The sequence below is a fragment of the Monodon monoceros genome, unplaced genomic scaffold (genome assembly GCF_005190385.1).
Source record: "Monodon monoceros isolate NGI ecotype Baffin Bay Population unplaced genomic scaffold, NGI_Narwhal_1 Super_Scaffold_18, whole genome shotgun sequence".
In the NCBI taxonomy this organism is placed as follows: domain Eukaryota; kingdom Metazoa; phylum Chordata; class Mammalia; order Artiodactyla; family Monodontidae; genus Monodon; species Monodon monoceros.
Genome location: NW_021703774.1, coordinates 94,029,597 through 94,101,685, shown reverse-complemented (window position 1 = coordinate 94,101,685; position 72,089 = coordinate 94,029,597).

Genomic DNA, 72,089 nt, shown 5'->3' with positions numbered 1-72,089 from the left:
TGAGGTGGATGGACCTAGAGTCTGTCATACAGAGTGAAGTAAGTCAGAAACAGAAAAACAAATACCGTATGCGAACTCATATATATGGAATCTAAAAAAAAAAAAAATGCTTCTGAAGAACCTAGGGGCATGACAGGAATAAAGATGTAGAGTATGGGCTTGAGGAGACGGAGAAGGGGAAGGATAAGCTGGGACGAAGTGAGAGAGTGGCATGAACATATATACACTACCAAATGTAAAATAGATAGCTAGTGGGAAGCATCCGCAAAGCACAGGGAGATCAGCTCGGTTGCTTTGCGACCACCTAGAGGGGTGGGATAGGGAGGGTGGGAGGGAGACGCAAGAGGGAGGAGATATGGGGACATATGTATATGTATAGCTGATTCACTTTGTTATAAAGCCGAAACTAACACACCATTGTAAAGCAATTATACTCCAATAAAGATGTTAAAAAATAAATTAATAATAATAATACCAAAATTCCAGGTAGTTGTAAGGATTGAATTAAGTAGTCATAATTCTAAGGGCTTTGCACATACTAAGTGCTCAGAATTGTATTGTCTTTATTATAAAGGTTATTATTACTATTATTATTAGGAAAAAAAAAAGAGCAGAGGGGAGGGTAGAAGTCATTCTAAGAATGCAGGCTCCTGAGGGATCGTTTTGCCTAAATTTCTCTAGTCAGATTTCCTTGTTCCTTACTCATTCCTGAGCAAAAGCTGTATGTCCAGTGGTGTGCCTGTAAGTGTTTAACAGTTGGCACTCTGAAAAGAAAAATGTGTGTGTGTCTAGACACACACACATAGATACACACGCATATATAATGTATATTTTCCTGATATAAAAGATATGTAGTGCACAATTTACAGATAATAATAAATATTTTTTCTTTGTAAATTAAGAAAATAATAATAACATGTTATTGAAAGAAGGCAGATTAGTGGATGCCAGAGGCTGGGAGGAAGAAGAAACAAGGGGTAACTGCTTAATCCCTATGGGGATTTCTTTTGGGGTGATGAAATGATTTTGAACTTGATAGAGGTGATGTTTGCACAACATTGTGAATATACTAAATGCCACTGAATTTTACCCTTTAAAATGGTTAGTCTTGTGTTATGTTAATTTTACTTTTCAAAAAAAAGACTTGCTATCAGGAAATAATGTGAAAAAGTGAGATGGAAGAAACAATCTTGGCATGCTTAAATTTTCATTATCTGGAGATTAATGTAAGAAACCTGGAAATGTGTGCCACCCATTGAATAAAATTCCCCCCTTGCTCTCCAAGGGACAAAAATGACTTACAGAGTGGGAAAACAGAAGATTAGAACTGAGGCAAACAGAATTAGTCTTCATCAATCATAATTATTAGCTAGGAAGATTTTCATGGTAAGAATGTATTGCTAAATATGTCTGTGAGAAAAATTTACAAGATTAACTTGCTAAACATATCATATAAGTATGTAAAATCAACCAGTATTTAAAAGAGTTTCAGTTTATAGAGAATACTCCTGGCTTAAATGCAAAAACTGTATCTAAAACGTAAAGTCCTCAAAAATGAGGTAATACCTCTAATATAGTATGGTCTTTAAGCCTTTATTCGACTTTACCAGGTCACTTTACAACTGACTAGGACAACATATCATATTGAAACCATCGTGATATGACTAAATGCCCTATCTTAGTGAAGGGCATCGTCACCCTCTGATTGCACAAACCAGGGGCCTAGCAGTCCTCTTTGATGTTCCCATCTTCTCAAGCTTTCGTGTAATGTACCACCAAGTCTGGATTATTTAAAATGATCTATCCATCTATCTATCGAATACATCTGTAATCTTGAACTTATGTACTTCTCTACATCCCCACCACCAGCATTCCACTCCATTCTATCCTCTGGCCTCCTAGTGAATATAAAATATCCATATAAGACAGGGCCATAGGTTCTAGCAATATAAGAACCTCCAACACCCACCCAAACTGCCCTATTCTCACTCACCTAAACCTATTGTATACATAAGAGCCAGAAGGACCTTAAAGACATGAGAATCTGATCATGAAATTCCCTGTTTAAAATTCTTCATTGATTTTCCAGTGCTCTTAACATGGCTTATAAGCCCCTGTTAGGCTGACCTTTACCTGACTCTCCTCCTCTAGTGAGGCATCTCTGCCCTCCAATTATGATGGCTTTCTCTCAATCCTCAAGTGCACCAAGCTTCCACCAGTTCAGGGGCTGCACACACATTTCTCTGCATGCAATGACCTTCTCTCCACCCCAAACCCATCTTCTCTTCCTGCTCTTTATTCAGATTCTCTTCCTTCAACTGACACTTGAGAACAGAAATTTTACCTGATGACACAGATTAGATTAGGGCCCTCAAAGGTCTTCATGGTACTCAGGAGTGTTCATTGATAACAATCATTACAGTTTTAAGTCATCTCTGTAAAAGGCACTATGTGGTGACCAAAGTAATCTTTTTAAAATACTATTATCCTGCTTAAAATTCTATGATGTCTTCCCATCAGATGTACAAAACACCTAAACTCTTTACTGTAAACCAGAATTCTCACTTGATTTGGTTCTTGCCCATGTTTCTAACCTAAATTGGGTTCCTGGACCCTCAGTGTGTGTGTGGGGGTGGGGGCGTGTTTCCCACAGAACACCAGTAGGGTGTCCAAGAATTTAACTGAATTCTGACACTAGCTGGAGATGCATCAATTCCACAGGTTAAGGGTTCAGTCCTACAAGACTGCCCCCAACTTCAGATGCCAGTTGCAAGTCCGGATTGTTACTTGTACTTCTGACCAAATGGCTATAAATCAGAGGTTCCCAAGACCCCTACCTTGGGTTCAGTTAATTTGCTAGAGTGGCTCTTACACAACTCAGAGAAACATTTTACTTATTAGATCACCAGTTTATTAAAAAAAGATACAACTCAGCAACAGTCAGATGGAAGAGATGCATAGGGCAAGGTATGGGGAAAGGCCATGGAGCTTCAATGTCCTCTCCAGGAGGACCATTTTCCCAGCACCTCCATGTTTTTACCAACCCAGAAGCTCCCCGAACCCAGTCCTTTGGGTTTTTATGGAGACTTCATTACATAGGCATGATTGATTAAATCATTGGCCATTGGCAATTGATTCAGCCTCCAGCCCCTCCCCACCGCAGGAAATCAGGGGTTGGAACTGAAAGCTCCACACCTCTATTCTAGGTTGGTTCCCCTGGCAACCAGCCCCGCTCCTTAGGTGCTTTCCAAAATTCACCTCATTAACTTAAACCCAGTTGTGGTGAACAGGGGCTTGTTATGAGTAACAAGACACCCATTTTACATTTATGGCTCTGAGACAGATTTCAGGAACTGAGGACAAGACCAAATATTCTAACAAAAGATGCTCACGTTGCTCTTATCACTCAGGAAATTCCAAGGGTTTGGGGAGGTATGAACCAGGAACCATGGATAGAGAACAAATACATATGAGAAATATATTTTGGTCATTCTTATAAAACACAATATCACATAACTTCATCTAAAAACTTGTTCCCCTTCATCCTCCTTGCTCCATCCACATTAATGTTTTTAGTAATTCAAACTTCTCACGCTTTAGACTTTTTACATCAATTTGCCTAGAAGGCATTCCTCCTAATTTTCACATGACTGAATCTAGCTTTGTCATTTGATTCTCAGCCTAAGTGTCACCTACACTGAGAGGTCCTACATGGACCATCCAATCTAAGGATGAAAATACTCAGTCTCTATTTATTAATAAAGTTGAGGTTCAGCAAGAGGACAGATTGATGGGGGTTGGGGTGCTTTTTTCAGTTAGGGGGTTTAAGGAAGACTTCTCTGAAGATGTCATATTGAAGAAAGACCTGTTGACCTTAAACAAATAGATTGCCATTTATTTTTCCAGCAACACTGGGTTTATTTGGGATCAGGAAAGAACTGCAATTTGGGGTCTGCAGCCATGGTGAACCATGAGCAAATCCTACATGACAAGGAGAGGAGAACTATGTTCCAGAGGGGAAAAGGAAGTTGGGAGAGGTACAGTAAATGAGGAGTCCATTGTAAGAATTGAGAGTTCAAAGTACAGTGACTTTTCATTGGCTGAGTTGTGACACTCTCTCATTGGGTGAGCTCTTGCCAGGCAAAAGAGGAAGTCTTCCTTCTCGCTCTTGGGCTCTGCTATCGTTGTAAGGTATGAGAGCTCCCCCTTCTGGCCTCTCGACTCTATTGCAATTGAGGTTTCTCCATTTTTATTTGAGAATTTTTTTGTTTATTTTTATAGACCAACACTAAGAAAACAAGGCATTTAGATACCTGGAGGATGAACTGCCAAGGTAAAGTGAGCAGCCCTGCAAAAGCCCTCAGATAAGAGTTCGTGTGTCTGAGGAGTAGCAGAGAGGCCATGGTGGCTGGAACTGAGAGAACAAGGGGAATGGTAGGTGATGATGCCAGACAGGGAGGGTCAGAGCAGATCAGGTAGTGATCTTGTAGGCCGTGGTAAGAATTTTGGACTTCACACTAAGAAAGATAGTAAACTCTAAATGGGTTGTGAAGAGAAGCATTACACAATCAAGAATATATATATATATATATATATATATATATATATATATATATTTTAAAAGCTGAATGAAGGATAAATGAACAAAAAATTGAAAAAGAAGTTAGTCTTGAAACACAGGTCTCTGTGTCTCTCGTTTTGTCAGCATCCTATAACAAAATAGAGAGGAACTCTGAGACTCAGTGTCAAACTGATTTTTGAAGTGCAACACACCGCCATATTTAGAGAGACCCCTCCTAATACTGCCCATACTCCTTTCCTGCTTTACTTTTTGTCCCATAATACTCATTATCTAATATTCCATATATTTTGTGACTGTCAATTTATTTGTGTTTGTATTCTTCCACTAGAATGACAGCTTCTTGATGACAATTTTATCTTGCTCTGTGCTTTGTCGTGAATGCCTAGAACAGCACCTAGAATGGTGCAGGTGCTCAATACACAGGTGCTGAAAGAATGAATGAGTAAATGCGGGCAGAGTGTAACTGTGGGGCGGTCCCGTTGTCCATGTGGCCTCAAAGCATTGACTGCGTGTGTGTGATGCCGTTTCCTGCCCTGGACTCACCCGGGGACCCCACACTGTGACTGGGGACTTGTAACACTAGCTCCCTCCCGCACTCCATAAAGGCCCTATGCCTCCTTTCCAGGAATTACTCAATCTAAGGTATCTCTTTGGAACAAAAAGATAATCTTCCCTCTTTCATAGTCTAAGAAAACACACTGAGAAAACTCTCCAGTAGTTGAAAAGAGATATTGTTGTAAGAAGTAAAATTATTGTGCACTTCAAGATCCAGAAGAACAACATATATGCATCTTATGTTTACCTTCTACTAAACCCACAAAATAATGACAGCCTGGACAATTTTGTAAGCACTTTATTTTCACAATATATTTTCTGCTTATGGCATTTTTTTCAGGCTACCAACATATGGCCGAGATTTATCTTATTGAATAGATCATCCGCTTTTAAAAGAAATACATGATACCAATAAGCAATTTCCTGCTGTGACAAGAGTAGAAAGATTAGAAAATGCTTATCCTTCAAAAAGCACACCCATAATTATTGTCCAAGTTTACTTTGACTGAAGGGATAAAACGAGATGATAAAAATGTCTCCTCTGGGAGAGAGAGAGAAAAAGAAAAAATATATATATAAAATAGACAAATTTAGAGACACATTCTCAGAATTTGGGACATATGATTCAAATTTGTACTACTTTCAAGGTCATTTATAAACTGTGAAAATAGTTGACAATAGAAATTACAGATATAATAGAGAGTAACATAAACATACTGAAACAAACTGTTCCAATATTTTCATGTTTGCACAATGCTTTGCGTTATAAAATTTTTTAAAAATAGTGCCCTTGGCAATAGAAAAACATAGTCCAGAGTTAGCAATGAAATATAGCTTGCAATGATTAAAAGCAAAATATAGTTTCTTCTAGAAAGAAGAAAAATATACTGCTTCCCGTGATACAGTCATTTGTATTTTGGGTGATTACAGCAGATGCTTGATAAAGCTTGGTATGATAGAAAAAGAAAAAGAGGGGAACTTTTCTCTGCCAATTCTCCTTTCCTGTGATAAGTATTAATTTCTACATTTGGCAAAGGGGTAGAGAAGAAAAGATGTAGACAGATAGATGACCAAGTTAAGTATCCCCTGTGACTTTATGTGCTGTGGAACAAAAATTTCAAATCACAGATTGAGCTGGGATTATCCCAGAAAATAATCTTACATTAAATTAATTTTAGGTTAAATTAATATTTACTTCTTAAATATTAATGTTCTTAAGAATGTATGAAAATTTTGCTAAAATTCAAATTCTGATTCAGTAGATCTGAGGTGTTGCTTGGGATTCTGCCTGTCCCACAAGTCTCCAGGAAATGATGATACAGCTGGTCAGAGGACCATACTTTGTGAGTTCCAAGGTCTAATTCGTTTCCCAGAAAATGTTATACATTTTAATTTGAACCTATGTAAAAGGTGATTATCACCAAAAAAAAAACCCTACTTCCCAGAATATCATATAATTTATTCCAAACCAAGGTAAATGCCCCTGTATCATCTACTATTTATATTATTCACAGTAAAGCTATTTCTGATTGTGAACTCAGAGAATAATAAAGAGGTGACTGTATTTTAACACAGAAGCTTTTCTATATCACATTCCAAATTTTCATTCTAAGTCTGAAATCATGTAATCAATGAGATATTGTTAAAATATTGCCCTTGTAATATATTCATAAACAAAATTAAGGAATGACTAACATGTCTCAGGAAACTTTCCTAAAAATTCCTACTAATATAAACTTCTTACTTTGAATGTCCACCTTTTTAAACTCTTAGTTCATTTTGATGTTTATTTAAATATAAACTAATACAGAAGCTGGAATTGGGGAGAGTAGTCAGAAGACTATCATAACAGTTCAGGAGAGAGGTGGTGATGGCTTCACTTACATACTGGCAGTAAATAAGGGAGAAGAAGAAGAATTGGAAAGAAACCCAGGAAGGCAAATCAATAGGCTTTGGGTATATGCTATTATAGACTCTGTTTTCTATTAGGCTAACTATCTCAGTGCTATTTACTGAATAATCTATTTGTCATTGATTTGAAATGCTATTTTTATCATATACTTTATGATAAAATTATGCCATATAGACTTTATCTATTGCTTCTGGTCCTTTCTATTGCTTTGCCCATTTGGGGACAGTATTACACGGCCTTATTACCACATAGTATATTACTGTAATGTTTCAAAATTTCCCCATGATTGTTCTTCCAGATGAACTTTAGAATTGTTTAATAAAGTTCCAAACATCTTGGTGGGATTGCATTGAATGTTTACATTAATTTAGTGGAGTCAACATCTTTCAGATGTTGTAGCCCAACATCTTAATTCTTTCAGATTTAAGTAGCCCAAATGAAGAATAGAAGATATCTGTGTTTATTCAAATCTTCTTTTATATCTTTTAATAAAACTTGTAGATTATCTGTGTTTATGCATATTATACTTCTTAATACAACTAATCATATCAATAGATTCCTGATGTTGAACTATTCCTTCATTCTAAGGATAATTCCACTTTTTTTTTCTTATCAGGAGCAAAAATTTTAAATATGTTATTATATTGTATTAGCAATTTGGAGAGTTCGTCATATTTCTGCACTAATATTCATAGGCAAATTTGTTTTTTTTAAACTCTATGTTATCTTTGTCAGATTCCAATGTATGTGTAATTTTCAATGCACAGAATAGTTGGAAAGGTTTCCTTCTTTTTCTGAGATCAGGCACAGTTTAAATAACAGAATGTCTCTATTTCTATTGGTGTTTTAAAAGATTTCATGCTGAAATTACCTGCACTTGAAATATTGTTCAAAGGTATCTCTTGACAACTTTCTCAATTTATTTTACAGTTATTAGACTCTAGATATATTCTCTTCTTGGGTCAAATTACACAATTTAAATTTTATCAACAATACCATTTCATCCTGGACTTCAGATATTGTTACTTAGTTGGGAGAAGTACGATTTCCTAATTCTCTTTAACTTTCCTGATATGTTTCATGACTTAATTTTCTTGTTATGAATTGGGAGTATGTGTGGGTTTTGCTTTTCCTTTACTTGGATTATCAAATGCATTCTCACTCTTGCAGTTGCTGCTACTGCCATTTCCATAAACCACATCTGGGGAATTTGTGATTGATTCTACTTTCTTTCCCTGTTCTTCCAAAATTCCTTAATATTTTTATCAAATCATTCCGTTTCCCTCACATATGTTTTGGTAATCTTTCCTAGTTACTTGGGTTAGATGTTTAACTGATTTTAATTCTTTCATATTTTGTAGTGAACCTATCTAAGATAATGTATGCTACTCTGTGTACATCTTTGATTTCATCCCCCTCTATCTTTTTGTCTGTATTTGAGTCATACAGAATTACTCATCCTTTAACTAGATTTAGGTGTGACTCATTCACACAGCATGGATTGTAGCTGCCTTCTTCTTTTTTTTTTAAGTTGAACTGGTTTTTAAAAAATATTTAATTCTGGCTTGATGTTACTTTTTAATCAATATTTTTACACAATTATGTTTGCTTTATTTCCCTCATGTATTCTATTCGTTTTGCTTATTTTTTGGCTTTTGCGCTTGCTTCCTTACTGCTCCTTTCATATTCTATCATTTGCCATATTGTCTATATGCTTTTCCTTAATAATTTGGAAGGAATTCTTTTTTTCATTATATTAATGAATACCTAAAAGAGTCCTTAATGCTAATCAAATTAGCATATAATAAGAAGGTTACAGTTGACATTACTAGTGTTCACCAATAAAGAGTTTTTTCTTGTTTTCCCTACAAAAGAAAAGCTGGACTTCCCCAAAACCTTGCAGTTAGGTGGGGTCCTAGGACTAGTCCTGGCCAATGAGATATGAGCAGAAATGATCTGTGTCATTCCAGGTTAAGGCACTGAGAAGTCTGTGCCGTGCTCTAGTCCCTCTCTCCATCTTATGTGGCACGTGAGATTACACATGGTAGAGCCTCCGTCACCCTGGGACCTTTAGTGACCCGTGGAGCATAGCTCATGCCACCAACCCAACAGTGCATGCAGGTGATTGAGAAATAAATCTCGGTTATATAAAGTCATGGATATTTCAGAGTTAAAATTGTTACCACAGCAAATCCTAGGCTCTCTTGACTGATCTAAGTAGAGAAGAGACTATAAGCAGATTCAATGTAACCTAAAATTGACACTAAAAGTGTTGGCAGTGGCAGAAAATAAGCATTTTGTTTACAGGAAAGACAGTTTAGTGGCAAAAGCACAGGCTTTGAAATCAATCTTGGGGTTGATTCACAAATTGCGTGACGTGGCTAGTTACTTAACTTCAGCATGTTTACTCTTCTCATTTGTAAAATAAGGTTAATACCTACCTTGGGGAATTTCTGTAAAGACTAAAGAAAAATAATGTTAAACTTCTGAAGTCTAGTTGGTTCCAATAAAAGTGGATATAACAATTATTATTGAATTTCTATTGTTTATTCATATTTTAAAACAGCATTGTTAAAACTTTTTCCTGATAAAATCTTACTAATATCAATGGAATTTATCAGATAAAGTCAATAAAACTGGTCCAGTTCTCATAATATAATGATTAATTCCACATACACAAAAAGAATGAAAAACCTTGAGGTTTTTCAAAGAAAAAATATTCTCACATATACAATTTTTAAAATTTTCTGTGTTTTCATAATAGAATTTGACATTTGAGTTCTTTATATTTCAAAGTTTATGCTGAGGTATTTTCTTGCTAAATGAGTATATATGTAAAAAATATACAATGCAGGACTTATTTTAAAATATAAACTAGACATTTCTATTTTCCCTCCACATTTCTCCAAAGAAGATATACAGATTGCCAACAAACACATGAAAGGATGCTCAAAATCACTAATAATTAGAGAAATGCAAATCAAAACTACAATGAGGTATCACCTCACACCAGTCAGAATGGCCATCATCAAAAAATCTACAAACAATAAATGCTGGAGAGGGTGTGGAGAAAAGTGAACCCTCTTGCACTGTTGGTGGGAATGTAAATTGATACAGCCACTATGGAGAACAAGATGGAGCTTCCTTAAAAAACTAAAAATAGAACTACCATATGACCCAGCAATCCCACTACTGGCCATATACCCTGAGAAAACCATAATTCAAAAAGAGTCATGTATCACAATGTTCATTGCAGCTCTATTTACAATAGCCAGGTCATGGAAGCTACCTAAGTGTCCATTGGCAGATGAATGGATAAAGAAGATGTGGCACATATATACAATGGAATATTACTCAGCCATAAAAAGAAACGAAATTGAGTCATTTGTAGTGAGGTGGATGGACCTAGAGACTGTCATACAGAGTGAAGTAAGTCAGAAAGAGAAAAACAAACACTGTATGCTAACATATATGTATGGAATATTAAAAAAAAAAAGGTTCTGAAGAACCTAGGGGCAGGACAGGAATAAAGATGCAGACGTAGAGAATGGACTTGAAGACACGGGGAGGGGGACAGGTAAGCTGGGACAAAGTGAGAGAGTGGCATGGACATATATACACTACCAAATGTAAAACAGATAGCTAGTAGGAAGCAGCCGCATAGCAGAGGGAGATCAGCTCGGTGCTTTGTGACCACCTAGAGGGGTGGGATAGGGAGGGTGGGAGGGAGAGAGATGCAACAGGAAGGAGATATGGGGATATATGTATATGTATAGCTGATTCACTTTGTTATAAAGCAGAAACTAACACAACGCTGTAAAGCAATTATTCTCCAATAAAGATTTTAAAATAAAAAATAATAATAACCTGGTGAATATATTAAAAGACAGAAAAATTCTTTGAACATCCCTAGCTTAGATGGTCAAATATCCTTATTTTCTTTCTTATTATTTTTAATCACTGAGAATTTTTTTTGTTGGTCAATTTCAGAGGCAATTGAGTTGATTTTCATTTTTTTCGAAATTAGGAGTGTGTATAAGTGTGCTTGTGTGTGTGTGTGTGTGTCTGTAATTATACACCAAGATTTTATTTTTCTTACATCATTGACAGGGAAGTCTCTAAAATATCACTTTTTTTCACTACGCCTCATTTCTTCCCTCAAACTACATTCTGTTTAGTTTGAAAAATAACAACACTTAGACAAATTCTAAGGGATACATATTAACTCATATATTCAACTACAGTAGATTTTGGGAAATTTAACTGTTCCTTATCTGGTGAAAATAAGAAATTGAACTCAATGCTTTCAAAGTTCCTTGAAACAAAAACTACAACCACCGAATACAGGCTTCACAAATATTTTTACTAAATCTTATCACAGAATATATTTGATTAAGTAAAATATTTAAACCTAATACTCTCTATATTTTTTATTTCTAATTCAGAAGCAGCTGAATTTGTCTTAGCAATTGGAATAGATATCTTGCTTCAGGGATGAAAATTTGATTTTATAAATGTGATTCAAAATATATTGACCTAATATTTAAAATCAAAACATACCCTAAAGGGCTTCTCTTACTAATAATGAAAAAGAAAAAGAAGGGGAAAATATCAAGCTCATAAGTATAAACTATTTATTCTGGAAAACCAGATGCTACTATTACATCAACTTGAGTTTTCTTTCCATTTATAAAATACGTACCAGAAATAGGTCAACATTTTAAAAAGCACACGTGATAGAAAGAAAAAAAATGCAATTATGACTATGGTAATAGGGCAGAAATATTTTGCCAAAGAAATATTTTTTTACTCATATAATGCCAGTTTACAGAATTATATGAGTTCACTCTGGACAGCAATCCACGGTTTATGTTGGTGATCTTATTTTTACTACCCCAAAAGGTTCTTTTAATTTGCAGTTCTGAAACTTTCATATTCTGTGAATGAAAGTGATTAGGATTAGAAGTTGCCACCACTTTCTACCTGGTTGACTATCTCTTATGGTGTCCCAGGCCTTTTGCAAGGTGTCTGCCATCCTGAGTCAGTTATCTGTCCTGGTAATGACTGACAGCAATGTATTTCTTATCTAAGAGAAAGTAGTTCCCCATCCAGGCATTGAAAGTGATAGTTAAATTTAAGCTTCTGTGTTATATTTCCTAATGGTAGCCCAGGTAAGGGATGTTCATAAGAGATAGAGGTAGTGAATACACAAAAACGACCTGAAAAGAGACATCTCCTGGAGATGGGATGTGAGTAGTTGATTTGTATATTTTAATGTAGTACACAAAAGACAAGTTCCTGTGACTGATTTTAGCAGATGTATTCACATTTGAGGCAGTTTCCAGAGGCTGCACAGCATAAGGAAAAAAGGTCTTGGGTTCTGGAACAAAACAGGAAAAAGGATTGACTCATCTCCAACACTTGTTAGCTCTGTGGCTATGGGAAAGTTACTTGGCCTGTTTCAGTCTTAGTATCCTTATCTAAAAGTAGAGATAATAATAATTAACTTGCAATGTTGTTGTGAAGATCAAAGCTAATACACTTAAAGCTCTCAGCACCTAGTAGATACTCAATAGTGAGAGCTATAGTAATACTCACTTCTGTAATTTCAAAGCTTCCCATGGACTATACTAATCTAGGAAAAGGTGCTTAGCCTTTTGATGTAGTTATGTAAACACTGAGTTTCTTTTCCCTTTTCCTTTCTTTCCTTTCTTCTTTCCCTCTTTCTTCATCTCTTCCTACCATCTCACCCTTCAATTTAATTATTCCTCCTTAATATATTTTTGGGTGTATTTCATCCCATTGCTTGTTGTAAATAACATTGAATGCTGAGATTTCCAATGCATCTTAACTAGGTTATCTTCCTGAGTATTTCTCTAGTTTTATCTCTTTTGACATAAGCAGGAAGAAAAACTATAGCTGTGAGGTTTTGCACAGAACATACCATTTGTTTTACTCAGAGATTTATCTCTGGAACAAATTGAGCTTCCAAACAATAAAACTGCCATGCACAAGGCTTCTTTAAAAGAAATTCTACTTGAAAATGTATTAGGGACTCGATTATTAGAAGAAAGTGACAGGCTTCTGATAACAAAAACTATTCCCTTCAAAAGAGAGAAATACAATACAAAAATATGCTTCTATGGTGTTTTTCTATGAGTATAATTGGGCACTTAGCCATGGAATCATATTGTAAACTAGAGTACTGGGAAAGTACGTAGGAGGCTCCTGGAGTTTGCTCAGCAACACTGCTGGCTCGGAAGATAACCCTGAGCATGTCACTTAGCCTCCCTGAATTTCCATTTTTACATTATTTAGTAGTTGGGTTTAGGATTTTCCTTCCTCTTAGGAACCGGGTTGTGTCTTGACTATACTATGACTCTGCCCCTCCTACCCATCCCATTGTGATTCCTTCTTTGTACCTCTAGCTCTGGAAAGTCTTTTCTGCTAGTATTCAGGTTGCTCTTATCAATAGTTGCTCTGTAAAGAGCTGTAATTTTGGTGTGCCCATTGGCGGAGGGGAGCACAGAGGCTCCCTACTCTGCCATCTTGTTCACTCCTGCCTCATTATCCCTTGTACTAGTCCCTGTGACACTCCCATTTTACCCATGAGAAAACCTCAGGGCAAATGGTGAAGGTTTGTCTGGGACTTCTGAACAATAAACAACACTATTATCCCTCGACACCATTACTTCTAACCTTCATACACTACTAACATCCATGCCCTCTGGAAGCAAATTCTTTATTATAATTGATTCATTCAGTGTATTCTTTAGTATTCCAAAGGACGAAGCTAGCCAATACCTTTTAACTTTCACTTGGAGAGAAAAACAATTCACCTGGACAGTAATGTCTCAGGATTTTATTGAGAGTCCTTCTTATTTCTCATAAATCCTGAAGACTGATCTGGATGATATAAAATCACCCTAGGAGTTCTACTTTGTTGCAATATGTTGATTATTTGCTTCTTTGATCTCCTTCTCAAGCCTCCTCACAGGAAGACAGCATCCACTTGCTAAAGCTTTTAGTCGTAAAAGGACATAGTCAACAAAGAAAAATTGCATTTTGCCCAACCCAGATTTGATATTTAGAGCACCTGATATCAGAACAAGTGCTACATCTTGATCCAGATAGTCTTTATGGTGTCCTAAGTTTTCCAAACGCCAAAAGTAAGTGCCAACTGTGAGGTTTTCTCAGGCTGGTTGATTATCACCAAAATTGGATTCCAAATGGCCAAACTTCTGTATGTTTTACTACAAAACACCAACTCTGACCCAATTTTTTGGGAAGAATCAGACTACATAAACTTCAAGGCTTTAAAGGAGAGTTTGATGAACCTATCTTCCCTTGGGCATCCCAATGATCAGATTCCCTTTTTCCTTTTTGTATATGAAAAGGAAGGGAACACCCATGGGATACTCACCCAAAATATGGGGACCATCATTGACCCATAGCATATTATAGCCAGACATGGACCATGTGTTATGGAGACACCCCCTTGCCTTAGAGCCATCACAGCCATTGACCTTTTGGTTAAGGCCACCAAGAAAATCATTGTGGATTCCCTTTAACCACTTTTGTACTTTGTGCAGTAGAAGCTCTTCTGAGCAAGTCCTTTTGTTAACTGCTCCTCTCGTAACTCTTTTATGTTGTAATAACCTTAACCCAGCTACTGTTCTCCCCTCTGTCTCTGACAAAGTCTGTCACAACACTTTAACACAGATGGACCACCTCCTAACTCCTCATGATGATCTGAGGGAAATTCCTTTGAATACTGCTGACTTCTTATGTTTAACGGATGTTTAACGGATGGTGACAATGGCAAACATTGTGCTGAGTATGCTATTGCAAATCTTCTTGATATTGTTGAGGCATCACATTTACCTATGGCTACTTTGGCCCAAAAGGATGAATATATGCTCTTACATGGGCTTATAATTTAGCCAAGGGCAAGACTGTTAATATTTATATTGGTAGTAGATATGCTTTTGGAGTAGTTCATGATTTTGGAATGCTGTTTAAGCAATGTGGCTTCCCTACTGCCAGTAGAAATAAAATTTAAAATGGCCCTCATGTTCAGGAATTATTGGATACAATACTTTTACCTGCCACTTTAGCCATTATTAAGATTCTAGATTCCCTCTTGTGAGAGCACTAAAATCATAACTAACTGCTGAACAATTAGTCATCAACAGGAAGACACTGGAAATCACCAAAAAAGATACCCCACATTCAGAGACAAAGGAGAAGCTTCAATGAGACAGTAGGAGGGGCGAATCACAATAAAATCAAATCCCATAACTTCTGGATGGGTGACTCACAAACTGGAGGACAACTATACCACAGAAGTCCACCCACTGGAGTGACAGTTCTGAGCCCCACGTCAGGCTTCCCAAACTGGGGGTCCAGCAATGGGAGGAGGAATTCCCAGAGAATCAGACCTTGAAACCTAGTGGGATTTGATTGCAGAACTTCGACAGGACTGGGGGAAACAGAAACTACACTCTTGGAGGGCACACACAAAGTAGTGCGCACATCAGGACACAGGGGAATGAGCAGTGACCCCATAGAAGACTGAACCAGACCTACCTGCTAGTGTTGGGAGTCTCCTGCAGAGGCAGGGGGTGGCTGTGGCTCACTGCAGGGACAAGGACACTGGCAGCTGAAGTTCTGGGACGTACTCCTTGGCATGAGCCTTCCTGGAGTCTGCCATTAACCCCACCAAACAGCCTGTAGCCTCCAGTGCTGGGTTGCCTCAGGCCAAACAACCAACAGGGAGGAAACTCAGCCCCACCCATCAGCAAACAAGCATATTAAAGTTTTACTGAGCTCTGCCCACCAGGGAAACACCCAGCTCTACCCACCACGAGTCCCTCCCATCAGGAAGCTTGCACAAGCCTCTTAGATAGCCTCATTCACCAGTGGGCAGACAGCAGAAGCAAGAAGGACTACAATCCTGCAGCATGTGGAACAAAAACCACATTCACAGAAAGATAGACAAAATGAAAAGGCAGAGGACTATGTACCAGATGAAGGAACAAGACAAGATCCCAGAAAAACAACTAAATGAAGTGGAGATAGGCAACCTTCCAGAAAAAGAATTCAGAATAATGACAGTGAAGATGATCCAGGACATCGGAAAAAGAATGGAGGCAAAGATCGAAAAGATGCAAGAAATGATTAACAAAGGTCTAGAAGAATTACAAAACAAACACCTAGAAGAATTAAATAACAAACAAACAGAGATGAACAATACAATAAATGAAATGAAAAATACACTAGAAGGAATCAATAGCAGAATAACTGAGGCAGAAGAATGGATAAGTGACCTGGAAGACAGAATGGTGGAATTCACTGCCATGGAACAGAATAAAGAAAAAAGAATGAAAAGAAATGAAGACAGACTAACAGACCTCTGGGACAACATTAAACACACCAACATTTGCATTATAGGGGTCCCAGAAGGAGAAGAGAGAGAGAAAGGACCTGAGAAAATATTTGAAGAGATTATTTTCAAAAACTTCCCTAACATGGGAAAGGAAATAGCCACCCAAGTCCAGGAAATGCAGAGAGTCTCAGGCAGGATAAACCTAAGGAGAAACACACTTGGACACATAGTAACTGAATTGATAAAAATTAAAAACAAAGAAAAATTATTAAAAGCAACAAGGGCAAAACGACAAATAACATACAAGGGAACTCCCATAAGGTTAACAGCTGATTTCTCAGCAGAAACTCTACAAGCCAGAAGGGAGTGACATGATATATCTAAAGTGATGAAAGGGAAGAACCTACAACCAAGATTACTCAGCAAAGATCTCATTCAGAATTGATGGAAAAATCAAAAGCTTTACAGACAAGCAAAAGCTAAGAGAATTCAGCATCACCAAAGCAGATCTACAACAAATGCTAAAGGAACTTGTCTAGGCAGGAAACACAAGAGAAGGAAAAGACCTACAATAACAAACCCAAAACAATTAAGAAAATGCTAATAGGAACATACATATCAATAATTACCTTAAATGTAAATGGATTAATGCTCCAACCAAATGACACAGACTGGCTGAATGGATACAAAAACAAGACCCGTATATATGCTATCTACAAGAGACCCACTTCAGACCTAGGGACACATACAGACTGAAAGTGAGGGGATGGAAAAAGATATTCCATGCAAATGGAAATCAAAAGGAAGCTGGAGTAGCAATACTCATATCAGACAAAATAGACTTTAAAATTAAGAATGTGACAAGAGACAAGGAAGGACACTACATAATGATCAAGGGATCATCTAAGAAGAAGATATACCAATTATAAATATTTATGCACCCAACATAGGAGCACCTCAATACATAAGGCAAATGCTAACAGGTATAAAAAAGGAAATCGACAGTAACACAGTAATAGTGGGGGACTTTAACACCCCACTTACACCAATGGACAGATCATCCAGAGAGAAAATTAATAAGGAAACACACACTTTAAATGACACAGTAGACCAGCTAGATTTAATTGATATTTATAGGACATTCCATCCAAAAACAGCAGATTACCCTTTCTTCTCAAGTGCACGCAGAATGTTCTCCAGGATAGATCACATCTTGGGTCACAAATCAAGCCTCAGTAAATTTTTAAAAATTGAAATCATATCAAACATCTTTTCTGACCACTATGCTATGAGATCAGAAATCAGTTACAGGGAAAAAAACATAAAAAACACAAACACATGGAGGCTAAACAATACATTACTAAATAACCAAGAGATTACTGAAGAAATCAGAGAAGAAATCAAAAAATACCTAGAGACAAATGACAATGAAAACATGATGATCCAAAACCTATGGGAGGCGCTGGGAAGATGGCGGAAGAGTCAGACGCGGAGATCACCTTCCTCCCCACAGATACACCAGAAATATATCTACACGTGGAACAACTCCTACAGAACATCTACTGAATGCTGGCAGAAGGCCTCAGACCCCCCAAAAGGCAAGAAACTCCCCACGTACCTGGGTAGGGCAAAAGAAAAAAAGAAAAAACAGAGACAAAAGAATAGGGACGGCACCTGCACCAGAGGGAGCTGTGAAGGAGGAAAAGTTTCCACACACTAGGAAGCCCCTTCGCGGGCGAAGACTGCGGGAGGCGGAAGGGAGAGCTTCGGTGCAGCGAAGGAGAGCACAGTAACAGGGGTGCGGAGGGCAAAGCGGGGAGATTCCCTCACAGAGGATCGGTGCCGACCGGCACTCACCAGCCCGAGAGGCTTGTCTGCTCACCCGCCGGGGCGGGCGGGGCTGTGAGCTAAGTCTCGGGTTTCGGTCAGAGCGCAGGGAGAGGACTGGGGTTGGTGGCTTGAACATAGCCTGAAGGGGTTAGCGCACCACGGCTGGCCGGGAGGGAGTCCGGGGAAAAGTCTGCACCTGCCGAAGAGGCAAGAGACCTTTTCTTACCTCTTCGTTTCCTGGTGCGCGAGGAGAAGGGTTTAAGAGCGCTGCTTAAAGGAACTCCAGAGACGAGCGCGAACCCCAGAGACGGGCGGGAGATGCTAAGGCGGCTGCTGCCATCACCAAGGGGCCTGTGTGCGAGCACAGGTCACTATCCACACCCCTCTTCCGCGGAGCCTGTGCAGCCCGCCACTGCCAGATTCCCGGGATCCAGGGACACAACTTCCCCGGGAGAACGCACAGCGGATCTCACGCTGGTGCATCGTCACGCAGGCCTCTGCCGCCGCAGGCCCGCCCCGCACGCCGTGCCCCTCCGTCCCCCCGGCGCCAGAGCCCCCGAATCAGCGGCTCCTTTAATCCCGTCCTGTCTGAGCGAAGAACAGACGCCCTCCAGCAACCTACACGCAAAGGCAGGGCCAAATCCAAAGCTGAGCCCCTGTGAGCTGTGAGAACAAAGAAGAGAAAGGGAAATCTCTCCCAGCAGCCTCAGAAACAGCGGATTAAAGCTCCACAATCAACTTGATATACCCTGCATCTGTGAATACATGAATAGACAACGAATCATCCCAAATTGAGGAGGTGGACTTCGAGAGCAAGATCTATGATTTTTTCCCCTTTTCCTCTTTTTGTTAATGTGTATGTGTATGCTTCTGTGTGAGATCTTGTCTGTATAGCTTTGCTTCCACCATTTGTCCTAGGGTTCTATCCATCCATTGTTTTTTTTTTAAATTTTTTTCTTAATAATTAATTTTAATAACTTTATTATACTTTACCTACTTTCTTTCTTTCTTTCTTTCTTTCTTTCTTTCTTTCTTTCTTTCTTTCTTTCTTTCTTCCTTTCTTTCTTTCCTTCTTTCCCTCCTTTAGACAACGAATCATCCCAAATTGAGGAGGTGGACTTTGAGAGCAAGATTTATGATTTTTTCCCCTTTACCCCTTTTTGTGAGGGTGTATGTGTATGCTTCTGTGTAAGATTTTGTCTGTATATCTTTGCTTCCAACATTTCTCCTAAGGTTCTATCCATCCCTCTTTTTTTTTTTCTAAATAATTATTTTTTAATTCAATAACTTTATTATACTTTATTTTACTGTATCTTCTTTCTTTCTTTTTTCCTTCCTTCCTTCCTTCCTTCCTTCCCCCCTCCCTCCCTCCCTAACTCCTTTCTTTCCTTCTTGCCTTCTTTCCTTCTTTTCTTCTTTCCTTCCTTCCTTCCTTCCTTCCTTCTTTCCCTCCTTTCTTTCTTTCTTTATTTTTTCTTTCTTTCTTTCTTCCTTTCTTTCTTTCCTTCTTTCTTTCTTTCTTTTTTTCTTCATACTTCTACTAATTCTCTCTACTTTTTCTCCCTTTTATTCTGAGCTGTGTGGATGAAAGGCTCTTGGTGCTCCAGCCAGGAGTCAGGGCTCTGCCTCTGAGGTTGGAGCGCCAACCTCAGGACACTGGTCCACAAGAGACCTCTCAGCTCCACATAATATCAAACGGTGAAAATCTCCCAAAGACCTCCATCTTAACACCAGCACCCAGCTTCACTCAACGACCAGCACGCTACAGTGCTGGACAACCTATGCCAAACAACTAGCAAAACAGGAACACAACCCCATCCATTAACAGAGGGGCTGACTAAAATCATAATAAGTCCACAGACACCCGAAAACACACCACCAGATGTGGACCTTCCCACTAGAGAGACAAGATCCAGCCTCATCCACAACAACACAGGCACTAGTCCCCTCCACCAGGAAGCCTACACAACCCACTGAACAAACCTTAGCCACTGGAGACAGACATCAAAAACAATGGTCACTACGAACCTGCAGCCTGCAAAAAGGAGACACCAAACACAGTAAGATAAGCAAAATGAGAAGACAGAAAAACACACAGTAGATGAAGGAGCAAGATAAAAATGCACCAGACCTAACAAATGAAGAGGAAATAGGCAGTCTACCTGAAAAAGAATTCAGAATAATAATAGTAAGGATGATCCAAAATCTTGGAAATAGAATGGACAAAATGCAAGAAACATTTAACAAGGAACTAGAAGAAATAAAGATGAAACAAGCAACGATGAACAACACAATAAATGAAATTAAAAGTACTCTAGATGGGATCAATAGCAGAATAACTGAGGCAGAAGAACGGATAAGTGACCTGGAAGATAAAATAGTGGAAATAACTACTGCAGAGCAGAATAAAGAAAAAAGAATGAAAAGAAATGAGGACAGTCTCAGAGACCTCTGGGACAACATTAAACGCACCAACATTCGAATTATAGGGGTTCCAGAAGAAGAAGAGAAAAAGAAAGGGACTGAGAAAATATTTGAAGAGATTATAGTTGAAAACATCCCTAATATGGGAAAGGAAATAGTTAATCAAGTCTAGGAAGCACAGAGAGTCCCATACAGGAAAAATCCAAGGAGAAATATGCCAAGACACATATTAATCAAAATATCAAAAATTAAATACAAAGAAAGTATATTAAAAGCAGCAAGGGAAAAACAACAAATAACACACAAGGGAATCCCCAAAAGGTTAACAGCTGATCTCTCAGCAGAAACCCTGCAAGCCAGAAGGGAGTGGCAGGACAAACTGAAAGTGATGAAGGAGAAAAACCTGCAACCAACATTACTCTACCCAGCAAGGATCTCATTCAGATTTGATGGAGAAATTAAAACCTTTACAGACAAGCAAAAGCTGAGAGAGTTCAGCACCACCAAACCAGTTTTACAACAAGTGCTAAAGGAACTTCTCTAGACAAGAAACACAAGAGAAGGAAAAGACCTATAATAACGAACCCAAAACAATTTAGAAAATGGGAATAGGAACATACATATCGATAACTACCGTAAATGTAAATGGATTACATGCTCCCACCGAAAAACACAGATTGGCTGAATGGATACAAAAACATGACCCTTATATATGCTGTCTACAAGAGACCCACTTCAGACCTAGAGACACATACAGACTGAAAGTAAGGGGATGGAAAAAGATATTCCATGCAAATGGACACCAAAAGAAAGCTGGAGTAGCAATTCTCATATCAGACAAAATAGACTTTAAAATAAAGACTATTAGAAGAGACAAAGAAGGACACTACATAATGATCAAGGGATCAATCCAAGAAGAAGATATAACAGTTGTAAATATTGATGCACCCAACATAGGAGCACCTCAATACATAAGGCAAATACTAACAGCCATAAAAGGGGAAATCAACAGTAACACATTCATAGTAGGGGACTTTAACACCTCACTTTCACCAATGGACAGATCATCCAAAATGAAAATAAATAAGGAAACACAAGCTTTAAATGATACATTAAACAAGATGGACTTAGTTGATATTTATAGGACACTCCATCCAAAAACAACAGAATACACATTTTTCTCAAGTGCTCATGGAACATTCTCCAGGATAGATCATACCGTGGGTCACAAATCAAGCCTTGGTGAATATAAGAAAATTGAAATTGTATCAAGTATCTTTTCCGACCACAACGCCATGAGACTAGATATCAATTACAGGAAAAGATTTGTAAAAAATACAAACACATGGAGGCTAAACAATACACTACTTAATAACGAAGTGATCACTGAAGAAATCAAGGAGGAAATAAAAAAATACCTAGAAACAAATGACAATGGAGAAACAACGACCCAAAACCTATGGGATGCAGCAAAAGCAGTTCTAAGAGGGAAGTTTATAGCAATACAAGCCCACTTTAAGAAGCAGGAAACATCTCAAATAAACAACCTAACCTTGCACCTCAAGCAATTAGAGAAAGAAGAACAAAAAAAAACCAAAGCTAGCAGAAGGAAAGAAATCATAAAAATCAGTTTAGAAATAAATGAAAAAGAAATGAAGGAAACAATAGCAAAGATCAATAAAACTAAAAGCTGGTTCTTTGAGAAGATAAACAAAATAGATAACCCATTAGCCAGACTCATCAAGAAAAAAAGGGAGAAGACTCAAATCAATAGAATTAGAAATGAAAAAGGAGAAGTAACAACTGACACTGCAAAAATAAAAAAGAACATGAGAGATTACTACAAGCAACTCTATGCCAATAAAATGGACAATCTGGAAGAAATGGACAAATTCTTAGAAATGCAAAACCTGCCAAGACTGAATCAGAAAGAAATAGAAAATATGAACAGACCAATCACAAGCACTGAAATTGAAACTGTGATTAAAAATCTTCCAACAAACAAAAGCCCAGGACCAGATGGCTTCACAGGCGAATTCTATCAAACATTTAGAGAAGAGCTCACACCTAACCATCTCAAACTCCTCCAAAATATAGCAGAGGGAGGAACACTCCCAAATTCCTTCTACGAGGCCACCATCACCTTGACACCAAAACCAGACAAGGATGTCACAAAGAAAGAAAACTACAGGCCAATACCATTGATGAACATAGATGCAAAAATCCTCAACAAAATACTAGCAAACAGAATCCAACAGCACATTAAAAGGATCATACATCATGATCAAGTGGGGTTTATTCCAAGAATGCAAGGATTCTTCAATATATGCAAATCTACCAATGTGATAAACCATAATAATAAATTAAAGGAGAAAAACCATATGATCATCTCAATAGATGCAGAGAAAGCTTTTGACAAAATTCAACACCCATTTATGATAAAAACCCTGCAGAAAGTAGGCATAGAGGGAACTTTCCTCAACATAATAAAGGCCATATATGACAAGCCCACAGCCAACATCATCCTCAATGGTGAAAAACTGAAAGCATTTCCACTAAGATCAGGAACAAGACAAGGTTGCCCACTCTCACCACTGTTATTCAACATAGTTTTGGAAGTTTTAGCCACAGCAATCAGAGAAGAAAAGGAAATAAAAGAAATCCAAATCAGAAAAGAAGAAGTAAAGCGGTCACTGTTTGCAGATGACATGATACTATACATAGAGAACCCTAAAGATGCTACCAGAAAACTACTAGAGCTAATCAATGAATGTGGTAAAGTAGCAGGATACAAAATTAATGCACAGAAATCTCTGGCATTCCTATACACTAATGATGAAAAGTCTGAATGTGAAATCAAGAAATCTCTCCCATTTACCATTGCAACAAAAAGAATAAAATATCTAGGAATAAACCTACCTAAGGACACAAAACACCTGTATGCAGAAAATTATAAGACACTGATGAAAAAAATTAAAGATGATACAAATAGATGGAGTGATATACCATGTTCTTGGATTGGAAGAATCAACATTGTGAAAATGACTCTACTACCCAAAGCAATCTATAGATTCAATGCAATCCCTATCAAACTACCACTGGCATTTTTCACAGAACTAGAACAAAAAATTTCACAATTTGTATGGAAACACAAAAGACCCCGAATAGCCAAAGCAATCTTGAGAACGAAAAATGGAGCTGGAGGAATCAGGCTCCCTGAATTTAGACTATACTACAAAGCTACAGTAATCAAGACAATATGGTACTGGCACAAAAACAGAAAGATAGATCAATGGAACAGGATAGAAAGCCCAGAGATAAACCCACACACATATGGACACCTTATCTTTGATAAAGGTGGCAGGAATGTACAGTGGAGAAAGGACAGCTTCTTTAATAAGTGGTGCTGGGAAAACTGGACAGGTACATGTAAAAGAATGAAATTAGAGCACTCCCTAACACCATACACAAAAATAAACTCAAAATGGATTAAAGACCTAAATGTAAGACAAGACACTATAAAACTCTTAGAGGAAAACATAGGAAAAACATTCTTTGACATAAATCACAGCAAGATCTTTTTTGATCTACCTCCTAGAGTAATGGAAATAAAAACAAAAATAAACAAATGAGACCTAATGAAATTTAAAAGCATTTACACAGCAAAGGAAACCATAAACAAGATGAAAAGACAACCCTCAGAATGGGAGAAAATATTTGCAAAAGAATCAAGTGACAAAGGATTAATCTCCAAAATATATAAACAGCTCATGCAGCTCAATAGTAAAAAACAAACAACCCAATCAAAAAATGGGCAGAAGACCTAAATAGATATTTCACCAAAGAAGACATACAGATGGCCAAGAGGCACATGAGAAGCTGCTCAACATCACTAATCATTAGAGAAATACAAATCAAAACTACAATGAGGTGTCACCTCACACTAGTCAGAATGGGCATCATCAGAAAATCTACAAAAAACAAATGCTGGAGAGGGTGTGGAGAAAAGGGAACCCTCTTGCACTGTTGGTAGGAATGTAAATTGATACAGCCCCTATGGAGAACAGTATGGAAGTTCCTTAAAAAGCTAGAAATAGAATTATCATATGACCCAGCAATCCCACTACTGGGCATATACCCAGAGAAAACCATAATTCAAAAAGACACATGCACCCCAATGTTCACTGCAGCAGTATTTATAATAGCTCAGTCATGGAAGCAACCTAAATGCCCATCAACAGATGAATGGTTAAAGAAGAAGTGGTACATATATACAATGGAATACTACGCAGCCATAAAAAGGAATGAAACTGGGTCGTTTGTAGAGACGTGGATGGATTTAGAGACTGTCATACAGAGTGAAGTGAGTCAGAAAAAGAAAAACAAGTATCATGTATTAACGCATAAGTGTGGAATCTAAAAAATGCTACAGATGAACCGACTTGCAAGGCAGAATTAGAGATACAGATGTAGAGAACAAACGTATGGACACCAAGGCGGTATGGTGGGGGGGATGGTGAGTTGGGAGATTGCGATTGACATATGTGCACTAACATGTATAAAATAGGTAACTAATAAGTACCTGCTGTATAAAAATAAATAAATAAATAAAATTTTTAAAAAAGTGATTCCAGGACATTCTAAACGTGACTCTCTGGAAGCTAATGTAATCACCTTGCTAACATTTCTGCAAGGAATGCTGCCCTTAAAGAAAACTACAGCAGTCACATCTCTATCATGGTCCAAAGGGATATTTCCCCAAATGATAACTTAGAAAAACTGGCTAGTAAAGCCCAACAATTGGCCCCAGAAGTGGAAAAACAAGATTGAAAATTCAACAACTGTTGGTTTGATAAAAAGATAAAGCTCTGGTTTGGACAAAATAACACCCCAGTCCTGCCAGAGACCCTAAAATTCCCACTAATAACCATTGTACCTTCGTTAAACCATTGGTTTACTTATAAAATACAAAATCATTATTGGTGGGGAAACATGTGGTGATGGTAGTAAACAAAGTCACTGAAGGGAACTTGTATCTATTCAAAGGGATATAAATTAAAAGGCAGCATGTATACAGTGATGTCTTAGTCCATTTGGGCTGCTATGACAAAAATGCCAATAATTAGGTGGCTTGTAAAAAATAAGCATTTATTTCTCACATTCTGGAGGCTGGGAAGTCTGAGATCATGGTGCTGGCAGATTAGGCGTTTGCTGAGATCCCTGTCCTCATTGACAGCTGTCTTCTGACTTTACCTCACATGGTGAAGGGGTAAAGGAGTTTTCTTCAGCATTTTTATAAGGGGGTTAATTCCATTTATGAGGGTTCTGCCCTTATGACCTAATCACCTCCCCAAAAGCCCACCTTCTAGTACCATCATATTAGGGATTATGTTTCTACACAAGAATTTGGGGGGGAATGCAAACATTCAGTCTATGGCAAGTGGTTTTTAGTTGTAGAACTCTTTTGACAAATAAGACATTTGAGAGAACTCCAAACTACAAAATATATAAAAGAAAAGGTTCTCTGGAACATGCTGAGAACCCAAGTCATCCCAGCTCAAACACCTTTCATATTCTTTCCTCCCAAGCTTGGAAGTACCTGAGGCACCAAGAAAGCCACTGGGAAGTTGCTGGTGCAATACTGTGACTTATAATAAATATACATTTGATCATTCAGATGACCAAACTGAGAAATATATAGTTGGTCTTCCTCCATAGTTCCTGGCTTATAGCTCCCCATACCCTTGGAATTTCCTGAGCAATAAGAGCCATGGGAGCAACTTTTGTTATAATATTTTGTATCCTATTCCCAGTTCTTGAAAATATTCTAGAGCCATAAAAGTGAACTGGGTGTCTTGCTATTCATAACAAGCCTTTTCCACCGCAACTGGTTTTATGTTAATGAGGTGAATTTTGGAAAGCTCCTAAGGATGGGAGCTGGTTGCCAGGGGCGCCAACCTTGAATAGAGGGGTAGAACTTTCAGTCCCAACCCCTGATTTCCAGGGAGGGCAAAGGGGATAGAAGTTGAATCAATTACCAATGGCCAGTGAATTTATCAATCATGCCTATAAAATGAAACCTCCATAAAAACCAAAAGGAGGAGTTTGGAGAGTTTCCAGGCTGAGGAATCAGAACACTTCCATTAGCCACCATGCCAGGCCCCAAACTTCCTGTGGACAGAAGCTCCTTTGTTTGAAACCTCACCCTATGTATCTCTCTTCATCTGGCTGTTGATTTGTATCCTTCAGTATCCTTTATAATAAATTGGAAGTCTAATGAGTAAACAGGTTTCCTGAGTTTTGTGAACCACTGCTGAAAATTAAGCAAACCCAAGGAGGGCATTGTGGGAACCTCTGATTTATAGTTATTTGGGTCAGAAGCACAGGTAACAACTTGGACTTGCCACTGATGTCTACAGTGAAAGGCGGTCTCGTGGGACTGAGCCTTTTACCTGTGGAATCTGATTCTATGTTTGGATAGGTAGTGTCAGAATTGAGTTGAATTCTTGGACACCCTGCTAGTGTGAGAATTTCTTGGTAGTGCAGGGAGAAATCCACCCCCTCAACATTGAAATTGGGTACAGAACCCCAAAGAGCTGGGAAACCGCAGTTAAGTCAGACAGATTTGTGTTCCAGTCTTAGCTCTGCATCTACTTGTTCTAGGACCTTGACCAACTTAGTTACTCTGATTGATGATGTTTCCTTATTATGAAGGTTATAAGAGATAATGGCCATAAAACATTAGCATATTATCTGAGTAAGAGTGTAGATGCTCAATGAACATATTCGTTGGAAGGAAACTCAATAGAAGTTAAGGTTGAGCTCTTCCTAATAAGTTAAATTAATGAGGTTTGGAGATTACTTAAATAGTAAGGTCATATCTAAAAGATCCATTGGCCATGTATATTTTTATTTGGAAAAGATTGTAAGTTCTTCATACCATCTCTATTTTCAGAGTGGAGATGGTAAAAACCCAAGAAATCACAGAAAACTATCACTAATCATTATGTTTCAGAATCATGAGTTAGAAAGTGCAGCTGTCTCCCTGCTTTGAGAGCAGATAACAGCATCATTTTGTAAATGAAAGATATAAAGTTACTGTGATAAACATTTCTACAATAACAAACTAGAGACATTAGAGACAAAAAAATACTTGTTGCCAGGGGAGTATTTTCTCCAATAAAGGCATGCATTAGCTCTCACAGTAGAGTCATCTAATAAGTTATTCATCCAGATACTAATATTTAATCAGTTCATACCTTTAATTGCTCTAAAAACCTTTTAAACACTGTAACATATTTAAACATATTCAGAGTTATTTGTTGTTCAAGGTTAATTCCTTAGTCAAACTTGTTTTAAAATGAATAAATGACACAAAAGGATAGCACATTATCATCTCATACTAAATGCTAATGTTGTAATTATTTTCTTTAGATAAGTAGATTTTTACCTGTAGTGTTTACCTTAGAAAATTTTTGACAATTTAAAATGTTAAATTGTGAAGTCATAGAAAGTTCGCTCTACTGTGACTTTAAGTAAATAGATTTCAATTTTTCCCTGGAATTGCTTTTTAATTTTTTACAGCACTGCAATGTTTTACCTACTTAATTTTATAATGTGAGTCATCAATAATGAAATATATTTGCTACATTCAGTGAAATGAAATGTGATGCTAAATTTAAAAATATTAATGGATTTTCTTTCCATTTAGTATTTCTTCCCAGGTACATGACAATTCTCAGATAAATAAAAATGCTACCCTGAATCATTATACTTTTCCACAAGAGTGCTCTTGAAAGGCAAAAACACTGCCCATGATTAGTAATCTGCCTACATCTCTTGGTAAAAACTAGAGAAACAAGATTTTTAAATATTTCCCTGAGAATTAACTAAATTTAAAAAATCACTTTGAAGTAAATGAAAATTTCCATTAACCAGAATTATCTAATAGTAATAAAAGCTAAAACGTATCAAATGCTTCCTATGTGCCAGACAATATGTAAAGTGCTGAACATGTAGTTATTATTAATTGCACTTTACACAGTTACGATAAGCATGGAACTCTGGTGCCAGATGCCAGGATTTGAATCTCACCTTTGCCATTTTTATTATTTCTGTGACTTTGAGCAAGATATTTGTTACTTAACTTTTTCCTCTGTTCCTTTTCTATAAAATGAGGTTGTTTATAAGCATTAAGGGAGTTAAGACACATAAAGCATTTAGAAGAATGCCTGGCACATAGTAAGTGCTTTGCAAGTTCTTGCTGCTACTATTACTATAGAGGACAAAACTGAGGCATGCAGAGATTAAATAAATCACACAGCTAGTGTCTCAGCCAGTGTGCTAGAGCATGTATGAACCAATATGCCTCTACTGTAAGAGACAATTGATCCTGGCGTCCCACTGCCAGCACCACGTATGCTCCTGACTTACCCTGTTCCTCTCACTGTTACCTCCCACTGCAGTTACCATTTACAGCATTGTTAGCCCTCTTCATCATCACTGGTTTATGTATTGACCTCCGTCATAAGATAACTTGGGTTCCAGGACAGTATCTTATTTATTTTTGCTTTCCTAGCATATAGCAGGTACTTGCCTTGGTTAGCAAGGATTAACAAGGGTAATTTAAAAATAAGGGTATGTTAATCTCTGTAACTGTGCTTCAAAACAGTTTTTGTTAGTCCCATTTTACAGATGAGTAAACTGAAATTCTTAGAGGCTACATCATCAATATCTCATAGCTTGGAAATAGCCAAGCTATTTGAAACCAAACCTGACTCCAAAGTCTGTGTTCTTTTTGCTATGGAACACACATATGCTTATGGTTGTTTGTATGTTTACTGACTGAAAGGAGCCTGTGAAAATCCCACGGCAAAACATACCAGAGTGTCTTGAAGATAGATACATATAGATGGATAGATGGATAGATAGATAGATGGTTTATTTATTTTTTCATCCTTCAATAAACTAACTATTCAAATGAATATTGTTCTTTTCAAATAAATTTAGTCAAAATGTGCTCTTTTTTTCAACAGGATAAAAATTCTCTGACGATAACTCTTCTTGTAGAATTATTTTTGTGGAACATTTAAAAATGTGATCATGGGATGAATCTTGAGGGCATTATGCTAAGTGAGACAAGTCAGAGAGAAAAAGACAAATACTGCTTGACATCACTAAGATGTGGACTCTAAAAAAGCCAAATCTGTAAAAACAGAGAGTAGAATTGTGGTTACCAGGGGCCGGGTGGGGGGGTGGTGGTGTGGGGATTGGAGAGATTTTTTTTTCTGTGTCCATTATTTTAATATCACAAATATTGCCATTTAAAGCTGTAATCAGTTCTGAAAAGTTCTTGACAAGATAGTTTACAATCTTTCTGTCTTAAGAGATGTTTGAAATCCAGTGTGATGTGGTTACCATACTAGACAGCCCAGATATGGACACTTTCACAAGCTCAGTGAAAAGTCTTATGGTGGATCATGCATATTTTAAATGCTGATTAAATACTAATCAGCATTTAAAATATCAGAACCAGGACCATGAATATTTCTGTTTGTATCTTCTTTACCTAATGCTAGGGATGACACACAGTAGGTCCATAGTACCTTGATGTATTTTTTTTTACATCTTTATTGAAGTATAATTACTTTACAATGTTATGTTAGTTTCTGCTGTATAACAGAGTGAATTAGCTATATGTATACATATATCCCCATAACCCCTCACTCTTGAGCCTCCCTCCCACCCTCCCTATCCCACCTCTCTAGGTGGTCACAAAGCACCAAGCTGATCTCCCTGTGCTATGCAGCTGCTTCCCACTAGCTATCTATTTTACATTTGGTAGTGTATATATGTCAATGCTACTCCCTCACTCACCCTGAAAAAACTATAATTCAAAAAGACACATGTACTGCAATGTTGACTGCAGCACTATTTACAATAGCCAGGACATGGAAGCAACCTAAATGTCCATCAACAGATTAATGGATAAAGAAGATGTGGCACATATATACAGTGGAATATTACTCAGCCATAAAAAGGAACGAAATTGGGTCATTTGTAGAGATGTGGATGGAACTAGAGACTGTCATACAGGGTGAAGTAAGTCAGAAAGAGAAAAACAAATACCTTATGCTAACACCTATATATGGAATCTAAAAAAAAATGGTTCTGATGAACCCTGTGGCAGGACAGAAATAAAGATGCAGACGTAGAGAATGGATTTGAGAACACGAGGTGGAGGGGGTGTGGAAGGGGGAGCTGGGACGAAGTGGAGAGCTGTTTTTTAAAGGTACAAACAGGCAACCAGTAGATAAATAAGTCCTGGAGATCTAATGCACAACATAGTCATTATAACAAAAATGTGTTATAAATTTCAAAGTGGCTAAGAGACTAGATCTTAATTGTTCCCACCACAAGAAAAGAAATGACACATGTGATAGAGGTGCTAGCTAACGACAAGGTGGTAATCATATTGCAATATAGAAATGTATCAAACTAATACAGTTTATACCTTAAACTTACACAGTGCTATATGTCAATTATATCTCAATAAAAACAAATACAAAAAATGTAATCATGAGCAAATATTCAATTTAATTATAATTAACAATTAAGCCTGATTTTTTTCAGCACTAGAAATAACCACAGTGAACCAAAGCAGGTGTGGTTACAGCTTTCAAAGCCCTTCCATACATATTGGGGGAGGCAGACATGAATTATATAGTTGCACAGATAATATAAAATCACAACTGTGAAAAGGACTAAGAATATTAGACAATGGGAGTGTCTCATAAAGAGAATAAACGGCCTGTAGTTTTCTTTCTTTGTGACAACTTTGTCTGGTTTTGGTATCAGGGTGATGGTGGCCTCGTAGAATGAGTTTGGGAGTCTTCCTCCCTCTGCTATATTTTGGAGGAGTTTGAGAAAGATAGGTGTTAGCTCTTCTCTAAATGTTTGATAGAATTCGCCTGTGAAGCCATCTGGTCCTGGGCTTTTGTTTGTTGGAAGATTTTTAATCACAGTTTCAATTTCAGTGCTTGTGATTGGTCTGTTCATATTTTCTATTTCTTCCTGCCTCAGTCTCAGAAGGTTGTGCTTTACTAAGAATATGTCCATTTCTTCCAGGTTGTCCAATTTATTGGCATATAGTTGCTTGTAGTAATCTCTCATGATCCTTTGTATTTCTGCAGTGTCAGTTGTCACTTCTCCTTTTTCATTTCTAATTCTGTTGATTTGAGTCTTCTTCCTTTTTTTCCTTGATGAGTCTGGCTAATGGTTTATCAATTTTGTTTATCTTCTCAAAGAACCAGCTTTTAGTTTTATTGATCTTTGCTATCGTTTCCTTCATTTCTTTCTCATTTATTTCTGATCTGATCTTTATGATTTCTGTCCTTCTGCTAACTATGGGGTTATTTTGTTCTTCTTTCTCTACTTGCTTTAGGTGCAAGGTTAGGTTGTTTATTTGATATGTTTCCTGTTTCTTAAAGTGGGCTTGTATTGCTATAAACTTCCCCCTTAGAACTGCTTTTGCTGCATCCTATAGGTTTTGGGTCGTCATGTTTTCATTGTCATTTGTTTCTAGGTTTTTTGATTTCCTCTTTGATTTCTCCAGTGATCTCTTGGTTATTAAGTAGCGTATTGTTTAGCCTCCATGTGTTTGTATTTTTTACAGATCTTTTCCTGTAATTGATATCTAGTCTCATAGCATTGTGGTCGGAAAAGACACTTGACACGATTTCAATTTTCTTAAATTTACCAAGGCTTGATTTGTGACCCAAGATATGATCTAACCTGGAGAATGTTCCATGAGCACTTCAGAAAAATGTGTATTCTGTTGTTTTTGGATGGAGTGTCCTATAAATATCAACTAAGTCCATCTTGTTTAATGTATCATTTAAAGCTTGTGTTTCCTTATTTATTTTCATTTGGGGTGATCTGTCCATTGGTGAAAGTGGGGCGTTAAAGTCCCCTACTATGATTGTGCTACTGTTGATTTCCCCTTTTATGGCTGTTAGTATTTGCCTTATGTATTGAGTTGCTCCTATGTTGGGTGCATCAATATTTACAACTGTTATATCTTCATCTTGGATTGATCCCTTGATCATTATGTAGTGTCCTTCTTTGTCTCTTCTAATAGTCTTTATTTTAAAGTCTATTTTGTCCGATATGAGTATTGCTACTCCAGTTTTCTTTTGATTTCCACTTGCATGGAATATCTTTTTCCATCCCCTCACTTTCAGTCTGTATGTGTCCCTAGGTCTGAAGTGGGTCTCCAGTAGACAGCATATATACGGGTCCTGTTTTTGTATCCATTCAGCCAGTCTGTGTCTTTTGGTGGGAGCATTTAATCCATTTACATTTAAGGTAATTATCGATATGTATGTTCCTATTCCCATATTCTTAATTGTTTTGGGTTTGTTATTGTAGGTCTTTCCCTTCTCTTGTGTTTCTTGCCTAGAGAAGTTCCTTTAGCATTTGTTGTAAAGCTAGTTTCGTGGTGCTGAACTCTCTCAGCTTTTGCTTGTCTGTAAAGGTTTTAATTTCTCCATCAAATCTGAATGAGATCCTTGCTGGGTACAGTAATCTTGGTTGTAGGTTTTTCTCCTTCATCATGTTAAATATGTCCTGCCACTCCCTTCTGGCTTGCAGAGTTTCTATTGAAAGATTAGCGTTAACCTTATGGGGATTCCCTTGTGTGTTATTTGCTGTTTTCCCTTGTTGCTTTTAATATGTTTTCTTTGTATTTAATTGTTGATAGTTTGATTAATATGTGTCTTGGCTTGTTTCTCCTTGGATTTATCCTGTATGGGACTCTCTGTGCTTCCTGGACTTGATTAACTATTTTGTTTCCCATATTAGGGAAGTTTTCAACTATAATCTCTTCAAATCTTTTCTCAGTCCCTTTTTTTTCTCTCTTCTACAGGTCAATATCACTGATGAAAATAGATGCAAAAACCCTCAACAAAATACTAGCAAACAGAATCCAACAGCACATTAAGAGGATTATACACCATGATCAAGTGGGGTTTATTCCAGGAATGCAAGGATTCTTCAATATACGCAAATCAGTCAACGTGATACACCATATTAACAAACTGAAGAAGAAATACATATGATCATCTCAATAGATGTAGAGAAAGCTTTTGACAAAATCCAACACACATTTATGGTAAAAACCCTACATAAAGTAGGCATAGAGGGAACTTTCCTCAACATAATAAAGGCCATATATGAAAAACCCACACCCAACCTCGTCCTCAATGGTGAAAAACTGAAACCATTTCCACTAAGATCAGAAACAAGACAAGGTTGCCCACTCTTACCACTATTATTCAACATAGTTTTGGAAGTTTTAGCCGCAGCAATCAGAGAAGAAAAGGAAATAAAAGGAATCCAAATCAGAAAAGAAGAAGTAAAGCTGTCACTGTTGGCAGATGACATGATACCATATATAGAGAATCCTAAAGATGCTACCAGAAAACTACTAGAGCTAATCAATGAATTTGGTAAAGTAGCAGGATACAAAATTAATGCACAGAAATCTCTGGCATTCCTATACACTAATGATGAGAAGTCTGAAAGTGAAATTAAGATAAAACTCCCATTTACCATTGCAACAAAAAGAATAAAATATCTAGGAATAAACCTACCTAAGGAGACAAAAGGTCTGTATGTAGAAAATTATAAGACACTGATGAAAGAAATTAAAGATGATACAAATAGATGGAGTGATATACCATGTTCCTGGATTGGAAGAATCAACATTGTGAAAATGACTCTACTACCCAAAGCAATCTATAGATTCAATGCAATCCCTATCAAACTACCACTGGCATTTTTCACAGAACTAGAACAAAAAATTTCACAATTTGTATGGAAACACAAAAGACCCCGAATAGCCAAAGCAATCTTTAGAACAAAAAATGGAGCTGGAGGAATCAGGCTCCCTGAATTCAGACTATACTACAAAGCTACAGTAATCAAGACAGTATGGTACTGGCACAAGAACAGAAATATAGGTCAATGGAACTGAACAGAAAGCCCAGAGATATACCCATGCACAGAGGATCACCTTATCTTTGATAAAGGAGGCAAGAATATACAGTGGAGAAAAGACAGCCTCTTCAATAAGTGGTGCTGGGAAAACTGGACAGATACATGTAAAAGTATGAAATTAGAACACTCCCTAGCACCATACACAAAAATAAACTCAAAATGGATTAAAGACCTAAATGTAAGGCCAGACACTATCAAACTCTTAGAGGAAAACATAGGCAGTACACTCTATGACATAAATCACAGCAAGATCTTTTTTGACCCACCTCCTAGAGAAATGGAAATAAAAACAAAAATAAACAAATGGGACCTAATGAAACTTCAAAGCTTTTGCACATCATAAACAAGACCAAAAGAGGACCCTCAGAATGGGAGAAAATATTTGCAAATGAAGCAACTGACAAAGGATTAATTTCCAAAATTTACAAGCAGCTCATGCAACTCAGTAACAAAAAAACAAACAACCCAATCCAAAAATGGGCAGGAGACCTAAATAGACATTTCTCCAAAGAAGATATACAGATTGCCAGCAAATACATGAAAGAATGCTCAACATCATTAATCATTAGAGGAATTCAAATCAAAACTACAATGAGGTATCATCTCACACTGGTCAGAATGGCCATCATCAAAAAATCTAGAAACAATAAATGCTGGAGAGTGTGTGGAGAAAAGGGAACACTCTTGCACTGTTGGTGGAAATGTAAATTGTTACAGCCACTATGGAGAACAGTATGGAGGTTCCTTCAAAAATTAAAAATAGAATTACCATATGACCCAGCAATCCTACCACTGGGCATATTCCCTGAGAAAACCATAATTCAAAAACAGTCATGTTCCAAAATGTTCATTGCAATTCTATTTACAATAGCCAGGGCATGGAAGGAACCTAAGTGTCCGTCAACAGATGAATGGATAAAGAAGATGTGGCACATATATACAATGGAATATTACTCAGCCATAAAAGGAAATGAAATCGAATTATTTTTAGTGAGTTGGATGGACCTAGAGTCTGTCATACAGAGTGAAGTAAGTCAGAAACAGAAAAACAAATACCATATGCTAACACATATATATGGAATCTAAGATAAAAAAAAGAAAAAGGTCATGAAGAACCTATGGGTAAGACGGGAATAAAGACACAGACCTACTAGAGAATGGACTTGAGGATATGGGGAGGGAGAAGGGTAAGCTGTGATAAAGTGAGAGAGTGGCATGGACATATATACACTACCAAATGTAAAGTAGCTAGTGGGAAGCAGCCGCATAGCACAGGGAGATCAGCTCCATGGTTTGTGACCACCTAGAGGGTGGGATAGGGAGGATGGGAGGGAGGGAGATGCAGGAGGGAGGGAGATGCAAGAGGGAAGAGATATGGGAACATATGTATATGTATAACTGATTCACTTTGTTATAAAGCAGAAACTAACACACCATTGTAAAGCAATTATACTCCAATAAAGATGTTTAAAAAAAGAAAAAAAGAGAATCAACGGATGAGGGGGTAGAGGAAACCTTCCTTCCAGAGGAAATTTCTGAACTGAGAGCCTTATGATGAGTAGGTGTCAATCAGGTAAAAGAGAAAGAAAGAATATTATTCCAGGCAAAGGAAACCAGTGTGCAAAGGTCTTGTAGCAGGACATCCCCTCTTCTGAGGAGGAGCTTAAAAAAAGTCAATAGAATAAAGAGAGTAAGGAGGAGTATGGTTCAAGAAGAGGCTGAGGGTAGAGGCAATTAATCAATTTAGTAAACATTTACTGGGAACCTGCTATATCCCTACTATTGCCATAGGTACAGAGAAATCACAAAGTGTTAAAGCATTTTTCACTCAAGGAACTACTGAATCTATAAGAAGATGGACACACACGCAAACTCCTAAATATAATGTTATCGGTATTGTAATAGCGGCAAGAACAAAATGCTGTGGGAGTGCGATAGAGAGAATAATTAATTCTGATTGAGGAGGACCGAGAAGGAAGGAATTGTGGAGCCTCGCATTGAGTAATTAACATTTGAGCTGACTCTTAATCGTATTCCAGACAACAACATAAAGAGGTGCGAGAGGTATAAATAATGATCGTAAAATCTATTAAATAATTCTTTTTGCTTCATAATTTCCAAAACGTGAAATGTTTATCGCATCTTTCGGCATTTCTCAACTCCCACCACTAGGTGGCAAACATTTCCAAACTATGGCAGCAGCCTGTACTGAACGTCAGAGCCTGTTGGGACATATTTTTGAGGCTGGCTCTCCAGCAATCACAAACCGAATAGTCTAAAACGTTCTCATTATTGTCATTTTGAGCACCTTGACTGTTCTTATGAAATAAAAGATAGCAACAGGAACAAAATTGCATTAAAAAGTAAACAGGTTTTATTGGCAGAAATTAAAATTCTGTTCTTTTAACAACAGAACCTGCCACTTCAGGCTCAGAACAAGGCCAGAGAAGTGGAGCAGCCCCAACACAGATTTTCATCTCCATGGCAACCTTTTTAGCTCCATGCACAATTACAGCTACAGTATCATTTTTTCAGGAAGAAAAAAAAATGGACTACTGACTCGCATTCATTCTTTAAAAGGAGTTGGAGAAATTAAATTGATTCTAATTAGCGAGGCTGACTTACAGGGAGGAGGGAATAAATTTGAAAATGCTTCACATAAGCAGCTCTATATTTCTCCTCCATCAGCAAATGAAAATAGTATTTTCTGCTATTTGATGTACTGACATTATCACTATCCTCTTTAGCTTTCTTTGACAACAGCTCTTTTGTGCCAGGCTTTCTCAAAAATCCAGCTTAATTCCCCTTTAGGCTATATTTATGGATGAAAAAATCCATTCAATGCATTAGCAATTAGATATAGAACAGATGGTCTGGAAAGTGTTGGGACTCCCTCAGAATCCTGGAATAACCTCATCTCCAGGTCCTGTGTTCGTTTCCTCTTTTGAAGACATTTCTGGGTTTTTAGTTGTCAGTGAGAAAATCTATAGAGCTCATGTTCCCTCTGTCCTGAAGAGGGTTGTTCAGAATTTCTGAAGGGTTCAAAAAAAAAAAAGATTTGAAGGATTAAAAGTGAAACATAAAGTTTAGTGGAACAAGAATTTGGTATATGAAGAACAAATGATTGCTGAAGGATTTTACGACTTAAAGACTTTTCAATATTATCTATAATGACATTTGAAATAGAGTGAAGATCAGCTCATTTACTCCTTTAAAAAATTATTAATAAAGAAAGAATAATACTAATGGGACCTGAGCTTTCATATTATTTCATGAACGCAATAACCTGAAAGACTTAGTTGAATTTAAGACATTTCTGAGATTCCTGAGGATGGGTTATAACAGAATATTATTCCATGAAAATCATAAACATATATATGTATTTTTTTCTTTCCTTTAGAAATACACAGGTATAGTTCTTCTTGAAATCAGAAAGATGGGAAAGAAGACTTCTCATGGACCCTTTCAGTCCCAGCATTCTACGTTTTTACAAGTGTGAAATGCAGGTACTATGGCACTGTTACTTCCTTCTCTTCAACCATAGTTAACATCCTATAAAAATGGCTGAGAGAAATAGAGCAGCAGCCTGTGATCCAGCTCACTTGTGGGTAGATGCTATCATTGCTTTTAAAATGTACTGTCATTATCCCCTTTTTTCATAGACAAATTGAGACAAAGATTAGTTAAATGTCTTTCCCAGCACTAAGTCCACCATAGATGATATATGTTTCTGTCTGTCCAGCATGCCTTGGTTAACTACACTCACTTCATGCTTATCTAGAAGTAAATGAGGTGGCCCCTAACCCTGGCCCAACAGCAGACATGGACAAATATGGAATTCCATCTCCTGGCCAAAATGATGCATCCAGGAATGGACATGGGACATAAGTTTGCCAGTGGAAATTGTTTATGTCCTGGGAAAGTGAACATTTCTTTTTGCTTGTGGGGCAAATGTAAACCTGGAATTACTGGTGGTCATCTTTTCCATCTTATAGGGAGAACTTGTCTTAAAATGAAGCCAACACAATTAAAGCAAAGAAAATAAACACTTTTACACACAAATAATTTTTAACACATTGATTTAACATACAGAGACATAGAGGCCTGGTGAGATTTTAACTGTGGAGTGAAGAAAGAAAGAGGAAATATGTCTAATGATACTGTCTAATGAGCTCTTATAGCTAGAGCCTGACAAACTCACCTGGATCCTTATAACTTGTAAGCATGTGGAGTTTTTAGGGTTTTTAATTATTAATTTTACCTTTTAAATTATCATGTAGTCAAACTGACATTTTTTCCATGTACAGTTCTATGAATTTTAGCACTTGTATAGATTCAAGTAACCACCACGGTTATTAGGATATGGAGAGAGTTCCTTCTATTACCTCAAACATCTCCCTCATGCCATTACTTTTTAGCCACACCTCCCCATACTCCTAACCCTTGGTAACCATTAATCTGTTTTCCATGTTTATAGATTTATCTTTTTGAGAATGTCGTATAAATGGAATCACATAGTATACAACCTTTTGAAACTGGCTTCTTTTCCTCAGCACAATGCATTTGAGATTCATCCAAATTGTGGCGTGAATCAATAGCTTGTTCCTTTCTATTGCTGAGTGGTATTTCATTGCACAGATGTATCACAGTTTATCCATTCACTCACTGAAAAACTTTGGGTTGTTTTCAGTTTTGGAGAGACTGCTATATAAGCATTTGTGTACAGGGTTTTTTTTTTTGTGAACATAGCTTTCATTCCTCCAACAAGTGAGAGTTGCTGAGTCATGGTACATATATGTTTAACCTGATTAAAAACTGCCCAAGTGTTTTACATATTTTCATCACCAATAGCAAAGTATGAGAGTTCTACTTGCTCTGCATCCTCTTCAGGACTTGATATTGTCAATATGTTTTGGTTTTGTGTGTAGTTGTATCTCATTATGGTTTAACTTTACATTTCTCTTATGGCTAATGATGTTGAACATTTTTAAAATATATTGATTTGCCAGCCTTATAACCTCTTTGCTGAATGTCCAAACTATTTTCAAAATTAGTTTATTTTATTAATGTTGAATGTTAAGAATTCTTCATATACTCTGGATATATGACTTGCATTTTCTCCCAGGTTGTAGCTTGTCTTTTCATCCCCTTAAGAGTTTCTTGTACAGAGAAAAAGCTTTTAATTTTGATGAAGTTCCATTTATCATTTTTTTTTTATGAATTGTGTTTTTGGTGTCATGTCTAAAAATTTTGCCTAACCCCAGGTCCTAAAACTTTTCTTTTATGTTCTCTTCAAAGCCCCTTACGTGATTCTAATACAAAGTTAAGTTTGAGAAGAACTACCACTCTATCCAGGAAGCATATATTCTATTGACTTTGATGAAAAATCTGGCTTGAGACTAACCTACATCCACTGCTGGATTCAGGCAGAAACAAGTATATTTGGTCAATTTGCCAAACAGATCTTTGGAAATTAAACTATACAAAGGACTGAGAAACTTCCCAGAGAAATTCATGCTAAAAGACAAGAAAGCTAGACACACTCAGCCAATGATTGAGCTTTAAACTTGGGTGGGGAAGTATTTCTTAGTATAACATGACAAGTGTGGTGTATGAATTAGAGGTCAAAGTTCATTTCTAACCAATTTAAATATTCAGTTGTTCCAGCACTACTTATCGATAAGAACAGCCTTTCCTCCATTGAAAGTATTGATGCTTTAGTTTTCTATCAGGTGACCAGATTATGTATGAGTCTACAACTGTATCCTTTATCCTGTTCTATTGATCTCTTTGTCTATACTTACCCCTATACTAGACTGTCTTATTAGCTGCATTTTAATTATTGATAGGTCCCCAACTTTATTTTACTCCTTCACGATTATATTGGTTCTTTTATATCCATTGCTGCTTTGTGAAAATTTCAAAATCAACTTGTCAATTTACTCCTGAAAAAACTACCAGAGCCTTTATTGGTATTTTATTAGCATGTATAGCTCATGAACATGATATATCTATTTATTTGACGCTTCTATAATTTCTCTAAGCAGTATTTTGTGATTTTCATTGCACAGATCAAGCTGCACTAGCCCTCTGCAGATGGAAAGCACACTAATGAACTAAGCCAGAGAAGGACCTCAGGGCAGGAGGAGATCAGAAGTCAGTGAGACATCAGTGAACTCCAGGAAAGCTAGTGTCATATGGGAATCAGCTTCCTTCTTCTCAAGCTCCATTTACACTAAGAGTATATTTTTTGGACTTTCCTGGCGCAATGGTTAAGAATCTGCCTGCCAATGCAGGGGACACGGGTTTGATCCCTAGTCCGGGAAGATCCCACTTGCCGTGGGGCAACTAAGCCCGTGCGCCACAACTACTGAGCCTGCGCTCTAGAGCTCACGAGCCACAACTACTGAGCCTGCATGCCACAGCTACTGAAGCCCGTGTGTCTACTGTGCATCTAGAGCCCATGCTCCGCAACAAGAGAAGTCACCGCGATGAGAAGCTGGCGCACTGCAGCCAAGAGTAGCCCCCGCTCGCCACAACTAGAGAAAGCCTGTGCACAGCAATGAAGACCCAATGCAGCCAAAAATAAATTAATAAATAATAAATAATTAAAAATAAATGATACCATGACCATTAATTTTTTTAAAAAAGAATATATTTTTCTACTTGAAAATAATGTACTAGCTAGCCTAAGAATCCCCTTTACTTAGAGTCACTAACTGTAGATGTTAACCACATCTACAAAGTACCTTCATAGCAACACCTAGATTAGTGTTTGATTAAATCATTGACTACTATATCCCGGCCAAGCTGACAAAAATTACTAACTGTTATACCGAGAAATGACAACAGCCACCAGAAGCTGGAAGAAACAAGGAATGGACTCTCCCCTTGGTCTTCTGGAGGTAGTGGCTCTGCCGACACCTTAATTTCATACTTTTAGCCTCCAAAACTGTGAGAGAATAAATTTCTGTTGCTTTAAGCCACCAAGTTTGTAGTAACTTGCTAGAGTAGCCCGGAGAAATTAATACAGGTGGTTTGGAACTATAGATTTAGAAATCATAGGCAAAATAGGAGGAAGGAGAATGAGACGGAAGATGTGGTCTAACAGAAATGCAAGAGAAAAAATGTTTCAAGAGGTGGCCTATGCTATCAAATGCAAAAGAATGATCAAGCAAGATAAAGATTAAAAGATTTCATTAGGTTTAGCAACAAAGATAGCAATGAGAATCTTTTTGAAAACAGCTTCATTTTAAAGAACAAAAGCAGATTTTTAACATGCAGAATGGTTACTGGTTAAACGAGGACTTATAAATGGTCATTCTACAACTCTTTTTTGTGCTTGTGAAAATGCTTGAGTTTGAAGAGGAGGAGGGGTGTAAGGCTGTAGTTAAAGAGATATGCAGGGTTCTTGAGGGAACAGGCATGTTTGTAATATAAAATTAGGCAAGAGACATAGTACCTTTTCCATCGTAAACATCAGGGAAGAATGAGTACAGACAAACTGAACGTGGGATTTAAGGAAGCTGTGGAAGATGTGTGATGGCCCCTATTTTCTATTTTCTCTGCAAGTTTAAGGGGAAGTTATTTATTAAGAGTGAAGGGTGAAGCCTGGAGTTAGAAAGTTTTGAAATGAAAAAAAAAATTTTTTTTTTGAACTAGCCCATCTGGACAATGGGAGAGAAAGCTGGTTACAAAAAGTAATAGAATATTTCTGCACAATGCTGAATATACATTTCTGTTTGAAAACTATCAGTTTATAGTGGCACGAATTTGCACATAATAAAGGTTCTTGCTATAATGCTCAGATTCCAGGAAAAAAAACAAAAGAGGACGTTTGGATTGATCTAGTGTTCGCATTTCATCAGTTGGGGACAATGGAAGGACAAATTAATGATGATGAGGACAATACAAGAGAATAGTTGAAATGATGGACATATTTCTAGGCTCAATAGGCGTTTTTTTTTCATATAAATTTTTTTGTCCCTGTACTCCAGCACCTAATCGGAAAAAATGAGATGCCATGCTGTCCAAGAAAGAAAAGCAGTCATGAAAAGAAAGCTTCCAAAAGGAAGCAAAGGGCAGAAAGAAATGGGGTGGGTTGGGGAGGTCATAGAAGTTAGAGGAGAATGACAGGTATGATAGACTTGGATTATGTGTGTGGCTATGTCATTTTCTTCATTAAATTTAGATGTTTAAAACAATGATTATGCATGGATGCTTTTCTAGGGATATTTCTAAAGAGTTAGAGTAGGAAGGGTAGAGGCAAGCAAGGACAAAGCAATCTAACAAAAGTGAAGGCATTCCTACAACAGATTTGGTGTGATTCTCCCCTAGGGTTGCAAAATAAAACATATGATGCCCAGGTACATTTGAATTTCAGATAAACAATGAGTAAAAATTTTACATAAATATGTTCCAAATATCTCATGGGATATAATTACTCTTAAAAAGTATTCGTTCTTTATCTGAAATTCAAATTTAACTGGGTGTCCTATAGTTTTATTTGCTAAATCTGGCAACTCTATTGCTCCTCTCCCAATAAAAATGGTTTATAGTCAATTTTGCCAAGGAGTAGAATTAAACAGCAACATCACCCCTGGGAGAGATTAAAGTGCTAGATTTAAAAAAAATGTTGCATTTATAATGTCTGTACCATGAAGTTTCTTGAAAAGGTATTCAAAATTTAAATCACAAGTGTGTGTGTGTGTGTGTGTGTGTGTGTTTTATTCTGAATTCTTCTTTATTTTATTATTTTCTTTCTACAAAAGAGATTATATTTGATAGTATATCCCAGAAATAAGTCTGATGCTTATTAAAGTATAACTGGATTGAAGCTCTTTTCAGATTATGACTGCTTCCCTTCATCCTGGAGCTATCTAAATGAAATCTAAGTCATGAATGAGTGAGCACAGTTGACAGACTGCATGGTATGCCATGAAAGCCTACACTAAGCAAAAAGGTTGGATGTCTGGAACTAAAGACAAAGAGAAAATGCCTGATGAGATCTTTTAAATTGAAACCACTAAAGATGGCATAATAGAAATGAATACAGGAAGAGAATGACTCCACGTCAGACATTGTCCTAAATGCTTCATGTGTATTAATTCTCATCACAATCTTATGGGTCAGATATTATTAATATCCACATTTTGTAGATAATGAAACTAAGAGGTCAAGTTCAAGATCACTCAGTTAGGAAAGAGCAGAACAAGGATTTGAACATAGGCAGTTAGGCACCAGAACATATGTTCGTAACCAATGAACTATACTTTTCTAATATACTCAGAAAAGCTTTAGAATGAAAAGATATTTAGGTAAACACTGTTACAAAAGAAAAATGGTCTTACATATAGGTGGACAGTAAATGTTGGTTAATTGATTGTCTAAAATATTCTCTATCCTCAGGGCAGCTAAAGCATTGTTCATTTTTCTATTGCAGCATTTATAACACTGTCTTGAATTTTTTTGTTACTTAGATATTTTCATGTGGTAAATGATGACCTCTTTTGCATTAGGAATCTGGTATTTATATTCTTATTCTTAGCTCTTAGCAGAATGCCTTGTACATAGCATTAGTGTGATTAATGTGTAAACAAATGAATACAAGAAAGAAAGAGTGAATTCTAAAATTTTAAGTTAGAATTCAAACTTTTTCTGTTTTGGAGGCATCCATCTTCTATAAATTTTTCTAAATATGTTATGAAATTAAGGTAGAAAAGGAGGTGGCTTTCTAGTGTGTAATGCTGGAGAGCCAAAAGCATTGCAGGAATAGACTCTGGCTTGGCATATTTTATATTTATGCAGAAAAACTACCTCAAGTGCCTTTTTGTAGGTTTCCTGATAATGCTAATCTCATCTGATTAGTTGTATCTTAGAAATTGATGGGGGTAAGGGAAGATTATTTGGACAAAAATAGATACTTCTCAGTGCAAATTGTAGAGGAAATCTTCAATTAAATTTGTAGCATTTCATCTTTAAGTACTAACATGAAAAGACTGTCAATGACACTGAAATTAAAAAATGGAAATTGTAGATTATATACATAATATATAATAATATATATCTTTTAAATATATGTATACATATATTTAAAAACTCTGTTAGCTATAGTAGTTTTTGTTAAAACAAGAATATGTTTAGGCCTCATTTATGTAAGTAAAAAATGATTCTTAAAAGTCTAGCAGAAATTTGTTATCAGTAATCTACACATTATATTTAATGTCATTAAATTAATTTACAATCATAGAGAACAGGTGATACACTCTGAGAAATGTTGGTTCTTAAAGACGTTAAAATCTTGTTTACATGAAAAAAAATCTGATTGGCAAAGTGACACACACCGATAAAAATTCCAAAAATATGAACAAAAAATGAAAGCCTTCCTTAATTTGGGAGTGGGAGATGAGATGGCATCAAGTATGAAAGGAGCATGAGTCTGAAATGTCCGTTGTAAATATTATTTGGTGATAAAATTCATACATTTTGATAGACCATCTTGACTTGCATACTTCAAAATAGCCTTTCAAAATCATTTGTGTCCCTCCAAGGTGAATTACAACATGTGACTGACCTTTCTCTCTTTCTAAAGAAAATACATTGTCTAAAACTAATGTCGTCCTGTGAATTCTTCTGCATGTACAATGAGCACTCTTTAAATATCTTTTCCTTCTATTGGCAGCTAATACCCATTATAATAAAGAAATGTCGCTGTTTTGTTTCCAAACTGAGTAACTAGAAGTTATTCAACTTTTGTTTAACTTTTCGGTAAACATTTGGAAAACTAGTAAATTGTTCTAGACTTAATGTATCTTCTCTTAGATTATTTATTAGGAGTATCAGTTTTGAATCCAGAGATCACCTTAATGCTATCAAAAGCCATCATCAAAATGACCTGTTAATTTGAGACAACACAAGAAGAGTCTATTAATTAGGTTGGTTTAGTAATTGTCTACAATGCCAGGGCAGGGTATTTCACAGTTGTTTAAGGAGTGCCTCCTCCATCCTAGCGCTGTTTATTCTGGGGATACAGCAGCAAACGAGACCAGGTCTTCATGTGGCTATATCAATCAGAATCATCTTGTGTGCTATCCAGGGATTGACTCGATGGTAGAATGAGCAGACTTTAAGAAGACCTGCATTGATTGCCATCACTCTTTAAGGCTGAGTCTGGCATTCTTAATGATTTCTTTTTTAGAGCTTGCAATCTTAATATGAAAGGTTTTGAGACTTTGGGTTGAGTTGTAATTCCCCCCAATAAAGTGGAATATATAGGAAGAGTTCTATAGTTTCATATTATATATATACTATATAGTTATAGTTACATATTATATATAACTATATGTATAGTAACTATAACTATAACATGTATAATAATTATATGTAGTAATCAGAAACTATGGTAAGGAAATGTTTTAAAATGTTCACCATCAGTACGTCAAACATATGGAAAAGTAAATCATCAAAAACGAACCATGAACACATAAGTTGACTCTTTAATTCAACATTTAACAACTATTTATTGAGTACTGTGCTAAAGGCCGAGTATAGTGTGGTAAACAAAATACTCCCTCTGCCTACCCTCCTAAAGCTTAGAACTTAGTGGAAGAGATCAGCATTAAAAACATAAATCAATAAGTAAACACAAAATGTTGAGTTCTACCATTAGTTGTGCAAATAAACAGATTGCAGTTGCCAAGAATTACAGTAAGGCCTGGTTTAAATTGCAGGAGGTGGTCATAGTAGACTAGGAGTTTTGTCTGACCCATCTTTGCAATAAGGGATTTCTTAAAGACTCTGGCTGCAATTTATCATGTCGACATTATTATCTAGATATGGCTTTTATGTGTGATACAACAACTGTGTGCTTCAATCTTAAATTACCTTAAATCTTGTATATGTCATAATAATCGCATCAAATATGATTTAGCTATTTAAAATTTCTACCCCTTTCTCATTAGTAAAATGAACTTGACCATATGACACATCTCTAGAGTTAGTGATATGAGGTGAAATACAACTGATGACACATATGTACATTGGTTAATGTTTTATAAATTAAAATGATATATAAATCTTACTCTAAGCTGTATGTAGAAATTATCTGATTAAATATCTTTCTTTTCTGTCTTCTGGTGGAGAAATAAGCTTTCCCCAGAAAAGGCTGAGCAATATGGGGATGTTAAGCTTGGACAGATGTTTATATTCCCTTCATTTGGAGTTTGACAAGCAATACAACATGGAAAAAGGGCTGTAATGGTGGACGAAAAGCGATAAACAGGAGGAATGAGAGAATGGAATAAATCTGGGGCTGATTGAGCTGCATGATGACTACTTTCAAAAAGTTTTTAGAAGAGTTTTCATAATGAGAAAGTTTCTGAATAATAATAATACAATAATAGCTTCCATTTCTTATATACTTGCAATGTGTCTGGCCCAGTGCTTCACAAAGACTTTCTCGTTTGAATTTCTTGACAACCCCATGGAGTCAGAATTATTATCCCTGCTTTACAAATATGGAACTGAGACTCAGAGAGGGAAGCGACTTGCCCAGTGTTACACAGCTCATCAAAAGGAAGAACCAGGATTCAAACCTATGTCTATCTGACCCCAAGGTCTTTTTGTTATATTGCATTGCCTCCTCACTGAAGGAGAACTGTTTACAATTTTCCTAAGCTTTCTTAGCAATGTGGAAACTATTCAGGGCCTCGAAGATGTGGAACATGTCATTAAATGTGCAAATTGATTTGTGCTAAAATCAATGAGTTTTGAGTGAATATTTCACAAATGGCTTCTTAAAGGTGCTATATTTAGTATTTGCATAGTACTGTGACATGCCATGCTTTGGTATAGAGCAAATGTATTCCCATGAAAAATATTTATTGAACACTCCAGAAGCAAATGAAACCCCAGACTATGCTTTTAAAAAAAATTTTTTTAACAATCTTTATTGGAGTATAATTGATTTACAATGGTGTGTTAGTTTCTGCTGTATAACAAAGTGAATCAGCTATACATATACATATATCCCCATACCTCCTCCCTCTTGCATCTCCCTCCCACCCTCCTTACCCCATCCCTCTAGGTGGTCACAAAGTATCGAGCTGATCTCCCTGTGCTATGAGGCTGCTTCCCACTAGCTATCTATTTTACATTTGGTAGTGTATATATGTCCATGCCACTCTCTCACTTCGTCCCAGCTTACCCTCCCCCCTCCCCGTGTCCTCAGGTCCATTCTGGACTTCTGTGTCTTTATTCCTGTCCTGCCCCTAGGTTCTTCAGAACCATCTATTATTTTTTATTTTTTTAGATTCCATATATATGCATTAGCATATGGTATTTTGTTTTTCTGTTTCTGACTTACTTCACTCTGTATGACAGACTCCAGGTCCATCCAAATCACTACAAATATCTCAATTTCATTAATTTTTATGGCTGAGTAATATTCCATTGTACATATGTGCCACATCTTCTTTATCCATTCATCTGTAGATGGATACTTAGGTTGCTTCCAAGTCATGGCTACTGTAAATAGAGCTACAATGAATGTTGTGGTACATGATACTTTTTGAATTATGGTTATCTCAGGGAATAGGCCCAGTAGTGGGATTGCTGGGTCGTATGGTAGTTCTATTTTTAGTTTTTGAAGGAATCTCCATACTGTTCTCCATAGTGGCTGTATCAATTTACATTCCCACCAACAGTGCAAGAGGGTTTCCTATTCTCCGCAACCTCTCCAGCATTTATTGTTTGTAGATTTTTTAATGATGGCCATTCTACTGGTGTGAGATGATACCTCACTGTAGTTTTGATTTGCATTTCTCTAATGACTAGTGATGTTGAGCACCCTTTCATGTGTTTGTTGGCAATCTGTATATCTCCTTAGGAGAAATGTCTATTTAGGTCTTCTGCCAATTTTTGGATTGGGTTGTTTGTATTTTTGATATTGAGCTGCATGAACTGCTTGTAAATTTTGGAGGTTAATACTCTGTCAGTTGCTTCATTTGCAAATATTTTCTCCATTCTGAGGGTTGTCTTTTCGTCTTGTTTATGGTTTCCTTTACTGGGCAAAAGCTTTGAAGTTTCATTAGGTCCCATTTGTTTATTTTTGTTTTTATTTCCATTTCTCTAGGCAGTGGGTCCAAAAAGATCTTTCAGTGATTTATGTCATAGAGTGTTCTGCCTATATTTTCCTCTAAGGGTTTGATAGTTTCTGGCCTTACATTTAGGTCTTTAATCCATTTTGAGTTTATTTTTGTGTATGGTGTTAGTGACTGTTCTAATTTCATTCTTTTATGTGTAGCTGTTCAGTTTTCACAGCACCACTTATTGAAGAGGCTGTCTTTTCTCCATCATATATTCATGCCTCCTTTATCAAAATTAGGGTGACTATATGTGTGTGGGTTTCTCTCTGGGCTTTCTCTCCTGTTCCAGTGATCTATATTTTTGTTTTTGTGCCAGTACCATATTGTCTTGATTACTGTAGCTTTGTAGTATAGTCTGAAGTCTGAGGCCTAATTCCTCCAGCTCCATTTTTCTTTCTCAAGATTGCTTTGGCTATTTGGGGTCTTTTGTGTTTCTATACAAATTGTGAAATTTTTTGTTCTAGTTCTGTGAAAAATGTGAGTGGATTCCTTTTATTTCTTTTTCTTCTCTGATTGCTGTGGCTAAAACTTCCAAAACTATGTTAAATAATAGTGGTGAGAGTGGACAGCCTTATCTTGTTCCTGATAGTAGAGGAAATGGTTTCAATTTTTAACAATTGAGAATGATGTTGGCTGTGGATTTGTCACATATGGCCTGTATTAAGTTGAGGTAAGTTCCCTCTATGCCTACTTTCTGTTGGGTTTTTATCATAAATCGGTGTTGACTTTTGTTGAAAGCTTTTTCTGCATGTATTGAGATGATCATATGGTTTTTCTCCTTCAATTTGTTGATATGGTGTATCACATTGATTGATTTGAATATATTGAAGACTCCTTGCATTCCTGGGATAAAACCCACTTGATCATGTTGTAGGATTCTTTTAATATGCTTTTGGATTCTGTTTGCTAGTATTTTGTTGAGGATTTTTGCATCTATGTTCATCAGTGATATTGGCCTCTAGTTTTCTTTCTTTGTGACAACTTTGTCTGATTTTGGTATCAGGGTGATGGTGGCCTCTTTGAATGAGTTTGGGAGTGTTCCTCCCTCTGCTATATTTTGGAAGACTTTGAGGTGATAGGTGTTAGCTCTTCTCTAAACATTTGATAAAATTCGCCTGTGAAGCCATCTGGTCCTGGGCTTTTTTTGTTGGAGGATTTTTAATCACAGTTTCAATTTCAGTGCTTGTGATTGGTCTGTTTATATTTTCTATTTCTTCCTGGTTCAGTCTCGGAAGGTTGTGCTTTTCTAAGAATTTGTGTATTTTTTCCAGGTTGCCCATTTTATTGGCATATAGTTCCTTGTAGTAATCTTTCATGATCCTTTGTATTTCTTCAGTGTCAGTTGTTACTTCTCCTTTTTCATTTCTACTTCTATTGATTAATCTTCTCCCTTTTTTCCTTGATGAGTCTGGCTAATGGTTTAGCAATTTTGTTTATCTTCTCAAAGAACCAGCTTTTAGTTTTATTGATCTTTGCTATTGTTTCCTTCATTACTTTTTCATTTATTTCTGAAATCTTTATGATTTCTTTCTACTAATCCTGATTATTTCTTTCCTTCTACTAACTTTGGTGTGTTTTTTTTTCTCCTTCTTCTTCTTTCTCTAATTGCTTTAGGTGTAAGGTTAGGTTGTTTATTTGAGATTTTTCTTGTTTCTTGAGGTAGGATTTTATTGCTATAAACTTCCCTCTTAGAACTGCTTTTGCTGCATCCCATAGGGTTTGGGGTCGTTGTGTTTTCATTGTCATTTGTTTCTACATAGTTTTTTGTTTCCTGTTTGATTTCTTAAGTGATCTCTTGATTATTAAGTAGTGTGTTGTTTAGCCTCCATGTGTTTGTATTTTTTACAGGTTTTTTTTCCTGGTATTGATATCTAGTCTCATAACGTTCTGGTCAGAAAAGATATTTGATACACTTTCAATTTTCTTAAATTTACCAAGGCTTGATTTGTGACCCATGATATGATCTATCCTGGAGAATGTTCCATGAGCACTTGAGAACAAAGTGTATTCTGTGGTTTTTGGATGGACAGTCCTGTTAATATCAAGTAAGTCCATCTTGTTTAACGTGTCATTTAAAGCTTGTGTTTCCTTATTTATCTTCATTTTGGATGATCTGTCCACTGGTGAGAGTGGGGTGTTAAATTCCCCTACTATGATTGTGTTACTGTTGATTTCCCCTTTTATGGCTGTTAGCATTTGCCTTATGTATTGAGGTCCTTCTATGTTGTGTGCATAAATATTTACAATTGTTATATCTTCTTGGATTGATCCCTTGATCATTATGTAGTGTCCTCCTTTGTCTCTTGTAACATTCTTTATTTTAAAGTCTATTTTGTCTGATATGAGAATTGCTACTCCAGCTTTCTTTTGGTGTCTATTTGCATGGAATATCTTTTTCCATCCCCTCACTTTCAGTCCGTATGTGTCCCTAGGTCTGAAGTTGTTCTCTTATAGACAGTATATATATGGTTCTTGTTTTTGTATCCACTGAGCCAGTCTATGTCTTTTGGTTGGAACATTTAATCCATTTAAATTTAAGGTAGTTATGGATATGTATGTGCCTATTACCATTTTCTTAATTTTGGGGGATTGTTATTGTAGATCTTCTCCTTCTCTTGGTTTCCTGGCCAGAGAAGTTCCTTTAGCATTTGTTGTAAAGCTGGTTTGGCAGTGCTGAATTCTCTTAGCCTTTGCTTCTCTGTAAAGTTTTTAATTTCTCTGTTGAATCTGAATGAGATCCTTGCTGGGTACAGTAATCTTGGTTGTAGGTTTTTCCCTTTCATCACTTTAAATATGTTCTGCCACTCCCTTCTGGCTTGCAGAGTTTCTGCTGAAAGATCAGCTGGTAACTTTATGGGGATTACCTTCTATGTTATTTGTTGTTTTTCCCTTGCTGCTTTTAATATTTTTTCTTTGTATTTAATTTTTGATATTTTGATTAATATGTGTCTTGGCGTGTTTCTCCTTGGATTTATCCTGTATGGGACTCTCTTTGCTTCCTGGACTTGACTGACTATTTCCTTTCCCATGTTAGGGATGTTTTCAAGTATAATCTCTTCAAATATTTTCTCAGTCCCTTTCTTTTGCTCTTCTTCTTCTGGGATCCCTATAATTCGAATGTTGGTGCATTTAATGTTGTCCCACTGGTGTCTGTGTCTGTCCTCAATTCTTTACATTCTTTTTCTTTATTCTGCTCTGTATTACTTATTTCCACTATTTTATCTTCCAGGTCACTTATCCGTTCTTCTGCCTCAGTTATTCTGCTATTTATTCCTTCTAGAGAATTTTTAATTTCATTTATTTTGTTGTCCATCATTGTTTGTTTGCTCTTTAGTTCTTCTAGGTCCTTGTTAGATGTTTCTTGTATTTTCTCCATTCTATTTCCAAGATTTTGGATCATCTTTACTATCATTACTCTGAATTCTTTTTCAGGTAGACTGCCTATTTCCTCTTTATTTGTTTGGTCTGGTGGGATTTTGCCTTGGTCCTTCATCTGCTGTGTGTTTCTCTGTCTTCCAATTTTTCTTAACTTACTCTGTTTGGGGTCTCCTTTTTGCAGGCTGCAGGTTCAAATTCCCGTTGTTTTTGGTGGCTGCCTCCAGTTTCTAAGGTTGGTTCAGTGGGTTTTGTAGGCTTCCTGGTGAAGGGGACTGGTGCCTGTGTTTTGGATAATGGGGCTGGATCTTGTCTTTCTGGTGGGCAGGACCACGTCCGGTGGTGTGTTTTGAGGTGTCTGTGACCTTATTATGATTTTAGGCAGCCTCTCTCCTAATGGGTGGGGTTGTGTTCTGTCTTGCTAGTTTTTTGGCATAGGGTGTCCAGCACTGTAGCTTGCCGGTCGTTGAGTGGAGCTGGGTCTCACTGCTGAGATGAAGATCTCTGGGAGAGATTTTGCCATTTGATATTATGTGGAGCTGGGAGGTCTCTTGTGGACCAATGTCCTGAACTCGGCTCTCCCACTTCATAGGCATATGCCTGACACCTGACCATAGCACCAAGACCCTGTCATCCAAACAGCTCAGAAGAAAAGGGAGTAAAAAAAGAAAGAAAGAAAGAAAAAATAAAATAAATTTAAAAGTTTTTGTAAAAAAAGTAATAAAAGAAAGAAAGAAAGAATAGAGCAACCAAACCAAAAAACAAATCCACCAATGATCACAAGCACTAAAAACTATACTAAAAATAGTAATATGGATAGACAGAACCCTAGGACAAATGGTAAAAGCAAAGCTATACAGACAAAATCATACAAAGAAGCATATACATACACACTCAGAAAAAGAGAAAAAGGAAAATATATATATATATTTAAAAAAAAGGAAGAGAGCAACCAAATCAGTAAATAAATCTACTAGTGATAATAAACTCTAAATACCAAACTAAGATAAACATAAAACCAGAAACAAATTAGATGTAGAAAGCAAACCCCAAATCTACAGCTGCTCCCAAAGTGCACCTCCTCAATTTGGGATGATTTGTTGTCTCTTCAGGTATTATACAGTTGCAGGGTACATCAAGTTGATTGTGGAGATTTAATCCGCTGCTCCTGAGGCTGCTGCGAGATGTTTCCCTTTCTCTTCTTTGTTCTCACAGCTCCTGGGGTTCAGCTTTGAATTTCCCCCTGCCTCTGCGTGTAGGTTGCCTGAGGGCATCTGTCCTTCGCTCAGAGAGGACGGGGTTAAATGAGCGGCTGATTAGGGGGCTCTGGCTCACTCAGGCAGGGGGGAGGCAGGGGTACAGAATAAGGGATGAACCTGCGGTAGCAGAGGCCAGCGTGATGTTGCACCAGCCTGATGCATGCCATGTGTTCTCCTGGGGAAGTTGTCCCTGGGTCACAGGACCCCGTCAGTGGTGGGCTGCACAGGCTCCCAGGTGGGGAGGTGTGGATAGTGACCTGTGCTTGCACACAGGCTTCTTGGTGGCTACAGCAGCAGCCTTAGCGTCTCATGCCCATCTCTGGGGTCCGCGCTGATAGCCACGGCTTGCGCCCATCTCTGAACCTCGTTTAGGCAGTTCTCTGAATCCCCTCTCCTCGTGCACCCGGAAACAACGGTCTCTTGCCTCTTTGGCAGCTCCAGACCTTTTCCCGGATTCCCTCCTGGCTAGCTGTGGTGCACTAGCCTCCTTCAGCCTGTGTTCATGTGGCCAACCCCAGTCCTCTCCCTGCGATATGACTTCCGAAGCCCGAGCCTCAGCTCCCAGCCTCTACCTGCTCCAGCGGGTGAGCAGACAAGCCTCTCGGGCTGGTGAGTGCTGGTCAGCACTGATCCTCTGTGCGGGAATCTCCCTGCTTTGCCCTGTGCACCTCTGTTGCTGTGCTCTTCTCCGTGGCTCTGAATCTTCCCCCCCTCCAACCCCGTCTCCGCCAGTGAAGGGGCTTCCTAGTGTGTGGGAACTTTTCCTCCTTCACAGCTCCTTCCCAGAGGTGCAGGTCCCATCCCTATTCTTTTGTCTCTGTTTTTCCTTTTTTCTTTTGCCCTACCCAAGTACATAGGGAGTTTCTTGCTTTTGGGGAAGTCTGAGGTCTTCTGCCAGCGTTCAGTAGGTGTTCTGTAGGAGTTGTTCCACATGTAGATGTATTTCTGATGTATTTGTGGGGAGGAAGGTGATCTCCACTTCTTACTCTTCCGCCATCTTGAAGTTCTCCCCAAACTATTCTTATGCTTTCACGGGTGGCTCTAAAATAGAGGTTTATACTTTTCATTGATTTGCATAGGAGCATAAGTATACTTTCCCTTTCCAACCCTTTTTAGTTTATTCTGACATAAGCAGTTTATGACATAATTTAACACTACATAATAACGGGAGTAATTTAATATGAAATGTTCAGAGAATCCTTAATGAATACTTTAAAAGTTATAAGGAAGAACAGTATCTGTTCCCACTTCTTTGGCTGTGCGAATCCTTTGGAGATTCTAAGGAAGTGCAGCATCATGAAAATTTAGCTGAGTTTTTTTATGAACCTGCAGCAAATCTTCACACCCAAAATATTTTATGTGCCTTCGCAGGTATATCCGTTGTCCATTGCTACATAACAAGTTATCTCCAAAATCTCCTAATAAAATATGTGTCTCGTAGTTTCTGTGGGTCAGGAACCTGGGCACAGCTGCTTGGGCTCTCTGGCTCAGGTTCTCACACCATGTGGCGATCAAGGTGTAGGCCAGGGCCACGGTCATCTCAAGGCTTGACCTGGACAGAACTGCTTCCTGTTGGCAGGTCTCGCACGATCCATTTCCAAGGTCACTCATGTGGCTTTGGGCAAGCCCGATATCCTCACTATCTTTTTGGAAGGAGACATCATTTCCTCCCCACATGGTCTTCTCCACAACAGGACAGCTTGCTTCTCCCAGAGCAAGATCTCCAAGCCAGAAAAAGTGCAGGATGGCAAACAAGATAGAAATTACAGTCTTTTTGTAAAATCCAATGTTGGGCTTTTCATCCCTTTTGTGCTCTTCTTGTTTCTTACAATTGAGTCACTTGGTCCAGCCCACACTCAAGGGGAGACAATTATATAAGGCTGTGGGCACCAGGAGGCAGAGATCATTGGGGCTCTTATTAGAGGCTGCCTACCACACAAACCAACACTCACTAGATCATAAGGCAAACATTATTATCATTATTATTAGAGTCATGCAACAGCATGAATAACTTATACTTCAACAGTAATTTACATTTTTCAAAGTATTGTAGAAAAAGCTTACCATACCGAAGTCTGATGACATTTTTGTCAGTAGATAAAATGGGCATGTGTGAAATTCATTCAATGGTATACTGACACCTGTAAATCTGGCAAATGCTTACGTCCTGTGCTTAAGAGTGGGCAGTAAGGTAAAACTGAATCCATCTTGATATGATGCTAAGAAGTGCTGGTGTTCTTGCACATACCTTTGCAGTATAGATAACTTAGCTGAAAAGTCAAAAGTCTGTGACCTTGGGACTAGTTAAAGCTAAGTTGATGTCAAGGTGGTTAAGCCAATGACCTTGGCCTCATTAGCCCTGATCAAATGAGTGCTTGGTCCTAATACAAACAATGCCTGAGTACATCATGACTGTATGGCTTCCAGGTCAATGGTCACTAATATCAAGGATTAAAAAATATGGAAATGATAAAGAGCACAGTTGATTATAATTTTCCCTTCAGGAACATATTTCCTAAATGTATTATATTAAAGTTATCTGGGGTCTGTTCAACACCTAAATTCTGAATGTCTGATAAATGAAAATCCTCATTCAAAGTTGCATTATTCATCAATTCCGTGATGAATTCAGTAGTTTTCAACTGACAATATAAGGACTGTTGACACTGATAAAGGGAATTGGCTGAAACTACCACGTCTCCAGAGTTTTTAAAAAGCCCTGCCTGATGAACAGATAGCTTGTCTGTTGATAGGGTGATGTGTTGCATGGGAGTATGAACAAAGGTTTTTAATGCTGAATTCTAACTCTTTCATTTGTTAGCATTGTAACTCTGGGAATGCTTCCTGAACTTTCTGAAATGCAATTTCCTCACCTCTGAATAAGGATGAACCTATGATGGCCATGAAAATGTGCCTCCCAGACCCCTACTACAGGAAGCACACCAGGCTGAGGGTCCAGCTGTTCTGCTTTGAAACCCATGACTACATTTGCATTGAGGCTGTGCTCCCATGGACCACCTGCATCCAATGAACGAATGTGATTTGATCGGGTACCAGGTCTTGTTTCAGGTTGTCAGGGGACTCTTCACCAGCAAACTTGGGCTTAAGTACTCCCCAACTACCTTGCCAAATATTCCTCAAACTGCTTGGCACTCTTGGAAACTTCCACCCCACCTTTTCTCCTTTTTCTTCTCTCAGGATCATACTCTCATTGCAGTCCTTTGGTTCCCTGCCTTTGCTAGGTCCCTTATCTATTAACCATGTCTTTTTATTTTCTGCATTCTAATGCTTTGACATCTGGGGCCTTGCTGAGCCTGGAAAGAAGGGCCCTCCCAGGATTAGCAGACTCCAAGAGATAATAAACAAGTTGTCCCTGAGCATACCTTTCTTTCAAATGTAGACCTCAATCCAGAGCCCGTATACCCAACTGCCAACTGCTCTTACGCCCCAGGCCACTATCCACTTGCCCTAATCATCCCGAGGCCAGGTACCAGGCAACTGGAGACAGCCTCTAGGCTCCCGAGCTGCTGAAATTATTGAAACTAGCCAATTCTAAACCTGCTTAACTTGCCTCTGCCTATTCCTTCCCACAGAAACCACAATAAAGGCTTTTGCCCACATTTTCCTCCATTCCTTTTGTCTCCTGACCAACCCTGGTGCTCACCTGTGTGGCATGATATGCCTCCTGTTTCTAGAGAATTGTAACTATTATTTTCATGTCTGCATGCCTTACCATACCTGATTAAAACAAATCCCAGGTATTCTTAAAACAGCTTCCTATTTCCTTTCACACAGGCATCTCCCTAATAACATCCTTGCATATTTAACCCCCTCTTGGCATCTGCTTATCTGAGCCTCCAGACCAACTCAAACTGCCTGCTAAAAATGGTATTTAAAAAATATTATTAAAAAAGGAAGACATCATGTGTCTCCAGGGCCAAGGGACAACTCCATCTTGCCCTATCTTCAGATTGTTCCTGAAGAAGAAATCTATGTTTTTAAAATGTTCATTCAGATTTATCAAAAATGCTGTGAAGATCAAGCAAAATATCAAAGGGCTGGATGTGACTCATGGAGTCATAAAAAGGGCAGAGTAAGAGTGTGGAATTCCATGCAGAGGGGAAAGCCTGAGCAAGGCTGGCAAGTGAGAGCAGCCATGCTCATGGAGAGAGCATCTTTCAGTAAGTCTAGGGGTGAGAGTTTTTGGTGGGTAAGAGTGGCTGGACAGGTCAGCAGAGCCCAGATTAAGAAAGGTCTTGTCAACCATTTATGGAGTATGGACCTTAACCTTTCAAGGGTTTTAAGCAGTGGAATTAGATAGCTAGATTTACCCTTCAGAAAGAGCTTTTTGGCTGCAATATGGAAGAGGAATTCAAATGTGTCATGACTGTTAAATTGGAAACCATTACTTTCACCTCTTCGGAGATACCATTTTCTGTAACGATATGACAATAAAACGTGTTTGCAGACCATGAACAACAAAATGGAGTCACTTATGTCAAAGGGATCTATAATGGAGCCAAGAGGCCATTAAGGAAGTAGAACTTACATATGTCCACACCCAGATGCAACATAAAATTCTGACTTGGCGAACTACAGGCCACCTGGAACTAATTTTCTTCACTCCCTGGAAACCACAGCTTAGCAACCAATCAGCTGCTGACAAGTAAATGAATGTCTGCTGGAATCAATCATAGCTCTGCAAAACAACTATGTAACTTCTCCGGGATGTCTTTGTCTGCTGTCTTTATAAACCTCCACCATTTTTACTTCTCTCAAAGAACATTTGAGGTGCTGCTTGAATCTGTACCTCCTGAATTGCAATTCCTAAGACCCCAACTAAACCTTTGTGGTTTATTTGCAATTCCTAAGACCCCGAACCTTCGCGGACAGGTTCAACCTAAACCCTTGAGCTATCTCTATTCTATCCCTCTCTCCGAAATTCAGTGCCCACCTCCAACCTGGCAGTTGACTGGAAAATACCCCCAGGAGTAGTGTAGACAGCTCAACACAGGAAAGAGAAAACACACACACAAACACACACAGGCACACACACATTGGGCTCTATTAGTCATTTATTGCTGAAAAATTTTTATCCATAAACTTAGCAGCTTAAAATAACAACAAATATTATTACCTCACAGTTTTTGTGAGTCAGGAATTTGGGAAACAGCTTAGCTGAGTGATTCTGGCTCAGTGGTCTTGTAAAAGTTTGCAGTCACAATGTTGATGGGGGGGTGCAGTTATTGGAAGTTTTAACTGGGGCTGGAGGATCCACTTCCCAGATGACTCACTAACATAGCTATTAGCAGGAGGCCTCAGTTCCTCCCAGGTGGCCCTCTTCATAGGACTCCTGGAGTGGCCTCATGACATGGCTGAAATGGGATATCGCCCCAACCTTGAGATGCCTGGCTATTATTATCAAAACCCTCAAAGTTTTAGGGTATACCCAGAGGAAGGATGAGTTCAGAGACGGAGATTTGAACTGAGTTAATCATCCCAAATTTGACCAACAAATCATTGTATTTGTTTAAACTTACAAGCAATCATTTGAGTAGAGTTGTTTATCAGAAGACAGTCCGGGAGCTCAGAGTCTGAAATCAAAATCAGTTCTAGAATAAATTTCTATTTTATAGGAATGAGTTTTGTTAGCTGTCATCATTGGTTAAAAAGATATATGATAGATAGGTGCTAGAGAATGTGGACTAGCTAAAGCTTACCCCTGGTCCCAGAGATTCATGGGAGACTCAGTTTTGGCTTGAGGAATTACCCCAAGACCATTTCAATGAGATTATACTACTATAGTATAATGAGACTACTACCCATACATCTATTTGGGGAACCAAGGATGTTCCAAAGTATCATGGTGATATCAATATGCATGAATTCTAGAGACCCAAGTTAAAAGAACTAAATAGGGGCTTCCCTGGTGGCGCAGTGGTTGGGAGTCTACCTGCCGATGCAGGAGACGCGGGTTCGTGCCCCGGTCCAGGAGGATCCCACATGCCTCACATGCCTCGGGGCGGCTGGGCCCGTGAGCCATGGCCGCTGGGCCTGCGTGTCCGGAGCCTGTGCTCCACAACGGGAGTAGGCCACAACAGTGGGAGGCCCACATACCGCAAAAAAAAAAAAAAAAAAAAAAAAGAACTGAATAATAATCTGAGTGCCATTTAACTCAAGACATTTGGTTAAATAACATTATATAAAGAAAATCTTCATTATATTATGATTCCTTGTTTTAAGACAGAAAAACTGATAAACAATATAACATACTGAAGAGCATTACTCACAAGGAGACTCTGAGTTCGAAACTAATCTCATGTCTACATTAGTAAATCACATGAAAGATTAATGATAAACTAATAATTTAACATTATAAATGAGCTTAACTGCTAGGATGATTTTTCTGCCTCCAAATAGGCAGCTTACTATATAAGAAACTTGAAAGCACAAAAACAAACAAATTATCATTTCTCAAAAAAGCCACTCACGGGCTTCCCTGGTGGCGCAGTGATTGAGAGTCTGCCTGCCGATGCAGGGGACGCGGGTTCGTGCCCCGGTCCGGGAAGATCCCACATGCTGCGGAGCGGCTAGGCCTGTGAGCCATGGCCGCTGGGCCTGCGCGTCTGGAGCCTGTGCTCCACAACGGGAGAGGCCACAACAGTGAGAGGCCCGCGTACCGCAAATAAAAAAAAAGCCACTCACATTAAGCATAATGGAATTGCACATCTTCTTAGCACAAAACCAGGACAAAATAGTACTTTGACGTTTGTGAAATACACATCAACTTAATTTATTAAAATCTAAATAAAAAGTAAAATACAGATAATGAAGAATATAATTTCTCAGTGAAGATGACCCAAAAAATCAAATAAGCATTTTTAACTGTGTTTTCTGCATCACCTGAAAATTACTATGGTTTCTGTCTTAAATTGCTGCATTTTTTCAGTTCTGCAGAAGTTCTTCATGTGTAACTGAGAATATGTTTATAATATCTGCCAAAGCAAAAACTGCATTGGACAAAGTTAAACAGGCAAAGAACACTCTATTCAAGGCTACTGCAATAGAGGAGAAAGGTCAGAACTCAGTCTGAGCTCAATCTACTAAAACAAAGGATTGGAGAGTTTTTAAGAGCTGGAAGGGGAATGGTAGGCCACTGTGTCTGCTAACTATCTTTACCTAAAGGAAAAGTGAACTTCCTCTAATCTTCATGACAGGAGGTAGTTTTACAACTTGGTGTAAGATGCCCACTAAAGTTAGGCTCCTACCCTCTGGAAGCAACGGGAGATAAGGGTGCTCTCTCCCTTGATAATTGCATTTCAAAGGTATGACTCCCAAGTCTTTGAGAAAGATTGTCTTAGGAAGTCAAACTGGCAAAAGGCTGTTAACATTTTGCATCTCAAAGGGGCAGAGAAAGAATTTACAAGTTTTCTAAAGTAACTTAGTAAAACTCTAAGAAAAGAAAGGTCAAGGACCTCAAGTCAGGAAGAAACCTGTCTAAACTTGAATCAAGCTGTGGGGAAGGTTAAAGCTGTCTTGATCTTACCAAATCTATATTCACACATGTGTATTTGAGCTAATCTGTTGGCCTTTCACCAATAGTAGACTCTACTTCTGCCCGAGATTTCAAGTCCTTTTCTTTTATTCCAACTGACAATTCAACTGAAGGAGTTGCAGGGGTGAGGATCAAATGCCACATGCAGGGACTCATGACGGGTTTAAGTGCCTTGACATTTATTAGCATAATCTAATGGGAGAGAATCTCTTCTGTTCTAACAGCTTCCGACAAGGCAGTTCCTCCTCTCAAATACCTGCTACAGTGTTTACAGCCCTCACAGGCAAGTCTTTTTCCATAAATCTAATTAAAATTCTTCACCTCCTATTTTAATGTTCTCCAACCTGCCCTTGGAAATCATCTCCTTCTCTTCCTCTGTGCAACTATTCTTTGTACAGTATAGGTGAAACGTGAATTTCTCCCATTGTATTCATTTTTTCAGGCTAAATTTTTCCTGTCCTATCCTATGTCTTTTCCATAGTTGAATCATGTTTGTGCCATCATAGGTTAGTAGAAATATTTGGGAGCCAGAGAAATCCAGTTTCTCATCCTGGGTCCCCCACTTTTTTCTAGCTAGGGAGCCTTGGACAAAATTTCGTAGTCCCAGTTTCATCATTGTAAAGTAGAGCCAATAAAACTTATTTTGAAAGAGGAAGATTAAATGAGGCAATGTGTTGAGCACAAAGCAGATGTCTAATAAATACTAGTGCCCTTCACCTTTCTTCTTTTCTCAATCGCCTACTTTATTTTATTTATTTATTTATTTATTTTTGCGGTACGTGGGCCTCTCACTGTTGTGGCCTCTCCCGCTGTGAAGCACAGGCTCCGGACGCGCAGGCTCAGCGGCCATGGCTCACGGGCCCAGCTGCTCCGCGGCATGTGGGATCTTCCAGGACCGGGGCATGAACCCGTGTCCCCTGCATCGGCAGGCGGACTCTCAACCACTGCACCACCAGGGAAGCCCCGCCTACTTTATTTTAACCTAACACACTGGCCACTGACTCTTCTATACCGAGAGGAGAGACAAAAATAATTCACCAATACATACAGTTTTTGAGCTACCATTTCACCGATGGTGATGAACTCCACATAAAAGTCGTGTAATATATCGCGAAGATTTGGAAATATCAGTCAGTCCTTTAATTTGTTAGAATAATGAGGTAACAATGTTGGAAACCAAATTATGGTTTGATGTGATTGATTTTAAAGGGGAATTAGAAAAAACATTTTTCATTCAGTCTCTCTTAAAAACAAGTTAAATCAATTTCTTTAAGTTCATGAAGGCCAAAAGGGCTTGTAGATTCATTTCCGCTCTCTGATAAAGAAAAATGTCACATGTAAATAGTGAGGGTATTTCCTTTGGTGAAGGGATATGGGGGAAGAAACTAGCTGATCTGTTACAGGGATATGGGGGAAGAAACTAGCATCTATCTGATAAAGATAGATGCAGTACAGACATCAGTTTATGAACATCCCAAGTGATCATTCAACTCTTCCTTAAATCTAAAACAAAACAAATTCTCTTCTAAAAACTGAATGGTTTTTATCCTCATAAGACACGTGAGAATATTTCGATCAACTCTTTGGTGCTATGTTAACACAGGGTCAAAAACAGATAGGCAGCTGAGTAAAATACAAATAAGCCTGTCCTTCCCAAAAAGCCAGACAATAGGTGTGTTTACTAAATGTATTATGTCCAAAATAGAATACATTGCCAGGGGCTCTAATAAGCTTATTGAATTCATTTTGATGAACTAATTATCTTGAAAATGCCCATTTCAACTTCCTTGATATTCAGAGTCATGTCCTCTTTATAGGGAAGTGTTAGATGGGCATCTGCTTCTGGTGCATTTCATCTTCCAGTCAACAAGGCATATATTGAGCATCTACCTGTGCAAAGCCATGCTTCAGGCCCTTTACTAGTCACTGTAAGAGACACAGGGATGTGGAAAACAAGGATGCTTTCTTAGGAAATTTAAAACCTATCTGGGGATACAAAATGTAGAAAGGGACCTATAATATCAGGCATATTTCCATTTTATTTCTTTCTTGAGAATCACCACATTATTGCTTCATTGCTTGACCATTACCTCTTACTCTCTATTAGGTAAGTCAATCAAATGCAGAAGAAAACTAAGCATGTGTATAAAGTCTATGAATTGCTCAAACTTCTCTTCAGTGATGTAAGAAGTCAAAGGTAACTTGATTGAAAGGCACAGCTGGTACTGAGGAGAGAGAATTAATATCTGAAAAGGGAGCAAATGCAAATAAATATATGATGGACTTTATAAAATATGAATAAGAATGCAAGGGATTCACAGTCAGGAAATAATGTGAAGAATATAATTACATTTCCTGAGGTCCAACCTAAGGTAATTTGGAAATGTAATATTGTCTTTTAAGACTGTTGGTAACTAAGTACTTGCTCACTGCTTGAAGCTTTTACTAAATGAACTCGATACGTGATAGCACAAAGTAAAGACCCTAACCATTTTTACACTAACATATGTTTATTTCATACTAAAAAGTTCAAACCAGTTCAGAGTGGAGGCCTTCATCATGACTGTCCGCTTCACATCAGCTTTTCCTGTTCAGGTAGGCTTTGCACGTTGCAATTTACACTGTAATTCCAACACAGCTGTCGTTCACCTTCATTTGATCTGTGGAAAATCAAGAACCAATAGTGGCGATAGCCAAACAAAGTAAAGCAGAATTTGAGACGCGGGTGATGTAACTTGACCTTCTCTTATGATACACACACCTGCTATTATCACTTGGTCTGGGTTAAATGCTTTTAACTGAGCAACCGATCTGGTGGCACAGTGTTGTGTAACAGAGAAAATTATCTCCAGAGCAAGGCTGTTATATGCCTTCATTTCAAATGGCACCTAGGTTTATTCTCACAGACCGACTGAAAAAAATAATAGAATCTGATCTAATAAGTGGTGATTTCAAAACCTGCTGGGCAAGACTCAGATGCTTGATAAATTGAGTTTAAACAGAACCAGTTAGATGGAATATCACTTTTGGGGGAAAACAAAAGCAAATTCCTGATAAAGATAGCCTCAGACAGAATTGAAACCTAGTCCTTTGGAAATAAAAGTATGAACTAGCAATGCACATGCATCAAAAGCTAAAGTTGATAGAAAGGACCCTTCCCAAAGACCTACTAGGCTTATCCGCATAAAAATCTCACACACACAGAAGCACGCACCATTAAATATTATTATTTAACTAAAAACCTCTTTGAGCATAGCCAAGCCTCAGCACCTGACACTACATAAGATTCAAACAAGCCCTCTTGGAGAGGTGTGGGTTATGAAGGACCAGGACCCACCCCCTCACCCCACCCCAGGACCTAGCATGGCTCTTCCTGTGGCTGGAGTGGGAATATGGTGCTGCCTAGCCCCCATGCCCGCCAGGCACCTGGGCCTCATGAAAACTGAGGCTCATTGTGCCCCATGACACTCCCCCCCCCACACACACAGGGGTTGTCTTGAGAGTTCCAAGCTGTCAGCTCCACTGTAAGAACAAATACAAATTAAAAATAAGAGGTTTAGCTCTCCCTGTTGAAAATGGGGAAGAGATTTCCATCCCCTCATTTTTCTTAGGGCAGTTACCTTAAAAAATTTATCATTGGGGGTATTTTCACATCCCTTTGAAACGTATAAAAATCCTTTTGAAAACTAGATAAGGTTCTTGCCAGCTTTATGAACAAGAATCATCTTTCTCAAGGGCCTAGGAGCCCTGTTTTTGAAATGTTAACACCAAAGGAGATAGCACCTCTGTTTCCCAGTTTCCGTGGAAGAGTAGGGACCTAACTTCAGGCGGTCCCTTGTTCCAAGTAGCAAAACTAACTACAGTCATAAAAGCATGAGATTTTTTTGTCCTCTGGATAAGGCAATTAGCCAACAGCACCCCAACTACCAGGACAATTTAGGATGAATTATATATGACAAAATGTGCTATCAAGTCCTCTTATTTGAAGACGAGTTATTATTCATCTTGAAAACATGTATGTGACCTCTGGACAACATTAAGTTTACCAACATTCTCTTTATAGGGGTCTCAGAAGAAGAGAGAGAGAAAGGACACGAGAAAATATTTGAAGAGATTATAGATGAAAACTTCCCTAACATGGGAAAGGAAATAGCCACCCAAGTCCAGGAAGTGCAGAGAGTCCCAGTCAGGATTAACCAAAGGAGAAACACGCTGAGACACATAGTAATTAAATTCATAAAAACTAAAGACAAAGAAAAATTATTGAAAGCACAAGGGAAAAATGACAAATAATATACAAGGGAACTCCCGTAAGGTTAACAGTTGATTTCTCAGCAGAAACTCTACAAGCCAGAAGGGAGTGGCATGACATACTTAAAGTGATGAAAGGGAAGAACCTACAACCAAGATTACCCAGCAAGGATCTCATTCAGATTCAACGGAGAAATCAAAAGCTTTACAGACAAGCAAAAGCTGAGAGAGTTCAGCACCACCAAACCAGCTCTACAATAAATGCTAAAGGAACTTCTCTAAGTGGGAAACACAAGAGAAGAAAAGGACCTACAAAAACAAACCCAAAACAATTAAGAAAATGATAATAGGAACATACATATCAATAATTACCTTAAAGGTGAATGGATTAAATGCTCCAACCAAAAGACACAGGCTTCCTGAATGGATACAGAAACAAGACCTATATATATGCTGTCTACAAGGGACCCACTTCAGACTGAGGCACACATACAGACCAAAAGTGAGGGGATGCGAAAAGATATTCCATGCAAATGGAAATCAAAAGGAAGCTGGAGTAGCAATACTCATATCAGATAAAATAGACTTTAAAATAAAGAATGTGACAGGAGACAAAGAAAGACACTACATAATGATCAAGGGATCAATCTGAGATGAAGATATAACAATTATAAATATATATGCATCCAACATAGGAGCACCTCAATACATAAGGCAAAGGCTAACAGCTATAAAAGAGGAAATTGACGGTAACACAATAATAGTGGGGAACTTTTAACACCTCACTTACAGCAATGGACAGATCATCCAGAGAGAAAATTAATAAGGAAACACAAGCTTTAAATGACAAAATAGACCAGATAGATTTATTTGATATTTATAGGACATTCCATCCAGAAACAGCAGATTACCTTTTCTTCTCAAGTGCACATGGAATATTCTCCAGGATAGATCACATCTTGGGTCACAAATCAAGCCTCGATAAATTTAATAAAATTGAAATCATATCAAGCATCTTTTCTGACCACAACACAATGAGATTAGAAATCAATTACAGGGAAAAAAACTTAAAAAACACAAACACATAGAGACTAAACAATACATTAGTAGGTAACCAAGAGATTACTGAAGAAATCAGAGAGGAAATAAAAAAATACCAAAAGACAAATGACAATGAAAACATGATGATCCAAAACCTATGGGATGCAGCAAAAGCAGTCCTAAAAGGGAAGTTTATAGCAATGCAATCGTACCTCAAGAAACAAGAAAAATCTCAAATAAACAATCTAACATTACACCTAAAGGAACTAGAGAAAGAGGAACAAACAAAACCCAAGGTTAGTAGAAGGAAATAAATCATAATGATCAGAGCAGAAATAAATGAAATAGAAACAAAGAAAACAATAGCAAAGGTCAATAAAACTTAAAGCTGAGAAGCTGTTTATCTTCTTTGAGAAGATAAACAAAACTGATGAACCTTTATACAAACTCATCAAGAAAACAGAGGGAGAGGACTCAAGTCAGTAAAATTAGAAAGGAAAAAGGAGAAGTTACAGCAGACACCACAGAAATACAAAGCAACATAAGAGACTATTACAAGCAACTCTATGCCAAGAGAGTTGCTGGAAGACAACCTGGAAGAAATGGACAAATTCTTAGGAAGGTATAACCTTCCAAGACTGAACCAGGAAGAAATAGAAAATATGAACAGACCAATCACAAGTAATGAAAATGAAACTGTGGCTAAAAATCTTCCAACAAACAAAAGTCCAGAACCAGATGGCTTCACAGGTGAATTCTATCAAACGTTTAGAGAGGCGCTAATACTCATCCTTCCCAAGCTCTCCCAAAATATAGCAGAGGGAGGAACACTCCCAAACTCATTCTCCAAGGCCACCATCACCCTGATTCCAAAACCCGACAGAGATCCTACAAAAAAAGAAAATTACAGACTAATATCACTGATGAATATAGATGCAAAAATCCTCAACAAAATACTAGCAAACAGAATCCAACAACATAATAAAGGGGTCATACAACATGATCAAGTGGGATTTATCCCAGGGATGCAGGGATTCTTCAATATGCACAAATCAATCAGTGTGATACACCATATTAACAAATTGAAGAATAAAAACCATATGATCATCTCAATAGATGCAGAAAAAGCTTTTGAGAAAATTCAACACTCATTTATGGTAACAACTCTCCAGAATGTCGGCATAGAGGGAAACTAACTCCACACAATAAAGGCCATATATGACAAACCCACAGCAAACATCATTCTCAATAGTGAAAATCTGAAAACATTTCCTCTAAGATCAGGAAGAAGACAAGGATGTCCACTCTCACCGCTATTATTCAACATAGCTTTGGAAGTCCTAGCTACGGCAATCAGAGAAGAAAAAGAAATAAAAGGAGTACAGATTGGAAAAGAAGAAGTAAAACTGTCACGGTTGGCAGATGACATGATACTATACATAAATAAACCTAAAGGTGCTACCAGAAAACCACTAGAGCTAATCAATGAATTTGGTAAAGTTTCAGGATATAAAATTAATGCACAGAAATCTCTTGCATTCCTATACACTAACAATGAAAAATCAGAAAGAGAGATTAAGGAAAGAATCCCATTTACCATCACATCACAAAGAATAAAATACCTAGGAAAAAACCTACCTAAGGAAGTAAAAGACCTGTACTCAGAAAACTATAAGATACTGATGAAAGAAATCAAAGATGAGACAAACAGATGGAGAGATATACTATGCTCTTGGATTGGAGGAATCAATGTTGTGAAAATGACTATACTACCCAAAGCAATTTACAGATTCAGTGCAATCCCTATCAAACTACCAATGGCATTTTTTTCAGAACTAGAACAAAAAATATTAAAATTTGTATGGAGACATAAAGGACCCTGAATAGCCAAAGCAAACTTGAGGGGAAAAAATGGAGCTGAAGGAATCAGACTCCCTGACTTCAGACTATACTACAAAGCTACAGTAATCAAGACAACATGGGGAGGCTTGGGCTTCCGTTGGAGCACAGAGAGAGGAATGGTGGCATGAACACAGCCTGAAGGGGTTAGTGCACCACGGCTAGCCCGGAGGGAGTCCGGAAAAAGTCTGGACCTGCCGAAGAGGCAAGAGACTTTTTCTTCCCTCTTTGTTTCATGGTGCGCAAGGAGAGGGGATTAAGAGCACTGCTTAAAGGAGCTACAGAGACGGGCACAAGAAGCAGCTAACAGCGCGGACCCCAGAGACGGGCATGAGACACTAAGGCTGCTGCTGCCACCACCAAGAAGCCTGTGTGCGAGCACAGGTCACTCTCCACACCTCCCTTCCAGGGAGCCTGTGCAGCCCACCACTGCAAGGGTCCCGGGATCCAGGGACAACTTCCCCAGGAGAATGCACTGTGCACCTCAGGCTGGTGCAACGTCACGTCGGCCTCTGCTGCTGCAGGCTCACCCCGCACTCCGTACCCCTCCCTCCCCCCGGTCTGAGTGAGTCAGAGCCCCAAAATCAGCGGCTACTTTAACCCCGTCCTGTCTGAGCGAAGAACAGATGCCCTCCGGCGACCTACACACAGAGGCGGGGCCAAATCCAAAGCTGAAACCCCGGAGCTGTGTGAACAAAGAAGAGGAAGGGAAATCTCTCCCAGCAGCCTCAGGAGCAGCAGATTAAATTTCCACCATCAACTTGATGTACCCTTCATCTGTGGAATACCTGAATAGACAACGAATAATCCCAAATTAAGGAGGTGGACTTTGAGAGCAAGATTTATGATTTTTTCCCCTTTTCCTCTTTTTGTGAGTGTGTATGTGTATGCTTCTGTGTGAGATTTTGTCTGTATACCTTTGCTTTCACCATTTGTCCTAGGGTTCTATCTGTCCATTTTTTTTGTTTTTTTTTTTTTTACTTAAAAATTTTTTTTTCTTAATAATTTTTATTTTAATAACTTTATTTTATTTTATCCTCTTTCTTTCTTTCTACTTTTTCTCCCTTTTATTCTGAGCTGTGTGGATGAAAGGCTCTGGGCGCTGCAGCCAGCAGTCAGTGCTGTGCCTCTGAGGTGGGAGAGCCAACTTCAGGACACTGGTCCACAAGAGACCTCTCAGCTCCACGTAATATCAAATGGCAAAAATCTCCCAGAGATCTCCATCTCAACACCAACACCCAGCTTCACTCAACGACCAGCAAGCTACAATGCTGGACACCCTATGCCAAAAAACTAGCAACACAGGAACACAGCCCCACCCATGAGCAGAGAGGCTGCCTAAAATCATAATAACTCAACAGACACCCCAAAACACACCACCAGACGTGAACCTGCCCACCAGAAAGACAAGAGCCAGCCTCATCCACCAGAACACAGGCACAAGTCCCCTCCATCAGGAGGCCTACACAACCCACTCAACCAACTTTAGCAACTGGGGATAGACAACAAAAACAACGGGAACTAAGAACCTGCAGCCTGCAAAAAGGAGACCCCAAACACAGTAAGATAAGCAAAACGAGAAGACAGAAAAACACACAGCAGATGAAGGAGCAAGATAAAAACCCACCAGACCTAACAAATGAAGAGGAAATAGGCAGTCTACCAGAAAAAGAATTCAGAATAATGATAGTAAAGATGATCCAAAATCTTGGAAATAGAACAGAGAAAATACAAGAAACATTTAACAAGGACCTAGAAGAAATAAAGATGAAACAAGCAACGATGAACAACACAATAAATGAAAGTAAAAATACTCTAGAACGGATCAATAGCAGAATAACTGAGGCAGAAGAATGGATAAATGAACTGGAATATAAAAGAGTGAAAATAAATACTGGAGAGCAGAATAAAGAAAAAAGAATGAAAAGAACTGTGGACAGTCTCAGAGACCTCTGGGACAACACTGAACGCACCAACATTCAAAATATAGGAGTTCCAGAAGAAGACGAGAAAAAGAAAGGGACTGAGAAAATACTGGAAGAGATTATAGTTGAAAATTTCCCTAATACGGGAAAGGAAATACTTAATCAAGTCCCGGAAGCACAGAGAGTCTCATACAGGATAAATCCAAGGAGAAACACGCCAAGACACATATTAATCAAGCTGTCAAAAATTAAATACAAAGAAAACAGCAAGGGAAAAACAACAAATAACACACAAGGGAATCCCCATAAGGTTAGCAGCTGATCTTTCATCAGAAACTCTGCAAGCCAGAAGGGACTGGCAGGACATATTTAAAGTGATGAAGGAGAAAAACCTACAACCATGATTACTCTACCCAGCAAGGATCTCATTCAGATTTGATGGAGAAATTAAAATCTTTACAGACAAGCAAAAGCTGAGAGAGCTCAGCACCACCAAACCAGCTTTACAACAAATGCTAAAGGATCTTCTCTAGGCAAGAAACACAAGAGAAGGAAAAGACCTATAATAACAAACCCAAAACAATTAAGAAAATGGGAATAGGAACATACATATCGACAATTTCCTTAAATGTAAATGGATCAAATACTCCCACCAAAAGATACAGACTGGCTGAATGGATACAAAAATAAGACCCATATATATGCTGTCTACAAGAGACCCACTTCAGACCCAGAGACACATACAGACTGAAAGTGAGGGGATGGAAAAAGATATTCCATGCAAATGGAAGCCAGAAGAAAACTGGAGTAGCAATTCTCATATCAGACAAAATAGACTTTAAAATAAAGACTATTACAAGAGACAAAGAAGACACTACATAATGATCAAGGGATTGATGCAAGAAGAAGATATAACAACTGTAAATATTTATGCACCCAACATAGGAGCACTTCAATACATAAGGCAAATACTAACAGCCATAAAAGGGGAAATCAACAGTAACACATTCATAGTATGGGACTTTAACACCCCACTTTCACCAATGGACAGATCATCCAAAATGAAAATAAATAGGGAAACACACGCTTTAAATGATACATTAAACAAGGTAGACTTAGTTGATACTTCTAGGACATTCCATCCAAAAACAACAGAATACACATTTTTCTCAAGTGCTTATGGAACATTCTCCAGGATAGATCATACCGTGGGTCACAAATCAAGCCTTGGTAAATTTAAGAAAATTGAAATTGTATCAAGTATCTTTTCCGACCACAATGTTATGAGACTAGATATCAATTACAAGAAAAGACCTGTAAAAAATACAAACACATGGAGGCTAAACAATACACTACCTAATAACTAAGTGATCACTGAAGAAATCAAAGAGGAAATTAAAAAATACCTAGAAACAAATGACAATGGAGACACGACAACCCAAAACCTATGGAAAGGAGCAAAAGCAGTTCTAAGGGGGAAGTTTATAGCAATACAATCCTACCTTAATAAACAGGAAACATTTCGAATAAACAACCTAACCTTGCACCTAAAGCAATTAGAGAAAGAAGAACAAAAAACCCCCAAAGTTAGCAGAAGGAAAGAAATCATACAGATCAGATCAGAAAAAAATGAAAAAGAAATGAAGGACACAATAGCAAAGAACAAGAAAACTAAAAGCTGGTTCTTTGAGAAGATAAACAGAATTGATAAACCATTAGCCAGACTCATCAAGATAAAAAGGGAGAAGATTCAAATCAAAAGAAGTAGAAATGAAAAATGAGAAGGAACAACTGACACTGCAGAAATACAAAGGATCACGAGAGATTACTACAAGGAACTCTATGCCAATAAAATGGACAACCTGGAAGAAATGCACAAATTCTTAGAAAT